The sequence below is a fragment of the Rhinopithecus roxellana genome, chromosome 9 (genome assembly GCF_007565055.1).
Source record: "Rhinopithecus roxellana isolate Shanxi Qingling chromosome 9, ASM756505v1, whole genome shotgun sequence".
Lineage (NCBI taxonomy): Eukaryota > Metazoa > Chordata > Mammalia > Primates > Cercopithecidae > Rhinopithecus > Rhinopithecus roxellana.
This window is the reverse complement of record NC_044557.1, coordinates 10,038,353-10,110,441: the sequence shown is the minus strand read 5'-3', so window position 1 is coordinate 10,110,441 and position 72,089 is coordinate 10,038,353. Positions and strand designations below refer to the sequence as shown.

General features: G+C 42.4%; 1 pseudogene; it reads left to right on the top strand.

Moving 5' to 3' along the window:
- Positions 1–43,360: 43,360 nt before the first annotated feature.
- LOC104681662 lies at positions 43,361–45,506 on the top strand (annotated as a pseudogene).
- The last annotated feature ends 26,583 nt before the right edge of the window (positions 45,507–72,089 follow it).

The window sequence follows — 72,089 nt, the reverse complement described above, 5'->3', positions numbered from 1 at the left end:
GAATCGCTTGAACCTGCGAGGGAGAGGTTGCAGTGAGCCAAGATTGCACCATTGCACTCCAGCCTGGGTGACAGAGCAGAACTCTGTTAAAAAAAAAAAGAAAAGAAAAGAGAGAAGAAATACACACAAGTACCAGGCTTTTTTTTCTCAGAAATTCAATGCTATCCTCTGGCTAAAACATGAACTGGACAACCCTCCAGACTCTAGCACACTCTTCACCAAGGCCCATCTGCTCCTGGCCCTTGCATGGCATGATTTCTGCTTTTTATAAGCCCGCCCTCTGTACACACTATAAATTCCTCCTCCTGGAAACCCTCCTTGGTTCTCCCAGGCAGAGGATATTACTTGCTTCTTTGCCCAGGGCACTTTGCTCCTATCTGTCTTACAAAAATTGACCATGATTACTTGTTGATACTTCTGTTCAATGTGCTAGAACTTTGCAAAGGTGTGCTGAATAAATACTTAATAAATACTATTTGCTATGTATTGAGTTGTGTCCCCACAAATCCATATGTTGAATCCTAACCCTCAGGACCTCAGCATGTGACCTCATTTGGAATAGATATAATTAAATTAAGGCAAGGTGACTAAGATGAGCCATAATCCTATATGAACAGTGTCCTTATAAAAAGGGTAATTTAAACACAGCTACACTCATGGGAAGAACCCCATGTGAAGATGAAGACAGAGATTGGGATGCTAGACCTCTACAAGCCAAGGAACATCAAAGATGTTCAGCAAACCACCAGCAGCTAATGTGTGCTGCTCATTAGCCTAAACAGGAGAGGCATGGAACAGAGTCTACCCTGGAGCCTCAGAAGAACCCAACCCTGCCGACACCTTGATTGCTGGCATCCAGCCTCCAGCACTGGGAGGCAATATGCTTCTGTGGTTTAAACCATCCAGTTTGTGGTACTTTGTTATGACAGCCCCAGTAAACCAATACACTTAATAAGCAGCATGTATGGGAGTCTTAAGTGCTCTTTTGTTCCAACTCACAAATGAAAAAAGATAAATTCTAAAAAAAATTTTAAGACTTTCAGGCTCTATCCATGCAATAATTTTTACTCTAAATATTTAGGGAAACACTTGTGCATGGCAAATGTGCCATTTGAATAAGTACATACTTTTATAAGAACGTGAACACTGGTTGCAAGAATGCATCCATACCTCTACAGCATACATGAGGCATCTCAGAACAGGAAGATCAAGGACCCAGGAGCCAAATGGCTCAGACTGTTTCTGCAAAGACGTCCCTGAGAGCTTGCTGGTCATCACTGGGGCACTTCCACCTGGACCTCCATGTAGCTTCTCCTTGTGGCATGGTGCCCCCATTGTAGAGCTCTACTCTAAGAGAGGGTACTGCAGGGCCTCTTATGACCTAGTCTCAGGAGGCAACTGACATCATCTCCACTATGTTCTAATAGTCAACAGGGTGGAGATGATAGCCCAGATTCAACACTCTGCCCTGCCTGAGAAGACTGAGCCTCAGCTTCCAAAAATGGAAGGTGTTGATTGATTGGGGCCATTTCAGAGAATATCTGACACACACGGTCATCCTGTTTCCTTCCCTGTTGATAGGGGAAACTTTGAGAATTAAATACATTAACTAAAAGGAAGGTCATTACTAAGTATTGCTGAAGACAATGTCATACTTTCTCCTCTGGTGTCTGTTGCTCCTCAGGGTCATTTGTGCTTTCTCTGCATCCCTCCGGCTTAGTGATTGCTTCTCCTCCCTCCTCTAAATGCTTCCAGGAAGAGACTATCCACTTCTGCAGATGAAGAATCAATTCCACAGAGCTGCTTTCTCAAACTGTGTCTCCTTCCCCAACTCCTGCTAAAGTTCCAACTCACCTGTCCAAAGACTAGATGTTCTGAGGCATCCACACCTGCGTCCCACCATCCCACCACACTACATCCCACCATCCCACCACACCAACATCTCACTATCCCACCACACCTATACCTCACCATCTCACCACAACTATATCTCACCATCCCACCACACCTATGTCTCACTGTCCCACCACACATCTGTCTCCTGGGGTCTGTCTGTTTCACCTACTTCTCACCAATGACTCCATCCTTTCTTTATCACTCCCACCATCGCCTCCCTGTGAAACCTACCTATCTCTCTGCTGGGTGTGTGCAGCACCTTTCAAATCTGTCTTCCACCTTAATCCCAGAATGATCTTTCAGAAGTAAAATCTGATGATTCTTACACCTCTGTTTAAAATCTTTGCATGGCTAGCCTAGAAGATAACATCTGAGCTTGACATATTTAGGAACATCTCAGCTGTTCCCAACTCACCTATATCTCTGTCCTCATTCTTGATTATGCTCTTTTCAAAGATTCAGCTTCGAGAAGCTAGCATGGCTCCAGAACCTCAGGCCTCACCTCCATGTAAGATGTCCCTCTCCTAATTACACAGCATTAATACATATCAATTTCCACCACCACATTCTCAGCCTCATGTCAACAGAGGCCATTATGTTACTCACATTTGTATCCTCAAGGTGTACAACAGTACCTATTGCATAGCAATCACCCAACAAATATTAATTAAATGAGGAAAGGAAATCAATTATTTGTTCCTGGGCCCTGAAAGAGGAGGAAAGTAATATCTTGGAAAAGGATCAGGAACAGAAAAGATCATATTGATTTTATGACTGTCTCTATAAACTCTAGCTTATGTTTCAGTGAAATTCAACACAAATAATAGCACTTTATTATTCCTGTGCAAGGCAATTAGTAATTTTACGGTATTTGGCCTAGGAATAGTCAAGGTCCCACTGCTGCTTCCTGACTTAGAACCATATGGTCCTTGATTAAGGTAAGATAAATAAGCCTCCCCCAACACACCAGGTATTCCAGAGCATAATTACTGAGGCACTTTGCAAACAGTATCAGGATTTTCAGTTTGCTGGGGTAGTATTTAGCCCTTTGATTGTGCTTAGTGTTTCTCAGTCCCAACATCTGCTACTTCTAAAAGACACTGACGTTCTTTGGGATCCGTCTGTGAACTAGGAAAACCTAGTTTATCATGTACAAACAACCAAGAGCAGCTTGGTCTTTCAAACGTGAAACACTGGCTGAATTCACTCTGTTCCAGTCAACCTCAAAGTTGACTTTAATTTAGATTGTGCAGAAACCATGTATTGACCAACTCAGTGTTCCCTTAGGCATGACTCACCCAGGTGATATTATTTAAATTTGGAGCTGCCTGTAGCTGATTATGATGAATTGAACTGAGCTTATGAAACAGGAAAAAAAATGAGAATGTAAAAGCAAATCAAAGGTGAGTCTTAGGAAAGGCAGGAACATGAATTCTACAAATGAGTATTTCGGCACGGAATGGATAGTCATTTAATTCCAAGACTTCGCGTTGGCTTGCCAAAGACAGTCAGTGAATGGAACACGCAGCTCCTCAGTCTTGGTGTGACTCAGTAGTAGCTAAATTGACCAGAAGGCTGTCATGTGCAGACCAAAGAATCAATCGCAGTCACACAGAGATTCTTTAAAGACCTGCACATGCCTCTAGTCATATAGAAAAAGGAAAAAGAAAAAAAAATAAAGTTGAAAGAGCTTATCTGGAAATTGTGTTTGGAGAGCATAATTTTTAAATGAAAAAGGCCCATCCTATTCCAAGTTCTGAGGACCTACACTACACACAGTAACCAGCTGATAAAACAGCTCCACTTCATGCGGGTGACCAGGCATGGGGGTGGATCCCAGCTAAGTGGGGCACCCCCATATGGTCAGGGCATGAGGTGAAGTAGCCATGTGTGCAAAGACCCAACCGGTGGAAACCCCACTGAGGCAAGTGTGGGAAGGATTGAGTGAAGTGGTGGCTGGCACTGAAGGTCAGCAGAGCCCCCAGTAGAAAGGAGCTGGGTTTAGAGGATTTCTTCTGTCCTAGCTGGGTGCCAGCTGTGGCTGTGCTGCAGGAAAGGGCAGCAAATCAGCCCTGCTTTGGCGGGAAGCAGCCAGACCCAGGCTGGGCTTGGAAGAGTCCTAGAAGGAGGCTGGGAATCGAGGTGTGCTGGGGAGTGTGGAGTCCCTTGGATGGCCGAGCATATTTGCTAACTTCAATCAAATGGCACCTCTTGTTGATGCCTCCCAAAATAAAATCCTCATCCCTGGCTACTTCCCTGAATTTCAGACTCACAGGCCCAAATGCCAGCTCCATGTTCCCACTGGGATGTCTCATCCTCACATACACCATGACATGTCTAAAACAGAACACTGGGTTTCCCGCCCCACCTCCCACTGCTCCAACCCCAGCTTCCCATTTCTGTGAATGGCTTCACCTCCACCCAAGTGCTGTGCTGAGAGGCACCCTTGGTTCCTCTCTTCCCCTCTCCCACCCCCAAGCACCCAGCAGCAAGTGCCATCTGCTCCACCTGCACCATGTATCCCAAATTTGCCCATCTTTCTCCACTCTCTGCCACTGTCACAGGGATCCAAGCCACCACCACCTCTGGAAGGGACCGACCACCACTGTAGCCTCTTAACCTCCCTTGCTTCTACCTCTGCCCCCCAAGTCTGTTCTTCCATAGAAAATCAAAGCAATGTAATTTGCATTTTTACAAATGCAAATCAGGGTCCACATCTCTCCCCTGCCACAACCCACCACTAGCTCTTCTGGGCCAAGAGAACAAAATCCCACAGCCCACAAGGCACCTGCTGACCTGCCAGACTTGGCCCCCAACGTCCCACCTTCCTCTGTCCCCAGGCTGTGCTGAACAGCCTGTCCCACCCTCACCTGCCCCAAGGCCCAAGGTCTAAATACATGTGCCATGTTTCTGGAATGATCTCCTGGATCTGGGGTTCTCAAACCAGCAGCAACACCTCCTGGGAGCTTGTGGACAACACAACATGCTGAGGCCCCACCCCAGACCTATGAGTCAGAAACTGCACAGTGGGCCCAGTCATCTCACAACACCCTTTGTGCAATAGGGTCCCAGGTGAGCACAGGCTGGCTCCTCCTAGAGAGAGGCCTCACTGGCCACGCTGTCTTTACCTTGTCCTTCCTCTCTCTCTCTACTTCCCTCTCTCTGCCTCTCTACCTTCCTCTCTGTCTCTCTCTCTCTCTCTCTTTCTGTCTCTCTCTCTCTCCCCTGTCCTCCCACCTGGCTGTTTCCTTTGATTCAGAGCCATTACTCTGCCACTATTTTACCTGCTTTTCCCCACTTCTTATTGTCACGCCACCCTGCCACCTGGAATGCAGGCTTTGTAAAGGCAAGGCCTCTGTCTATACTGCTCCTCCTTGCTGCCCACCTACCTAGAAGAGCTCAGCAGGAATGGGATATGTGCAGTCAAGGAAGTGGGTTCTGAACAGTGTTGAGCACACAAATCATGGGTTCCTGTTAACATGCACATTCTGCTTCAATATGTCAGCGGGACCTGGAAGAGCCAGCTTGTGTTCATCTACAGCAAACTCAAATGTACATCAGAATCACCCAGAGGTTCAAACACAACACCTGGATCTGCCCTAGAGTTTCTGACACAGTAAGTCCAGGGTGGGACCTAGTGTGATGCATTGCTAGCGAGCTCCCAGGTAAGGCTGGCATTGCTGGCACTTGGACCACAGTGTGAGTATTAAGGCATTACATTCTAGCCTAAAGGGTTGGGCAAGGGGTGGGAAAAGACACTAAGGGGTTACACAGGCTTCCAGAGCCCACTCCTGGCACCGCAGCATAGCATCTGGTTAGGGCAAGACCTCGTCCCAAACCTCACCAGGCAAAGGGCTGGCATGCCTCCATCTCCTGGGAAAGAACCATGCACACCACACCTAGGCCCAGCAATGGGACCCTCAGTGACTTGGAGACTATGAGACAGCATAGCCACATGAGCATGGGACACACACATGGAGGTGGGCATATGTGCACACCAGCGGCCTGCTGAGTTGAGAATGGCCTGAAAGGACATTTTTTATCATGTTAAAATACTTTGTCCATAAGTAAAGGGGAGGCTTGGAAAGGTTGTAAGCATCAGAGATGATAGGATCAGACCTGGGTTTTAATAAATCACTTCAAGGAACAATATGTAAGGAGGAGAAAGCAAGTGCAGACCTTCAGATGAATCTTTATTCAAACCTCGTGTATATGTTTTGGAAGTCTAGATTTTTATTCCTTGAGTTTGTTTAAAGCTGGATGCAATTGGCATTACATTCTAATCTGATATAACAAAGAAAGGAGCTCAACGCCTCAATATTTGTTTCATCTCTGCTGCTAAGAAAACGTCATTATGAAAATAGCAGCATCTGTTGGGAGTCCACGGGCAGATCACAGATATGCAAGCATGTCCTCTGAAATGGTCTCATCGCAAAATATTGACTTTATTTAAGGCTTTCACAAGCAACAAAGCTCACTGAAACAGCCCGCAGGAAACAGGCCACAGGAAACAGGAGACCACAGATCCCCAGGACTCAGTGCTTTCTTTGGGTTTTTTCTTATTTCTTTGTAAAATGTAGAAAATTCTTTTTTGAGTGGAATTAAAACCATACAACAAATGTCAGCCAAACTTCACAAGGCCCTAACTATGCAAAAATGGAAGAAAAACTGAAAAAGAGAAGGGCGGAAAGAACAATAGCTTATGCTCTTACAACCACCAGCACAGACCAGGCACGGTGGCTCACGCCTGTAATTCCAGAACTTTGAGAGGCCAAGGTAGGTGGATCGCTTGAGTCCAAGAGTTGGAGGCCAGCCTGGGCAACATGGTAAAACCCTGTCTCTACAAAAAAAAATAACAAAAAAAAAAAAATTAGCCAGGAGTGGTGGTGCGTGCCTGTAGTCCTACCCGCTCAGGAGGCTGCAGTGGGAGGACCGATTGAGCCCAGGATGGGGAGGCTGCAGTGAGCCATGACTGCACCACTGCACTCCAGCCTGGTCGACAGAGCTGTCAAGAAAAGAAACACACAGGGGCTTATTTTATTATAAATCAAACCATAAATAGGCTTATGTAATTTTTAACAATTCATTTCAAGAGGCTCCCAAGTCCTTTCTGTTTTCAATATCATGATTAGCCTGCATTGTGTCAGTTTTTTTTTTCTTTCCTGGGTAAGCCCAGGGCCCCATGGGAGAGGACAGTTTGATTCTGGTCAGCTGCTAGAGCAGATCCTTAGCGAGGCAATGGCACCCATAAAACAAGTGTGTAGAGCGATGTCTACCTAACAGCATTGTTTGGACAGTTTCATAGAATCATCTATTTACACATTATTTTTGTAAAGTGTGCAAACAAATATAACTCCAGTTTACGTTTTAATGACAGAATAGCACTGAACAAGTTGGATGCTTTTTGCTGACCTAGAACTAAGCGCTGACCTAGGGCATGACTGGTAGCTTTTATTCCTATATCCCCAGTCTCTAGCATATTGCTGGGCACATAGCAGGCACCCAATAAATACTTGATGAGTGGATGAAGGAATTTTTCTTACAATGTCTCAGATTCTTTTTTTTTTTTTTTTTCTGTAGAGATGGGGTCTCACTCTGTTACCCAGGCTGCTGTGCAATGGCGCGTCACAGCTCACTGTGGCCTGGAACTCCTGGGCTCAAAGGATCCTGCCACCTCAGCTTCCCAAGTAGCTGAGACTACAGGTGCGGCCACCATGACCTAAGACACATCATTGCAAAATAGCTTCTAAATCATGGTCCAGACCTATTATACTCAGGGATTCTGGAATTATGTTTCACTGCATCAACTCATATATTTCAATGTTTATAAATGTCTTATTAAAGTGTCCAAGCTTATGTGAGGCAAACATGCAGACACAAACTAAAGTGCAGCCTTTTCAATGTGTTTTTCTGTTCTAGCTTGACATTAATTGAAAGGGCTTTTTAAAGGAGCATTCTTCTTATCCCAACATTTCATTTGAATATTTTGTAATGACTGTCTCATTTGTGTGTCAACTCATTCAACCTCTTTCCATTAAAATCTATGCAGCTTCTCCCTTTCTTTCTCTACAGATAGAATATATACTTATAACTCAAAGAGATATCATCATGCTAGATTTATTTAGAACCTGCTGGATCTGACCCACGTGCTCGTCTCACAGCATCAGCACAGTAAATACAAATCATATGTAGCATTTCCTAACCACATACTGCAGAGACAGATATGGATATCCCAGATCTGCCTGTATCAATTCTCTCTCATTCATCGTTATTCATTAGAAATCTAGGTTTTCCTGCAAATTAAAACAACTGGTCCCAAGGTTAGCTTTCCTTTCCTCTATTTGGATAAACAGAAACAGTGGTTTTCCAAACTAGAGGCAAACTTTAGAGACCTTTCTAATAAACCAGATATTGTGATAACAAAACCCCTAATCTTTAGGGCTCTCGTAGTGGTGATGACAGCAAGGCACTTAGAAACAAGCAAGACACATAAATGTACATTGCAGGAAGCTGATTCTTCTGGACTGTCCCCTGAAATACTTTCCCTGCTGGTTTACTTGGCTGTCTTCTCATCATTTTCAACATCTGCTTAAATGTTAGACCCAGAGAGTTCTTCCTCCTTGACCTCCAGTCTAGGAAGTGGTACTCCCTCCTTGACTTCTCTTGGCTGTTTGGGTCATTCTTCCACCCTGACCTCCAATCTAAGACGTGATACTCTCTCCTCAAATTCCCTTCACTCTTTGGGTCACTGTCTGATAATTTACTTCTCCATCAGTTCCCAGTTGCTGCTGGTATTCCCCACAGGAAGATCAGCAGGACGTGGTCCGTCTCCTTCACCACTCAAACCCCAGATCCAGAGAGAATGCCGAGACCTCTGAAGCTCCCCACAGATAACTGCTGGATGATTGCATAAGCCTACCAAAAAGCTGATATTTTAAAGATTTATTTCTTTCCAGGGCTCATGACTCCCTCGGCTTATTGATTTTTCAATACATGTTTCTTGAGTACCTAGCCTGTAAGAACCATTCTACATATTAACAATACATTAGTAACAAACTAGAAAACCAAAACCCCTACTCCCATAGAGCTTGTATTGTAGTGCAGAGAGACAGACGATAAGTCAACACAGCAGGGAAATGCAGGCTGTTAGAAGATCTGGAAGAACAAGCTCGGGGTGCTGAGAGGGAGAATGAATGTCCATTTTAGATGTTATAAGCTGATTTTATGTCTTGCTTTTAACTGTCCAAAGAATCCTCAAAATGATCTCGTTTGGACCTCCCCATAACCCCGTGCATACACGTTCATGAAGACTGGAAGAATAGTTCTAAGTCTTAGCATCCCTCACGCAGTTTCTTCTCTGTGCCTTTAACCAATTCTATGGATTTGGTGGAAAACTCTATCTGGGCCTTGGTTTCTTCATTTGTAAAATGAGAGGGTGAAACTAGACTCCAAAAAACTTTCCAGCCCTAGAAATATTATAATGACAACATTAAACTTTGCTTGAACCCTCCGATCCTGGGAAACAGAAAATGTCAGGAAATCCCACCCCACAACCCACCCCACCTCCACCTCCCACTCCTAACCCCATCTCCCACCCACTACTTCCCACCCACCACCCATCTCCTACCCCCAACATCCCCCACCACTCACCCTGCACTCCACTGCCCACTTCCTACCCTTCACCCCACCCACCACCCATCCCACCACCACCACGACCCATCACCCACCACCACCACCCACCCCACCACCCACTTTAGCCCAGGAGTTCAAGACCAGCCTGGGCAACGTAATGAGGCCCCATCTCTACAAAAAATATATAAAGTTTCTAAGTGTGGTGGTGCGCACCTGTAGTCCCAGTTCCTCAGGAGTCTGAGGCAGGAGGATTGCTGAAGCACAGGAGTTTGAGGCTGCAGTGAGCTATGATCATGCCACTGCACTCCAGCCTGGGTGACAGAGTGAGACTCCGTCTCTAAAAGAAGAAAGAAAAACTCTTGCCTAACTCTAGAGGTGCTCAGAGATCTTATGTTTAGAGCACCCTCCCTATTGCAATAGTCCCCTGCCCCCAGCAATGCTTCCATTCCCCCATCTTGTAATAATACTTTCAAATAGTTTCTCCAAAGTTTTGATTTGCTTTTTATTGGACAATAACTTGGATAAAACTGAGCTAATTTATGACTACTCACAACCAGTCACATTCAAAACAGCAGCCTACCATCTGAAAAAGGCCTGAAAAGTATCTTAAATGTTGATGGAAGTCTATTAAAGAAGCACCACACCAGCCGTGCAGACTAAGTTACAGAGGCAACAAATGGCCCTCAACTTTCATTTTGGCTAAACTTAATGCGTGGATTTTAGAACCTAAGTAAGAAGACATGATGCCTCTGTCAATAAACTGAAATTCGTATCTGCTTGTCTATCACTACAGGACACAAACAGGCAGATGGGGTTTTCTGCATTTGGTTTTAAAGAATTCGGAGGGTTCCTTGATGTCAGGGTGAGTGTGAGAGAGGCATCAGAAGGAGACATTATTCTCCAAAGCTGCAGAATCCAGCACAAGAAGAGGCTCCTGTCTTCCAATTTGGAGGAACGGGTGTATGTGTGAAGATACGGGCATATGTGTCTTGGCGTATAGCCAAGAACAAGCTGCAGTGGCTTTCAATTCAAACCTCAAATTAAAAGTCACCTGATCTGCAGGTGTTGGTGCTGTCACCATGGTAACTACATGGTGACGTGCTGCACTGCCTCAGTTTGTTGATGTGTGGGCAGCTGATGACTGTCCCAGGCACCCAGATAGGACAGGCGCCACAGCAGTGTCACCGAATGCTACTGAATACCTACAAGGGAACATTTGCATTGCAATTCACAGCTTATAAATCATCTCATGGGATGATTTATGATCTAAAGATCTATGAAGTCAGGGATTTTTGTCTCTTTTTTCAACTTTGTATACCCTGTGCCTAGAACAGGAACAAAGGTATTGTTGGTGGGTCCACAAATATGTGTTGAAATAATTCTCACAACAATACTTTGAGATAGTGCCCCTATTTTTAAGTTTGGAAGCTGGAGGTTTAGGGAATGAATGCAGCTTGTCCAAGGTGATTGTGACAGAGGGTGACACATCTGAAGGAATGTTAGTGGTGTCACTTTCGGTCATATGGAACTTGAGATACCTGGGACATATCCAGTTTCAGATGTCAACCTCTCCCATATCCAGAAGGGATATTTTTCCCCCTATCAACTCCTAAAATACTTTTTGATGCCATGTGCCCCTTTCAGGCAATTGTCACACACTGCCTGGTTTCACAGTGGTCTCTGTGTAGATCATACTCTTCTAACTGGCTCATGGGTGTGGGTGCAAGCTGATCATCTTCATTCTTAAGCCTTAGTAGTCTGGTTTCACTAGGGACCAGGACGTCCATGAGTTTTACTATCAGTAAAAATTAGGGGTATGGGTGAAAAGGAAAACATCTCCATCACTGAGACCAGAAAAGGATTCTCATTTGCCACTTGACAGCTCTACCAGGACATGCAGCATGAGAAGACAGCGAGGAAGGTCAAAGCCATTTGCATAACTGGCTTTTGACAGCTCAGCTACGGCTAGGACTGCCAGTAAAGCTCAGCACTAGAAAAGGTGCTTCATGTCTGCTGTCACATTTTTACTCTGAAGCAAGTCAATACAAAGCTGGTTGGGTCAGGAAAGTTTCAACATTCCTACAAGCCAATGAAACACCCAAAGTTACCAGCACTTTACTCCATAAGCTCCAGGACCCTACAGTCCCTGCCCCATTTTCGTGGTCAGGAGCACCTCCTTCCGGGGACAGCCATCAACCTGGCGCACCTCCAAAGGGGTGACTCTCTGCCTTTTGACTTAAGCTTCTTCGCATAATTCTCACACTATCCATTGTGAGATCCATGAGAGCACGGAGTTTATTTCCATACCTCCAGCCTGTAGAACAGTGCCAACAATGTGCTCAATAAATGTATTTTGAGGGAATTTACATGAGTGAATTTGCTTCATCACCCTTCAGCACTCTGGCTCTGCATGGAACTGCCCTGACTGTATGTAACACCTCCACTCTCGATTTTACTCCATGATATCACTATTCCACGACACCTTAGACAATTATCTCTCAGGACACAGAACTGTATTGGATGATTGGAATCTACCCCTCCATTTCAGCAGTTCTTGTTCCATTGTCACAGTCGGGAGCACCTCCTTCCAGGGACAATCAACCCGGAACACCTCCAAAGGGGTGGCCAAGCTTTGAAACTGTCATTGACAAAAAATGGTACAATTCTGGGGAGTAGAGAAACAGAAATCAAGAGATCTTCATTATTGACAGCATGCAAAATTGGGAAACTCTATATGCTATACATTGATTTGAAGCAGCCCAATTCATCTCGATGGAGCCACAAGGGGGATTGTTGCCCTAAATCCTGTCAACACCAATGCTTGGTCAGGATAGGAACACATGCTGCAGGTAAGCTCATGTCACCATGGCTTTGGGGCTGCCGACACCTGGAAAACACTTGACAGAATTCTCTAAAAATGAAAAATTCTCTAAAAAATATCTTAAAAAGGCCGGGCGCGGTGGCTCAAGCCTGTAATCCCAGCACTTTGGGAGGCCGAGATGAGCGGATCACGAGGTCAGGAGATGGAGACCATCCTGGCTAACACGGTGAAACCCCGTCTGTACTAAAAAATACAAAAATCTAGCTGGGCGAGGTGGCAGGCGCCTGTAGTCCCAGCTACTCGGGAGGCTGTGGCAGGAGAATGGCGTAAATCTGGGAGGTGGAGCTTGCAGTGAGCTGAGATCCGGCCACTGCACTCCAGCCTGGGTGCAGAGCAAGACTCCGTCTCAAAAAAAAAAAAAAAAAAAAAAAAAAAAAAAAAAAAATCTAGAAAACAAAAAATGACAGAATTCTTCATCACAAGAGTTAAAAGTAAAATTTTCCTAAAGTTCTAGCACAGATATCAGAAACAAAAGTGTCGTGGGATTTTGGGGGAAGCAGCACGTCCATGGAGCTCCCTGTTCTTTTGTTCCTATTGTTAACACATTGAGTCTGGATGTCTCATGCTACATTATTCAGTGCAGCACTGCCCAGATCCCCACATGCTTACAGGAATGTGTGTGCCTCACTGAGGGTCTGTCTGAGCTCCAGGAGCTCCCTGGTGAGAGACTGAATATGCAGATCATTCTTCTCAGCTCCGTGGAAACTTCAGCCTGGAGCCAATTTGAACCTGTTCTCATCTGTCACAGACTGTGCCTGTTGGAGGACACAGAGAAGAGGGCGGTTGGGAGAAAGAAATGTTTGCACCCGGGCTTGTGAAGTGCTCCAAAGTCCTCATCAGTCCTGCTGATACTTGGTCTACCAAAATGCTCACACTTTTGGCTTGACAATTCTCCATCCAGAATTCTAGACTTGCATAATGACATAAATGTGCAAGATGTACATTAAGTGTTATTTAAAACAGAAAAAAAATAAAGACAACCTAAATGTTGGTTGTCATGGGGATGGTTAAATAAATGATGCTATGCTTGCATTATGCTATACCATGCAGCCATTATTGTTTGTGCTACAATATTGAGGGGTTTTTTTTCTTTAGAAAAGGAAACATACTGCATATTCTGTAAGAGGAAAGGCTTGGCATATAAGTGTGTGTTTGGACAGACGAAGCAATTCATTTTGATTTCCTCAAGAGAGTGAAAAAATGGGGATGAAGTTAAAACAGACAACTTTTGCCTTTTACTTTAAATACATCTTTATTGTCTGAATTTTTTACATAAGAATATATCATTTTATAAATTAAAATAAAATTTCAAACTAAGTGATAAGAGTTTTAAAATCCTTAAACTGTACAGATGATAGACAGAGACAGATCTAGATTGGTCCATAGTTATTTCTAAGATAAATTTACTGAAAGTTGACACTATAGGATTTGGCTGACATGACAAGAAGAACATGAAGAAAATTATCCTTTTAGGATTAAAAGAAAAAAGCAACTGATTTCGAATCATCTAGGTAAAATGAATTATTATACCTTGATGGAAGTCCACATCTATTTCAAATTGGCTGGTACTTCATCTGCTCTCTCTTCTTTGCTAATTGGCAATCTGCCAAGGATGAACAAGATACAAGATGCCTTTTATCAGCAGGAAATTTCACCTACCCTTTTCAGGAACTGCCTCAAATAAGGTTTCAACCAATTTAGCACTGCCCTCAAAGAAGCCTAAAGCTGGGAGATCTGAGGTTTTTGGACACATCAACAAATACAAAGGGAGAGAAATGGTCTCCAGTCACAGAACCCCGCCTTCGTTCAAGATCAAGTCTGAGCTGGCAAACTTAATGGTTGGAACCACAGGCCAAAGCTTTTATCACAACAGAACTTTGTTCTTACCATGTCTAGCCTACTTCCTCGGAGACTGTGTCTCCACAGACCAGGAAAACAGCACTTGGGTTTTGGGCTCTTCTTTTAGAAATGAAATAATACAGAATCAGAACAAAACTTCAGATGACATATAATGGTGTAAAGAGGGAAGCACTGCAAAACTCCCCGAAGATACAAATAAGCCATTACTATTTGATATATATCCTTTTTCATATTTCCTGTGCAAAATATGGCCATGTAAATATATAATTGATGTCCATAAGAGACTTTTACAAAATAATTATGGTATTCACTAGCCTGCCTTCTTTTAAATAATGCTATATGCCAGGTACTTTTTATCTTTATCAGTCTGTAAATATAATTTACACCATCATTTTTACCAGCCACATGGTATTTGCATGTATAGATAAATTATCATTTATTTAATCCATCCTCCATGGATTTATTACTTTTAACAGCAAAGACCACAATTACTTTAGTACCAACATAATACATTTAGGGTTTTCCTGCTTGTGATTTACTATACTGTAATAAACATCCTTGTACTTTATTTATTTATTTATTTATTTATTTATTTATTTATTTATTTATTTTTGAGACAGAGTCTCACTCTGTCACCCAGGCGGGAGTGCAGTGGTGTAATCTCTCAGCTCACTGCAACTTCTGCCTCCTGGGTTCAAGCGATTCTCCTGCCTCAGCCTCTCTAGTAGCTGGGATTACAGGCATGCACCACCACACCCAGCTAATTTTTGTATTTTTAGTAGAGAGGGGGTTTCACCATTTTGGCTAGGCTGGTCTCAAACTCCTGACCTCAAATGATCTACTGCCTAGGCCTCCCAAAGTGCTGGGGTTACAGGCATGAGCCACCACGCCCGGCTCAGTAATTACTTTCTGTTATATTCATGGCAGTAGAATTGCAAGGTATATTCTGCACTTTAGTGCACACCAAACTGCCTTCAAAAAAGATGAACCTGTTTACACTTTCATTGTTTTATCTGTTTATATGTTTTTAGACACTTTATCCTGCAACTTTGACTACTCAACAGTGGGTTCCAATAGTAAAAATAGTAACATATGTTTTGTGGTCATGTTAGCACTGATTAATTAGTAAACCTGCCACGTTTTCCAGTCAGTATCAACGTGGCCTTCAGTTTACTTTCCTAACCTCACTTTTCCTCTCTGAGGCCCTTTATCTTCTTGTCTCACTTCCTTACATTTCTTCTGAACCTCCATATACCTCTCTCATTAAATTTAAAGATTAAACTTTTTAATTACAATCATAAAAGTATCTCTAATCAATTAATACATCTCAAAGATAAAAATGTGGAACTCTCATAAACTGTTGATTAACCAATGAGAAGAACACCGTATTGAGAAAGTGAAGAATGAGACGTGGCAGTATAAAATGATTTCAATGATAAAGTTTTTAGCTCATGACTAAAAAGAAAAATGCTGGTTTGTGTTACAAATAAAATAAGCTGGGAAATGTTTGGATGTTTTGAAATTTAGAAAGAGAATGAATTAGGGCATGGTGGCTTCCAGAAGGAGAAATAAGAAAGTGAAATTTATGATTTTACTTCTATTTTATATAATGTGAAATATGATATACTCATCTCAGTGGGGTATATATGGCTGATAAGAGCTTAAACGGTTACATTTGTGAAGTTATTTGGGCTTTTGCAGAGTACATTATCTAGGAAATGACTCATATGGAGGACAGCTGAACTCCTTCAATGGCCTAAAATCACCTCACGCACAAAGCAGCGAGCTACATATAGCACAATTGTAGTCCGCTCACTATATACTCAAAAGTCCTGTAATTCACAATCCAACACATTTATGGGGCCTGAGAAATGTGCCCATAACTCTAAAAATCACAATCTTCGTAATTCCAAGGACAGTGGTGCCAGCAGCTTGGAGCCGTCGATGCTTCCAAGCCACTGGTCCTTGATCATCCCACAGTTCTTGGCATGACTCAAGGATGTATTAACATAAGTCAGAACCAGTCATTCACCCTAAAAGCTAGGCTGTCTGGAACATTACTCATAAATTCCTTTCCCAAGATTCCCAAAAGACAGCAGAAGTGGGGAGAAGACACATCAGGGAGGGGTGAGGACACAGGGAGTGAACACACATTGTTAACTCAGGTCTTCAGAGAAGCGGATGGCAAGATGCAATTAACCATGCACCGCGCATGTGGGCGGAAATAGCTGTGAAGGGGAAAGGAGGGGCAGTCAGGGGCAGGGAAAGCCCACAGACAGCTAGCTGGTCTAAGGCCTGTGCAAGGAGCGGGGGCAGGAAGGAGGATGGGGAGAACACACTCAGACCAAAAGCACAGTTGTCAGACAGGCTTAGCAGGGCCCCAGTGGAATCTCTGAAAAGTTTGCCTCTTAGAGGACCCCCAGCTTCCCCACTTCAGGTAGAAATGGGCCTCCTCCAGAACCCCACTACCTTGCCACTGACTGGGAGCCGCCCAAGGGAGCAGTGGCCCCAGAGGTGCAGACAGCAGGGGCTGCCAGCTCCCCTGTAGGGTCTCTTGGAGGGAGATGTGATGGGTGCACCTCAAAACTGCCACCCCATTTGTAAATGATGGGAAGAACTTTGATGCGATGGGAGCATCCCCATAGAGAGAGACAGAGGGAGATAAAGTGAAAATAAATATGTTTGCCCAATTGCAAAGTCCAGGCAAGTCCCGCTAGAGACTGGGCATTTCACCCAGTATCAGAGGCTTCAAGAAAACAGGATCTTGTGTGCAAATTCATTTCATGTATGCCTGGAGATTCATACAGCAGAGTAGCATATTAAAGGTTCTGAAACGTCTTGCAGTAAAGAAACCTATATAACATTTTTAAACTCAATATTTTCCAGACCCACCTAACCGGATACTCACAGAATTCTGGTGGAAGATGCTTTAGCATCCCTGTGCTGTAGACCACATGATCCCAGCAAGGTTTCTGATTAGGCACTCAATTGAAGTTCTGCCCTTCTGATGGCAGCCTCCAGAAATAATTTGAGAGAAGAATATATTACAAGCAAAAACAACTGCAAAGGCCCAGCAATCAATTAAAAGGGCCTGAACTGAGTGAGAAGCTGTAACAAAGTGCCACAGGCTGGGTGGCCTAAGCAACAGAAGTGTACTTTCCTGCGGTTCTGGAGGCCAGAAATACAAGGCCAAGGTGTCGGCAGGGTTGGTTCCTTCCGAGGGTTTTTGAGGGAAGGGCTGTGCCTGGCATCTCCCTCTGGATTGGAGATGGCTACCTTCTTATTGTCTTCACACTGTCTTTTCTCTGTGTGCTCACATCCCTAGTGTCTCTCCTATAAGTCCTAATCTCCTCTTCTCATCAAAACACCAGTCAGAGTAGCTTAGGGCCCACGCTAATGACCCCGCTTTAACTTAACTAGCTCTGTAAGGACCCTATCTCGAGACACAGCCACATTCTAAAGTACAGAGGGTGAGGCTGGCAGCATATAAACTTGGTGGGGTGGAGGGCACAGTTCAGCCCACAGCAGTGCAGTGGAGATCACTGCAGCCTGGGAACACCTGCCTCTGATCCCTCTCCTGATCTGTGGATGACTACACTGCCCAGCATCCCTGCAATTAGGAGGGATGATGTAACTTGTTCTGACCACAAAGCTGTGAGCAGAAGCATCTTATGTCACATCCAGGCCCAGCACTGAAAAGCCCCTGCTCAACCCCTTGCCTGGAAAATCCTGAGCCACGTGCAGAGGAGGTGGCCAGATAAGACAAGGGGTCCTCTTAAGCCTGAGTCCCTGGGGGACAACGTGCAGCAGAGACCCTGCAGACCTGCACTGGGTGCGTCGCAGAAGGCAGAAATGGACTTTTTCTGTACTGAGCCAGAGAAATTTGGAGATTAACTTTGTACTTCAGCATAACCTAGATGATTCTTACTAAGTGATGGGAATGGAGAAAGAGTACACTGCCAAAACATGATCATGTCATGAGCAACTCACTCATCCTGGAAGAAGGAAGGAAGGGGTGATATTTCTGAGTATGTTGACCTAATGGATAGCAACATCATTACAGAGAATAAAGGAGATGAGACAGTTTTGCAAATAAATTGACCTTGGGCCATGTTACGCTGGGAATCCTCAGTCAGCAATGGCTAGTAAACAAGTGAAACCTCATATCTGCAATCCAAGAACAATGTCTAAGCTGGAAAGATTAATACTGGCATTCATTGGCATACAGTGACTGGGAGAAGGGAGTGGACTGAACTACCTGGGAAGAGTTTGTGGAATGAGAAAAAAAAAAAAGAGCAAATAACCTCTTGGAAGTTAGGCAACTCCAACTTGGCAAGAGTAAGCCGAAGAAGAAAATGCAGGAAGCGAGGCTGGCAGTGGTCAGAAGTCATTGCAGTTTTCCTCTCGCGTGACTGTCTCACCTCAGGGCCATAAGGAGCTGGCAGAAATGATGCTTTCCACCCTTGTATTCCTGGTGCCAAGTGGGGATGACTGTACTTCGTGGCCCTTCAGTGTATGCACCAGAAAGCCTGGGACCATAGAAGGCCTTTGGGAGAGGGTGAGGAAGGATGGAGAGTCATGTGTGTCCCATGCTACAGACAGTCAGAAAGAGCACTAAGAAGAGGGCTCAACCATGGCAGGTGTGGGATTCAGTCAGGGCCAACCTTTAAGACACAAGCTTCAAACCATCGTTCAAGACAAAGGCCATGCTTGACACGTTGGGGGATGCAAAAGCAAAGGTCAAAAGTGCAGACTGTTTTTGTAGACTATTCTTTGAAAAAGCTTTGTTATATCAGAAAGGAGAGAAATCAAGTGGTAACTCAAGAAGATAGCAAATTTAAGAACTCATGTTTTTGGAAGGAAGACCCAAAAGCATGGCTATTGATGACAGACAGGGGGCCTATGGAGAAAGACTGAATGCATACCAGAACAGGAGAATAGTGTCTGCAACAAGCCTGGAGGAGGTGTGGGAAGAACTGATCCAAAGAACAAGCTGAGCTGATAGACTTAAAACGAAAATAAAACGACAGTCAGACAATGCAAAGAGTGCCATGTGGGACAGCAGAACTCTAGAGCTTCATCTTGCTTGGCTGAAACTGTATGCCCACTGATTAGCAACTTCCATGGCCCCTCTCCAGCCCCTGGCAACCACCGTGCCAGTCTTCACTGTATGATCATTGACACTTTCATTTATATTATATTTTATATTTGCACTTAAAATTTGTTAAGAGGGTGGATCACATGTTAAGTGTTTTTACTAAAATAAAAAATTTTTAAAGAAAGAACCAAAAAGGCCGGGCACAGTAGCTCGTACCTGTAATGCCAGCACTTTGGGAGGCCGAGGTGGGTGGATCACCTGAGGTCAGGAGTTCGAGACCAGCCTAATCAACATGGTGAAAGCCCGTCTCTATTAAGTACAAAAAATTAGCTGGGTGTGGTGGTGCATGCCTGTAATTCCAGCTACTCAGGAGGCTGAGGCAGGAGAATCACTTGAACCCTGGAGCCAGAGGCTACAGTGAGCTGAGATCATACCATTGTATTCCAGCCTGGGCAATAAGAGCAAAACTCTGTCTCAAAAAAAAAAAAAAGAAAGAAAGAAAAAGAAAAAGAAAAAAAAAGAAAGGACCAAAACATGAAAGGGATCATCCTTTCTTTGAGAGGAAAGAAGGGAACAATGGAGAAACACAAGTGCCTGAAGCTAGAAAGCACCAAAAAAAAGGAGCTCATGTCTGGTGATGTGTGTTTTTGCCAGGAGATAGGAGGAAGGGTCAAGTGAAGGAAGGGGAGAGGTGGGGTGTAACTTAAAGGGTGGTGGTTAGGATTTAGAAGCATTACTATGAGGAACAGAATCAGAGGCCAACTTAAAACACACATTATATATATTTCAGAACAGAATTTAGAATCCTGCTGAGTTTTGTTTTTGTTTTGCTGCATGTTCTAAGGGATTTGGTGCAATCTTTTGAAACTAATTTAGACTTTTAGAAAAATACTTTCAGCTGTGAAATCACATTTAAATAAATGCACCATATATATTCTCCACAAAGCCATGCTTTTGTGCAACCAACACACAAACCTGCAAGAGGATTGTTTAGGGCTGAACATTTGTGTCCTTCTGTGATACAAGAAATACATATTTGATCTCTGCCCTTGGTTCCTAACACAGAACTTCTAAACCCCTTTAAATTGCCAGGGTAATACAGGTATCTTTATTCTAAGAGGTAACCCTTGGTGGGCTCCTGGATAGGGACTTCTCGACAGAGACAACAAGCCATGGTGAGAAGCTTGAAACATTCAGCCCTACCCCCTTATCTTCAGAGAGGGGAGAAGGACTGGAGCCTGAGTTAATAATCAATGACACTTACCCAGTGAAACCTCCATAAGATCCCTAAACTATGGGGTTTGCAGAGCTCCCTGGTTGGTGTGTGTGTCCATGTGTCTGGAGGGTGGTGTGGCCCAACTCCATGGGACAGAAGCTCCTATGCTTGAGATCACCCTAGACCTCACCTTAGTTGCTCTTCATCTGGCTGCTCATCAGCATTCTTTAAAACATCCTTTATAAGAGACCACTAAATGTAAGGAAGGTGTTTTCCTGAGTTCTGTGAGCTATTATCGCAAATTATTGAAACTTAGGAAGAGGTCATGGGAACCACCAATTTGTAGCCAAGTCAGAGAGAAGTGTGGGCACCCTGGGTACCCATTACTTGTGATTGGCATCGAAGTGGGGCACAGGTTTGTGGGATTTACCTCTTAACCTTGGAATCTGCACTCTGGCTAGTTTGTGTCAGAAGTGAATTAAATTGTAAAACATTCACGGGTTTCTGCAGAGATATGGACAATTGCTTGGTGTAGAACTGCTTGCTCATTCATTATTCACAATACCAAAGATATGGAATCCATCCAAATGCCCATCAATGATAGCCTGGATAAAGAAAATGTAGTACATACACACCATGGAATACTGTGTGGCCATAATAAAGAATGAGATCATGTCTTTTGCAGGGACATGGATTAAGCTGTAAGCCATCATTCTCAAAAAACCAGCACAGGAACAGAAAACCAAATGCTGCATATTCTCACTCCTAAGTGGGAGCTGAACAATGAGAACACATGGACACAGGGAGGGGAACAACATACACCACAGCCTTTTAGGGTTGGATGCAGGAGGGAGACCATCAGGGTAAATAGCTAATGCATGCTAGGCTTAATAACTAGGTTATGAGTTGATGGGTGCAGCAAACCACCATGGCACACATTTACCTATGTAACAAACCTACACGTTCTGCACATGTATCCTGGAAGTTAAAATAAAGTTTAGTAGTAAGATGGCCGAATAGGAACAGCTCCAGTCTCCAACTCCCAGTGCAAGTGACACAGAAGTCCGGTGATTTCTGCATTTTCAATGAGGTACTGGGGTCATCTCACTAGGGAGTGCCGGACAATCGGTGCTGGTCAGCTGCTGCAGCCTGACCAGCGAGAGCTGAAGCGGGGTGAGGCATCGCCTCACCTGGGAAGCGCAAGGGGGAAGGGAATCCTTTTCCTAGCCAGGGGAACTGAGAAACACAACACCTGGAAAATCGGGTAACTCCCACCCCAATACTGCGCTTTAAGCAAACGGGCACACCAGGAGAATATATCCCACACGTGGCCGGGAGGGTCCCACGCCCACGGAGCCTCCTCATTGCTAACACAGCAGTCTGCGGCGATCTAACCGCAATGCAGCAGCGAGGCTGGGGGAGGGGCGCCCGCCATTGCTGAGGCTTAAGTAGGTAAACGAAGCCGCTGGGAAGCTCGAACTGGATGGAGCTCACAGCAGCTCAAGGAAGCCTGCCTGTCTGTGTAGACTCCACCTCTGGGGACAGGGTACACCTAAAAAACAACAGGGGAAGCAGCAGAGGCCTGTGCAGACGCGAACGACTCTGTCTGACAGCTTTGAAGAGAGCAGTGGATCTCCCAACACGGAGGTTGAGATCTGAGAAGGGACAGACTGCCTGCTCAAGTGGGTCCCTGACCCCTGAGTAGCCTAACTGGGAGACATCCCCCACTAGGGGCAGTCTGACACCCCACACCTCACAGGGTGGAGTACACCCCTGAGAGGAAACTTCCAAAGGAAGAATCAGACAGGTACACTCGCTGTTCAGCAATATTCTATCTTCGGCAACCTCTGCTGCTGATACCCAGGCAAACAGGGTCTGGAGTGGACCTCAAGCAATCTCCAACAGACCTATAGCTGAGGGTCCTGACTGTCAGAAGGAAAACTATCAAACAGGAAGAACACCTATACCAAAACCCCATCAGTACGTCACCATCATCAAAGACCAGAGACAGATAAAACCACAAAGATGGGGAAAAAGCAGGGCAGAAAAGCTGGAAATTCAAAAAATAAGAGCGCATCTCCCCCTGCAAAGGAGTGCAGCCCATCGCCAGCAACGGATCGAAGCTGGTCAGAGAATGACTTTGACGAGATGAGAGAAGAAGGCTTCAGTCCATCAAACTTCTCAGAGCTAAAGGAGGAATTACGTACCCAGCGCAAAGAAACTAAAAATCTTGAAAAAAGAGTGGAAGAATTGACAGCTAGACTAATGAATGCAGAGAAGGTCATAAACGAAATGACAGAGATGAAAACCATGACACGAGAAATACGTGACAAATGCACAAGCTTCAGTAATCGACTCGATCAACTGGAAGAAAGAGTATCAGCGATTGGGGATCAAATGAATGAAATGAAGCGAGAAGAGAAACCAAAAGAAAAAAGAAGAAAGAGAAATGAACAAAGCCTACAAGAAGTATGGGATTATGTAAAAAGACCAAATCTACGTCTGATTGGGGTGCCTGAAAGTGAGAGGCAAAATGGAACCAAGTTGGAAAACACTCTTCAGGATATCATCCAGGAGAACTTCCCCAACCTAGTAGGGCAGGCCAACATTCAAATTCAGGAAATACAGAGAACCCCACAAAGATACTCCTCCAAAAGAGCAACTCCAAGACACATAATTGCCAGATTCACCAAAGTTGAAATGAAGGAAAAAATCTTAAGGGCAGCCAGAGAGAAAAGTCGGGTTACCCACAAAGAGAAGCCCATCAGACTAACAGCAGATCTCTCGGGAGAAACTCTACAAGCCAGAAGAGAGTGGGGGGCCAATATTCAACGTTCTTAAAGAAAAGAATTTTAAACCAAGAATTTCATATCCAGCCAAACTAAGTTTCATAAGTGAAGGAGAAATAAAATCCTTTACAGATAAGCAAATGCTTAGAGATTTTGTCACCACCAGGCCTGCCTTACAAGAGACCCTGAAGGAAGCCCTAAACATGGAAAGGAACAACCGGTACCAGCCATCGCAAAAACATGCCAAAATGTAAAGACCATCGAGGCTAGGAAGAAACTGCATCAACTAACGAGCAAAATAACCAGTTGATATCATAATGGCAGGAGCAAGTTCACACATAACAATATTAACCTTAAATGTAAATGGACTAAATGCTCCAATTAAAAGACACAGACTGGCAAACTGGATAAAGAGTCAAGACCCATCAGTCTGCTGTATTCAGGAGACCCATCTCACATGCAGAGGCATACATAGACAAAATAAAGGGATGGAGGAAGATCTACCAAGCAAATGGAGAACAAAAAAAAGCAGGGGTTACAATACTAGTCCCTGATAAAACAGACTTTAAACCATCAAAGATCAAAAGAGACAAAGAAGGCCATTACATAATGGTAAAGGGATCAATTCAACAGGAAGAGCTAACTATCCTAAATATATATGCACCCAACACAGGAGCACCCAGATTCATAAAGCAAGTCCTTAGAGACTTACAAAGAGACTTAGACTCCCATACAATAATAATGGGAGACTTCAACACTCCACTGTCAACATTAGACAGATCAACGAGACAGAAAGTTAACAAGGATATCCAGGAATTGAACTCATCTCTGCACCAAGTGGACCTAATAGACATCTATAGAACTCTCCACCCCAAATCAACAGAATATACATTCTTCTCAGCACCACATCGCACTTATTCCAAAATTGACCACATAATTGGAAGTAAAGCACTCCTCAGCAAATGTACAAGAACAGAAATTATAACAAACTGTCTCTCAGACCACAGTGCAATCAAACTAGAACTCAGGACTAAGAAACTCAATCAAAACCACTCAACTACATGGAAACTGAACAACCTGCTCCTGAATGACTACTGGGTACATAATGAAATGAAGGCGGAAATAAAGATGTTCTTTGAAACCAATGAGAACAAAGATACAACATACCAGAATCTCTGGGACACATTTAAAGCAGTGTGTAGAGGGAAATTTATAGCACTAAATGCCCACAAGAGAAAGCAGGAAAGATCTAAAATTGACACTCTAACATCACAATTAAAAGAACTAGAGAGGCAAGAGCAAACACATTCAAAAGCTAGCAGAAGGCAAGAAATAACTAAGATCAGAGCCGAACTGAAGGAGATAGAGACACAAAAAACCCTCCAAAAAATCAATGAATCCAGGAGTTGGTTTTTTGAAAAGATCAACAAAATTGACAGACCGCTAGCAAGACTAATAAAGAAGAAAAGAGAGAAGAATCAAATAGACACAATACAAAATGATAAAGGGGATATCACCACCGACCCCACAGAAATACAAACTACCATCAGAGAATACTATAAACACCTCTACGCAAATCAACTAGAAAATCTAGAAGAAATGGATAATTTCCTGGACACTTACACTCTCCCAAGACTAAACCAGGAAGAAGTTGAATCCCTGAATAGACCAATAGCAGGCTCTGAAATTGAGGCAACAATTAATAGCCTACCCACCAAAAAAAGTCCAGGACCAGATGGATTCACAGCTGAATTCTACCAGAGGTACAAGGAGGAGCTGGTACCATTCTTTCTGAAACTATTCCAATCAATTGAAAAAGAGGGAATCCTCCCTAACTCATTTTATGAGGCCAACATCATCCTGATACCAAAGCCTGGCAGAGACACAACAAAAAAAAGAGAATTTTAGACCAATATCCCTGATGAACATCGATGCAAAAATCCTCAATAAAATACTGGCAAACCAGATTCAGCAGCACATCAAAAAGCTTATCCACCATGATCAAGTGGGCTTCATCCCTGGGATGCAAGGCTGGTTCAACATCCGCAAATCAATAAACATAAACCAGCATATAAACAGAACCAAAGTCAAGAACCACATGATTATCTCAATAGATGCAAAAAAGGCTTTTGACAAAATTCAACAGCCCTTCATGCTAAAAACGCTCAATAAATTCAGTATTGATGGAACGTACCTCAAAATAATAAGAGCTATTTATGACAGACCCACAGCTAATATCATACTGAATGGGCAAAAACTGGAAAAATTCCCTTTGAAAACTGGTACAAGATAGGGATGCCCTCTCTCACCACTCCTATTCAACATAGTGTTGGAAGTTCTGGCTAGGGCAATCAGGCAAGAGAAAGAAATAAAGGGTATTCAGTTAGGAAAAGAAGAAGTCAAATTGTCCCTGTTTGCAGATGACATGATTGTATATTTAGAAAACCCCATCGTCTCAGCCCAAAATCTCCTTAAGCTGATAAGCAACTTCAGCAAAGTCTCAGGATACAAAATTAATGTGCAAAAATCGCAAGCATTCTTACACACCAGTAACAGACAAGCAGAGAGCCAAGTCAGGAATGAACTTCCATTCACAATTGCTTCAAAGAGAATAAAATACCTAGGAATCCAACTTACAAAGGATGTCAAGGACCTCTTCAAGGAGAACTACAAACCACTGCTCAGTGAAATCAAAGAGGACACAAACAAATGGAAGAACATACCATGCTCATGGATAGGAAGAATCAATATCGTGAAAATGGCCATACTGCCCAAGGTTATTTATAGATTCAATGCCATCCCCATCAAGCTACCAATGAGTTTCTTCACAGAACTGGAAAAAACTGCTTTAAAGTTCATATGGAACCAAAAAAGAGCCCACATTGCCAAGACAATCCTAAGTCAAAAGGACAAAGCTGGAGGCGTCACGCTACCTGACTTCAAACTATACTACAAGGCTACAGTAACCAAAACAGCATGGTACTGGTACCAAAACAGAGCTATAGACCAATGGAACAGAACAGAGTCCTCAGAAATAATACCACACTTCTACAGCCATCTGATCTTTGACAAACCTGAGAGAAACAAGAAATGGGGAAAGGATTCCCTATTTAATAAATGGTGCTGGGAAAATTGACTAGCCATAAGTAGAAAGCTGAAACTGGATCCTTTCCTTACTCCTTATACGAAGATTAATTCAAGATGGATTAGAGACTTAAATGTTAGACCTAATACCATAAAAACCCTAGAAGAAAATCTAGGTAGTACCATTCAGGACATAGGCATGGGCAAGGACTTCATGTCTAAAACACCAAAAGCAACGGCAGCAAAAGCCAAAATTGACAAATGGGATCTCATTAACCTAAAGAGCTTCTGCACAGCAAAAGAAACTACCATCAGAGTGAACAGGCAACCTACAGAATGGGAGAACATTTTTGCAATCTACTCATCTGACAATGGGCTAATATCCAGAATCTACAAAGAACTCAAACAAATATACAAGAACCCCATCAAAAAGTGGGGAAAGGATATGAACAGACATTTCTCAAAAGAAGACATTCATACAGCCAACAGACACATGAAAAAATGCTCATCATCACTCGCCATCAGAGAAATGCAAATCAAAACCACAATGAGATACCATCTCACACCAGCTAGAATGGCAAACATTAGAAAATCAGGAAACAACAGTTGTTGGAGAGGATGTGGAGAAATAGGAACACTTTTACACTGTTGGTGGGATTGTAAACTAGTTCAACCATTATGGAAAACAGTATGACGATTCCTCAAGGATCTAGAACTAGATGTACCATATGACCCAGCCATCCCACTACTGGGTATATACCCAAAGGATTATAAATTATTCTACTACAAAGACACATGCACACGTATGTTTATTGCGGCACTATTCGCAATAGCAAAGACTTGGAATCAACCCAAATGTCCATCTGTGACAGACTGGATTAAGAAAATGTGGCACATATACACCATGGAATACTATGCAGCCATAAAAAAGGATGAGTTTGCGTCCTTTGTAGGGACCTGGATGCAGCTGGAAACCATCATTCTTAGCAAACTATCACAAGAAGAGAAAACCAAACACCGCATGTTCTCACTCATAGGTGGGAACTGAACAATGACATCACTTGGACTCGGGAAGGGGAACATCACACACTGGGGCCTATCATGGGGAGGGGGGAGGGGGGAGGGATTGCATTGGGGAGTTATACATGATATAAATGATGAATTGATGGGTGCTGACGAGTTGGTGGGTGCAGCACACCAACATGGCACAAATATACATATTTAACAAACCTGCACGTTATGCACATGTACCCTAGAACTTAAAGTATAATAAAAAATAAATAAAAATAAAAATAAAAAAAGAAATTAGAAAACACACCCCATCTTTGCTATTCACTGATTCAAGGTTTGTCAATTCATCTGCTTACTAAAATGTATTTGTCACTCCAAAGTCAATATTCACAGTGTCTGTATAGTCCTTGCAGACACACACAGAGAGGCAAAAAATTTGTGAAACCCAACACGTGCTCCCAGCTGAGGTCAAACCCTCTGCCTTCTTGTTTCAGCCCTCACACAGAAAACAAGTGTCCTCCCCACACTATATTTGGTGCCATGTTTTTTGCGTTTTGGGGGGCTTTTTGTTGATGATTCTGCTGTTTAAAATAACTCCCTAACTATGGTGCTATCTACGGTTCCTAAGTGCAAGAAGGCTGTGATGTTATTTAAGGAGAAAAATACATGCATTAGATAAACTTCCTTCAGACATGAGTTACAGTGCTGCTGTCCATGAGTTCAATGTTAATGAATCAATATGTGTTAAGGTGTCTTTAAATAGAAACACACATAAAGCAAGCTCATGTATTGATCAGTGGACAAAAATGTTTTGACTAGAGGCTTGCAGTGACCTAACCCCGTATTTTTCCTGGGAGCAATGCTTCTGTATTTACTAACGCAGAGTTCACAGCAACATTATAGAATACAACTGCCATGAATAAGAAAAAGCAACTGTATATTTCTAAGAGAATAATCACATAACAGAAAACATTGATTTTTTTAAAAAATCCCAGTAGCTAACAAGAATCCTTTTCTGGACAAAATCTATAGTTCAAGCATTCAAATCTCCATGTCATAGTTTATCCCAGGATTTATTTCATCCGCCCCAAGCCACCCAGAAAACAACCTCTACAGTATTCTGTGGCTGATGCCCAGTTCATGAGAGTCCCTGTCATACAGCTACTCAGAGCTCTGAGTACTGATATGATAAAGAGCTGCAATTAGCCAGGTGTGGTGTCTCATGCCTGTGGTCCCAGCTACTCAGGAGAGGAGGCGGGAGGATCACTTAGGTCCAGGAGTTCAAGGTTGCAGTGAGCGATGGTCTGATGGCACCACTGCACTCCAGCCTGGGTGACAAAGCATGACCCCGTCTCTTAAAAACTAAAATAGCTACAAACAGGATTTTATAATTTATCATAATCTCAAAGGCAATGGAATAAAAAGTTAACATTTAATTCACAGCCCAAGTAAAGGGCAGTATTTGATGACGTGTTTTCTTAATGGGACTTGGATCTGGTTTTCAGTAGCCTATTTCTCCTCTTCTCTTTCTAGTCAACACCCCATACACCTGGAATCCTCTGAATCCGTCCAACATTCAATCCACCTATAAAGGCTCAGCCCAAGCCCCCCTTTCATCTTTCCTCACTCCATCTTTTCCTTCCTTTTCTTCTCCAACGAAGGATTATTGAGGGCTAATGGATGCCAAGCCCTGCTCTAAGCACTAAGGATACGGAAAGTGAGGCCCCTGAGCTTATGGGCTTCATTCCATGAGAGGTAGACAGTAAAAAGCAAGGGCCATAAAGGAAGTGAACGGGAGCTGCAGATGGGGACGGGAGGAGGGGACACAGCAGGTGACAGGTCAGTCTGTGTGACGAGGTGTTGGAAGAGGTCAGCTTTCAGGGTTGGATGAGGCCAGAAGCAGAAGGACACTCCAGGAAACATCAAGTGTGAAACCTCAAGATGGGCAGGGGCTCACAGTGCCCACGACACGGTAAGGAAGCCAGGGCAGTGGAGCATGTCCATGAGGGCGAGACCAGGCATGCAGTACCACAAAGAAAACAAGCTTCCCACCGCAGCTCCGTCCACATGTCCAATCCCATCCTGACCGGGACTGCGCGGCCCAGAACTGGTTATGCTGCCCCGGAGTACCAGGGTGAAATGTCAGTTCTGATGGGTGTATCTTTTGGTCACATCTTCATTACCATGGAAACCTGTGGACACTGTGTTCTTACTTTGAACTTCGTAGCGAGGGTGTATGAGGCCAGCTCCGGGGTAGGTGCTGCTGCATCTGCCTGGATGCCTGAAGATTGCCCTCGTTTTCAGCGAGGTTAATGACTTCGTGAGGATTGAATTCAGGGCCAGCAATTCTTTATCTGCTTTCCCTTGAGCATAGTGTGATCACCCCACACACCTGGCTCTTCATTAAGGAGATTTTTGTTTTATTTTATACTCTTATGATTATTTTTCTGTCCCATTTGGTGAACTCTGTCCTCCCAGCACTCTATCATTTAGCTGGATTATTTTGTCTTCTCTATCAATTACTTTTTGCTCTGAATGAATTCATCTTTTTCAGTTTTCTCTGGATTCCTGTTAATTAGCTCAAGCCAGTTATTTATCATTTTGTGTTCAGCTTTGCCTATTTTCCTCTTAGCTCTTCCTCAGTATAGGTAATAGTTCTGGGATGATGTTGTTTGGGTTCTTAACCTCTTTCTTTAGTTCTGTTATATGCGTCCCAGTTTTATCATCTTTTCTTTTCTTTCTTTCTTTTTTTTTCTTTTTTCTTTTTGAGACAGAGTCTCTCTCTGTCGCCCAGGCTGGGGGTGCAGTGGTGTGATCTCAGCTCACTGCTGCAACCTCCACCTCCCAGGTTCAAACAATTCTCCTGCCTCAGCCTCCCGAGTAGCTGGGACTACATGCGCATGGCACCATGCCCAGTTAATTTTTGTATTTTTAGTAGAGATGAGGTTTCACCATGTTGGCCAGGATGGTCTTGATCTCTTGACCTCATTATCTGCCCTCCTCGACCTTTCAAAGGGCTCAGATTACAGGCACGAGCCACTGCGCTCAGCCCTTATCAGCTTTTCTTTCAGGCCTTACCTTACTGAATGTCAGCTTTCCAGGGTTTTCTATAGTGTAAATTACTAGAGTGGAATTGCCCCTGTTTTCAGATTTTCCACATGATATGCTGACCCCTCACTGTCCTGGTGCATTTTTCTTCACTTTCAGAACTTGTCTTGTGGTGCTCCTCCTGAGCAGGGTGCTCATGACCAGACTCTACTTGCTGATATAAAGTGTGGGAGGCATCTCTTTGTTCTCCCCCTCAGCACTAGAGTTTGAAGCCTAGGAAGATCTAGCTGTACACACTTTCCTCTAACCTGAAGGCACAGGAGAGGAGATGGGGAAGCCCAGCAGAGGCCCAGGGCAGGCTCTGTGAGGACGCCTGGGCTCCACTCTCTCTTCAGAGGATAACAGCAGATGGTAGATCATTCCCCCAACTCAGGGAAGGGCCTGAGAATGTGCTTCTCCCATTTCTCCAAACATTTCTCCTGCCCACCAAACAGAAGAGAGCAAAAACAACGATGCCCACGTAGTTCACTTTTATCCTGAGTTTGGGATAGGAGTAGCAGACCCTTACCTAGGGGTACTACATACACATGCTGTCGTAATCACCTTAAATATATTTACCAATTTTAACCCTTACAGCTTCACTTTGAGGTGGGAGCTGTTTTCACCCCCATTTTACAGATGAGGAAGCTGAGTCACTGAGAAGTTAGGTGTTGTGCCCAAAATCACATAACTAGAGGTAGAAGCTGTCTGACTTCAAAATCTGTGCTCTCAGATACTGTCCTAGACTGGGTCCCAGGTTTCATGTTTCTCTTTCACTGGCTATCGTCAGTGCATGAAGCCTCACCCCCCCACCCCCATCAGCCAGCCTGCTCCTGGCTCTTAGTCAAGATACTCCTAGGAAGCAGTCCCCCAGGACGGGATTATTAGCAATGCCCTCTACTCCTTCCTTTTTCAGACTAACTTCACTAATTTTTCCTCCACCTGCCACTAAACTTTCTCATCATCCACATTTCCTATGCTCAGTGGTTTCACCTGCTCCCCATTTAAAGTAGAAACTAGAAACAATAGAATAATCCTTGATTCAGATTTCTACTATACCTTCCTGAATTAATCACCAAGTGCCAAATATTTTACTTTCTAAAATTTTGTCAGATTTATCCCTTTCTCTCCATGTTTGGTACAACTACATTAGTAGAAATCTTCATGAGTTACCATTTGATTGCTGCAACAGTGTTTTTGCCTCTCATCTTGTGTCTTGCAAATCTGTCTTTCATGCAACAGCTGGTGTAATCTATTTAAATAAAATCTGGAGTCCCTTGATGAAAAGTCTTCAATGGTTTCCTGTAGCCAGCATCTTCCCTAGTATGGTGTGTGCAAGGCCAACCTTGACCCGTCCTCTGTATTTCTCTAGCCTCATCTCCTCACTCAAGGGCTCGGCTTTGGGATCTCGGGAACAACTACAGTTGTTGTGGGGTTTTTTGTCTTTGTTTTTAATTAGACAAGGTCTCACTCTTTCACCCAGACTGGAAAGCAGTGATGCCGTCACGGCTTACTGCAGCCTGGAACTGCTGGACTTAAGTGACCCTCCCTTGGAAGGACCTTCTTCCTTCCCCTGTTCATCACATTCTGAAGTCAGTGGAGTTAGATTTTGTTCATTGTTTGACTTGTGGTGGTAAATTTGGGGGCAGGAAGGAAGACAGTTTAGGGAGTCTGAGCCTTTGGGGTTTATTTTACAATTTTTGATCATTTTACCAGGTGCTAAATGACAGAGATTCTGTAATCCATTTTCATTCTGCCATGTTTGCCCAGATGTTTCTGAGAGAAGTCTTTATCTTTTTTGAGGGCATAATAGAGATACATGGGATAAAACAGAAGCACAGAAGCAGGGGCTCCTACTCCCTCAGTTTTGTCAGATTAGGAAAGGCTTCTTACAGAATGTTGACTCTTGAGTTGAGACTCAAAGGATATACGGGAATCAGATAGGTGAAGCCATTGTAGAAATGTATTTGAGAATGATGTACAAGGCAGAGAACCTAGAAACAGCAGTTGTATAAACAGAACTAGGCTAGGCATGGTGGCTCACACCTGTCATCTCAGCACTTTGGGAGGCTGAAACAAGAGGATTGCTTGAGGCCAGGAGTTCAGGACTAGCCTGGGCAGCATAGTGAGACCCCCCCTACTCTCCAAAAACTTCCAGAATTCACTGTGTGTGGTGGTACACGCCTGTGGTCCCAGCTACCTTGCGAGGCCGAGGAGGGAAGATCACTTGAGTCCAGCAGTTTGAGGCTCCACTGAGCTGCGATGGTACCACTACACTCCAGCCTGGGTGAGAAAGCAAGACCTTGTCTAATTAAAAGCAAAAACTGGCCTTTCAGCTGGAAAACCACAATCTTCCAGTAATTCACCAAAATGACTAACACAAAGGGAAAGAGGAGAGACACCTGACAGGTGTTCTCTAGGCCTTTTAGATGACATGGAGTTGGCTGGGCACGGTGGCTCATGCCTGTAATCCCAGCACTTTGGGAGGCCAAAGCGGGCGGATTGCCTGAGCTCAGGAGTTCGCGACCAGCCTGGGCAACATGGTGAAACCCCATCTCCACTAAAATACAAAAAATTAGCCAGGTGTGGTGGCATGTGCCTGTAGTCCCAACTACTCAGGAGGCTGAGGCAGGAGAATTGCTTGAACCCAGGAGGCATAGGTTGCAGTGAGTCAAGATCATGCCACTGCACTCTAGCCTGGGTGACAGAGTGAGACTCCATCTCAAAAAAAAAAAAAAAGGAGTTGTTTCTTTGACCATATTTATGAAAATCTGTAAGAGAGGTGGTATTGTAGATATCAAGGGAAGGGGTACTGTTCAAAAAGGAATGCCCCACAAATGTTACCATGGCAAAACGGAGAGTCTGCTGTGTTGCCCAGCATGCTGTTGGCATTGTTGTAACAAACAAGTTAAGGGCAAGATTCTTGCCAAGAGAATTAAAGTGCGTATTGAGCACATAAAGCACTCTACGAGCCGAGATAGCTTCCTGAAATGCCTGAAGGAACATGATCAGAAAAAGAAACAAGCCAAAGAGAAAAGTACCTGGGTTCAACTGAAGCGCTAGCCTGCTCCACCCAGATACGCGCACTGTGTGAGAACCAGTGGGAAGGAGCCTGAGCTGAGGAAGCTATTCCCTATGCATTCATGGCATATTGAGTGTTTAAATGAAAATAAAAGACCTCTGCACTGTAAAAATGTTTCTCTTCATTGAGTAGAAGTGTGGTGTCTCCTCCTCCAAAGAAATATTTAAAGCAAATTTGAATTTTGTCCTAATTCATTCTGTAATTTACTATTCAAATTTAGTGTATTTCTTTTTTTTTTTTATTTTCTTTTTATTATTATACTTTAAGTTCTAGGGTACATGTGCATAACGTGCAGGTTTGTTACATATGTATACTTATGCCATGTTGGTGTGCTGCACCCATCAACTCGTCAGCACCCATCGATTCATCATTTATATCATGTATAACTCCCCAATGCAATCCCTCCCTCCTCCCCCCTCCCCCCTCCCCATGATAGGCCCCAGTGCGTGATGTTCCCCTTCCTGAGTCCAAGTGATCTCATTGTTCAGTTCCCACCTATGAGTGAGAACATGCGGTGTTTGGTTTTCTCTTCTTGTGATAGTTTGCTAAGAATGATGGCTTCCAGCTGCATCCATGTCCCTACAAAGGACGCAAACTCATCCTTTTTTATGGCTGCATAGTATTCCATGGTGTATATGTGCCACATTTTCTTAATCCAGTCTGTCACAGATGGACATTTGGGTTGATTCCAAGTCTTTGCTATTGTGAATAGTGCCGCAATAAACATACGTGTACATGTGTCTTTGTAGTAGAATAATTTATAATCCTTTGGGTATATACCCAGTAGTGGGATGGCTGGGTCATATGGTACATCTAGTTCTAGATCCTTGAGGAATTGCCATACTGTTTTCCATAATGGTTGAACTAGTTTACAATCCCACCAACAGTGTAAAAGTGTTCCTATTTCGCCACATCCTCTCCAACACCTGTTGTTTCCTGACTTCTTAATGATTGCCATTCTAACTGGTGTGAGATGGTATCTCATTGTGGTTTTGATTTGCATTTCTCTGATGGCGAGTGATGATGAGCATTTTTTTCATGTGTCTGTTGGCTGTATGAATATCTTCTTTTGAGAAATGTCTGTTCATATCCTTTCCCCACTTTTTGATGGGGTTGTTTGTTTTTTTCTCGTATATTTGTTTGAGTTCTTTGTAGATTCTGGATATTAGCCCTTTGTCAGATGAGTAGGTTGCAAAAATGTTCTCCCATTCTGTAGGTTGCCTGTTCACTCTGATGATAGTTTCTTTTGCTGTGCAAAAGCTCTTTAGTTTAATTAGATCCCATTTGTCAATTTTTGCTTTTGCTGCCGTTGCTTTTGGTGTTTTAGACATGAAGTCCTTGCCCATGCCTATGTCCTGAATGGTACTACCTAGATTTTCTTCTAGGGTTTTTATGGTATTAGGTCTAACATTTAAGTCTCTAATCCATCTTGAATTAATCTTCGTATAAGGGGTAAGGAAAGGATCCAGTTTCAGCTTTCTACTTATGGCTAGCCAATTTTCCCAGCACCATTTATTAAATAGGGAATCCTTTCCCCATTTCTTGTTTCTCTCAGGTTTGTCAAAGATCAGATGGCTGTAGATGTGTGGTATTATTTCTGAGGACTCTGTTCTGTTCCATTGGTCTATAGCTCTGCTTTGGTACCAGTACCATGCTGTTTTGGTTACTGTAGCCTTGTAGTATAGTTTGAAGTCAGGTAGCGTGACGCCTCCAGCTTTGTCCTTTTGACTTAGGATTGTCTTGGCAATGCGGGCTCTTTTTTGGTTCCATATGAACTTTAAAGCAGTTTTTTCCAATTCTGTGAAGAAACTCATTGGTAGCTTGATGGGGATGGCATTGAATCTATAAATAACCTTGGGCAGTATGGCCATTTTCACGATATTGATTCTTCCTATCCATGAGCATGGTATGTTCTTCCATTTGTTTGTGTCCTCTTTGATTTCACTGAGCAGTGGTTTGTAGTTCTCCTTGAAGAGGTCCTTTACATCCCTTGTAAGCTGGATTCCTAGGTATTTTATTCTCTTTGAAGCAATTGTGAATGGAAGTTCATTCCTGATTTGGCTCTCTGCTTGTCTGTTACTGGTGTATAAGAATGCTTGTGATTTTTGCACATTAATTTTGTATCCTGAGACTTTGCTGAAGTTGCTTATCAGCTTAAGGAGATTTTGGGCTGACACAATGGGGTTTTTTAAATATACAATCATGTCATCTGCAAACAGGGACAATTTCACTTCTTCTTTTCCTAACTGGATACCCTTTATTTCTTTTTCTTGCCTGATTGCCCTAGCCAGAACTTCCAACACTATGTTGAATAGGAGTGGTGAGAGAGGGCAACCCTGTCTTGTGCCAGTTTTCAAAGGGAATTTTTCCAGTTTTTGCCCATTCAGTATGATATTAGCTGTGGGTTTGTCATAAATAGCTCTTATTATTTTGAGGTACGTTCCATCAATACCGAATTTATTGAGCGTTTTTAGCATGAAGGGCTGTTGAATTTTGTCAAAAGCCTTCTCTGCATCTATTGAGACAATCATGTGGTTCTTGTCTTTCGTTCTGTTTATATGCTGGATTACGTTTATTGATTTGCGAATGTTGAACCAGCCTTGCATCCCAGGGATGAAGCCCACTTGATCATGGTGGATAAGCTTTTTGATGTGCTGCTGAATCCGGTTTGCCAGTATTTTATTGAGAATTTTTGCATCAATGTTCATCAGGGATATTGGTCTAAAATTCTCTTTTTTTGTTGTGTCTCTGCCAGGCTTTGGTATCAGGATGATGTTGGCCTCATAAAATGAGTTAGGGAGGATTCCCTCTTTTTCTATTGATTGGAATAGTTTCAGAAGGAATGGTACCAGCTCCTCCTTGTACCTCTGGTAGAATTCAGCTGTGAATCCATCTGGTCCTGGACTTTTTTTGGTGGGTAGGCTATTAATTGTTGCCTCAATTTCAGAGCCTGCTATTGGTCTATTCAGGGATTCAACTTCTTCCTGGTTTAGCCTTGGGAGAGTGTAAGTGTCCAGGAAATTATCCATTTCTTCTAGATTTTCTAGTTGATTTGCGTAGAGGCGTTTATAGTATTCTCTGATGGTAGTTTGTATTTCTGTGGGGTCAGTGGTGATATCCCCTTTATCATTTTTTATTGCATCTATTTGATTCCTCTCTCTTTTCTTCTTTATTAGCCTTGCTAGCGGTCTGTCAATTTTGTTGATCTTTTCAAAAAACCAACTCCTGGATTCATTGATTTTTTGGAGGGTTTTTTGTGTTTCTATCTCCTTCAGTTCGGCTCTGATCTTAGTTATTTCTTGCCTTCTGCTAGCTTTTGAATGTGTTTGCTCTTGCCTCTCTAGTTCTTTTAATTGTGATGTTAGAGTGTCAATTTTAGATCTTTCCTGCTTTCTCTTGTGGGCATTTAGTGCTATAAATTTCCCTCTACACACTGCTTTAAATGTGTCCCAGAGATTCTGGTATGTTGTATCTTTGTTCTCATTGGTTTCAAAGAACATCTTTATTTCCGCTTTCATTTCGTTATGTACCCAGTAGTCATTCAGGAGCAGGTTGTTCAGTTTCCATGTAGTTGAGCGGTTTTGATTGAGTTTCTTAGTCCTGAGTTCTAGTTTGATTGCACTGTGGTCTGAGAGACAGTTTGTTATAATTTCTGTTCTTGTACATTTGCTGAGGAGTGCTTTACTTCCAATTATGTGGTCAATTTTGGAATAAGTGTGATGTGGTGCTGAGAAGAATGTATATTCTGTTGATTTGGGGTGGAGAGTTCTATAGATGTCTATTATGTCCGCTTGGTGCAGAGATGAGTTCAATTCCTGGATATCCTTGTTAACTTTCTGTCTCGTTGATCTGTCTAATGTTGACAGTGGAGTGTTGAAGTCTCCCATTATTATTGTATGGGAGTCTAAGTCTCTTTGTAAGTCTCTAAGGACTTGCTTTATGAATCTGGGTGCTCCTGTATTGGGTGCATATATATTTAGGAGAGTTAGCTCTTCCTGTTGAATTGATCCCTTTACCATTATGTAATGGCCTTCTTTGTCTCTTTTGATCTTTGATGGTTTAAAGTCTGTTTTATCAGAGACAAGGATTACAACCCCTGCTTTTTTTTGTTCTCCATTTGCTTGGTAGATCTTCCTCCATCCCTTTATTTTGAGCCTATGTATGTCTCTGCATGTGAGATGGGTCTCCTGAATACAGCAGACTGATGGGTCTTGACTCTTTATCCAGTTTGCCAGTCTGTGTCTTTTAATTGGAGCATTTAGTCCATTAACATTTAAGGTTAATATTGTTATGTGTGAACTTGATCCTGCCATTATGATATTAACTGGTTATTTTGCTCGTTAGTTGATGCAGTTTCTTCCTAGCCTCGATGGTCTTTACATTTTGGCATGTTTTTGCGATGGCTGGTACCGGTTGTTCCTTTCCATGTTTAGGGCTTCCTTCAGGGTCTCTTGTAAGGCAGGCCTGGTGGTGACAAAATCTCTAAGCATTTGCTTATCTGTAAAGGATTTTATTTCTCCTTCACTTATGAAACTTAGTTTGGCTGGATATGAAATTCTGGGTTTAAAATTCTTTTCTTTAAGATTGTTGAATATTGGCGCCCACTCTCTTCTGGCTGGTAGAGTTTCTGCCGAGAGATCTGCTGTTAGTCTGATGGACTTCCCTTTGTGGGTAACCCGACCTTTCTCTCTGGCTGCCCTTAAGATTTTTTCCTTCATTTCAACTTTGGTGAATCTGGCAATTATGTGTCTTGGAGTTGCTCTTCTGGAGGAGTATCTTTGTGGCGTTCTCTGTATTTCCTGAATTTGAATGTTGGCCTGCCCTACTAGGTTGGGGAAGTTCTCCTGGATGATATCCTGAAGAGTGTTTTCCAACTTGGTTCCATTTTCCCCCTCACTTTCAGGCACCCCAATCAGACGTAGATTTGGTCTTTTTACATAATCCCATACTTCTTGCAGGCTTTGCTCATTTCTTTTTCTTCTTTTTTCTTTTGGTTTCTCTTCTCGCTTCATTTCATTCATTTGATCTTCAATCGCTGATACTCTTTCTTCCAGTTGATCGAGTCGGTTACTGAAGCTTGTGCATTTGTCACGTATTTCTCGTGTCATGGTTTTCATCTCTGTCATTTCGTTTATGATCTTCTCTGCATTAATTAGTCTAGCTGTCAATTCTTCCACTCTTTTTTCAAGATTTTTAGTTTCTTTGCGCTGGGTACGTAATTCCTCCTTTAGCTCTGAGAAGTTTGATGGACTGAAGCCTTCTTCTCTCCTCTCGTCCAAGTCATTCTCTGACCAGCTTTGATCCGTTGCTGGCGATGGGCTGCGCTCCTTTGCAGGGGGAGATGAGCTCTTATTTTTTGAATTTCCAGCTTTTCTGCCCTGCTTCTTCCCCATCTTTGTGGTTTTATCTGTCTCTGGTCTTTGATGGTGGTGACGTACTGATGGGGTTTTGGTATAGGTGTCCTTCCTGTTTGATAGTTTTCCTTCTGACAGTCAGAAGGACTCTCTGTTGGTCTGTTGGAGATTGCTTGAGGTCCACTCCAGACCCTGTTTGCCTGGGTATCAGCAGCAGAGGTTGCCGAAGATAGAATATTGCTGAACAGCGAGTGTACCTGTCTGATTCTTCCTTTGGAAGTTTCCTCTCAGGGGTGTACTCCACCCTGTGAGGTGTGGGGTGTCAGACTGCCCCTAGTGGGGGATTTCTCCCAGCTAGGCTACTCAGGGGTCAGGGACACACCTGAGCAGGCAGTCTGTCCATTCTCAGATCTCAACCTCCGAGTTGGGAGATCCACAGCTCTCCCCAAAGCTGTCAGACAGAGTCGTTCGCGTCTGCACCGGCCCCCGCTGTTTCCCCTGTTGGTCTTCAGCTGTGCGCTGTCCCCAGAGGTGGAGTCTACAGAGACAGGCAGACTTCCTTGAGCTGCTGTGAGCTCCACCCAGTTCGAGCTTCCCAGCGGCTTTGTTTACCTACTTAAGCCTCAGCAATGGCGGGCGCCCCTCCCCCAGCCTCGCTGCTGCCTTGCCGATAGATCGCCGCAGACTGCTGTGTTAGCAGTGAGGGAGGCTCCGTGGGCGTGGGACCCTCCCGGCCAGGCGTGGGATATATTCTCCTGGTGTGCCTCTTTGCTTAAAGCGCCGTATTGGGGTGGGAGTTACCCGATTTTCCAGGTGTTGTGTGTGTCAGTTCCCCTGGCTAGGAAAACGGATTCCCTTCCCCCTTGCACTTCCAGGTGAGGTGATGCCTCGCCCTGCTTCAGCTCTCGCTGGTCAGGCTGCAGCAGCTGACCAGCACCGATTGTCCGGCACTCCCTAGTGAGATGACCCCAGTACCTCAGTTGAAAATGCAGAAATCACCGGTCTTCTGTGTCGCTCGCGCTGGGAGTTGGAGAATGGAGCTGTTCCTATTCGGCCATCTTCTTAGTGTATTTCTTGCTGAAAGATGTGAGGTGGCTTATTGTGCAACAAATTACTCAATTGGTTAGAAAACAACCAGATATTAATTATGAAATATTTGTAGTGATTTGAAAATAGTCCCTCCAAATCATCATGGAAGCTCTGATATAATTTTCAAAAAGAAAAAAATATAGTTCAGAGATCCTAAAGCCTAGCTCTTGAGTAAGAAGATGAGGCTAGAGAAATACAGAGGACAGGTCGAGGTTGGCGTTGCACGCAACATAGTAGGGAAGGTGCCAGCTATAGGAAACCATCGAAGACTTTTGATCAAGGGACTTCAGATTTTGTCTAAATATATCACACCAGCTGTTATGTGAAAGAAGATTTTGCAAGGCACAAGATAAGAGGCAGAAAAACTAGTTGATAAACTATTGCAATAATCTAATGGGTAAACTCATGAAGGTTTCTATCAAGATAGTTGTGCTAAGTATGGCAAGAACGAAATTGATCCGAGAAAATTTTAGAAAGCAAAATATTTGACACTTGGTGATTAATTCAGGTACAGTAGAAATCTGAATCAAGGATGACTCTATTATTTCTAGTTTCTAATTTAAGTGGGTAGCAGCTGAAACCACTGAGTATGGGGAATGCAGATGATGGGAAAATTCAGTGGTAGGTGAAGGAAGAATTAGTGAATTTAGTTTGAAAAATGTACAGTTTGTGTTGCCTATTGTATATGAAATATCTAAGAAGAAATATCAGCCTCTATCCAGAAGTGATTTCTTTCTCCGATACCATTATTACATGCATACTCTTCAACTATTTACCAAAAACTTTCTTATATACACAATGTACATTTGGGTCTAGTTTTTCTTGCTGGATTGCAAACTCGATTATAGGAGGCATATTGTGTAATTTATTTGTATAAGCTCCAGAGTGCCTGTATAGCACAAAGCCTTGCATGTAATTGGTGCTTAATTTATGTAATGAGTTAAAAGATGGCTAGAAGGATAAATACATGGATGGATGCATGGATGGATGGTTGGATGGATGGATGGTGGCTCATGAATGGATGCATGGATGGATGGTTGGATGGATGGATGGATGGTTGTGTGGGTGGATGGATGGATGGATGCATGGATGGGTGGGTGGATGCATGGATGGATGGATGGATGGATGGATGGATAGGATGGATGGATGGATGGATCATGGATGATCGTGGATGGATGGATGGTTGCATGGAAGGATGGATGGAAGATGGATCATGGATGGATAGATGAATGCATGGACAAACGGAGTAATGACTTCAAGTTGACTCTAGAGATGTAAGGTGACAGAAAAAAATATGAAAAATGAAACCCAAGTAATAGAATTCTAAACCGATATTTGCTACCAGAAAATACGAGTTTTGTTTTATGTTTGTTTAAATTTATAAGCTGGATGTTTTTCAGGGAATTAAATTTATCAAAGAATCAGAAAAAAAGAGTAGTCTTAAATTATAAAGTAAGATAGATTTATGTAGCTGCTAGGAAGCATTTATACTTATGAAACACATTAAGGGTGAAGCAACATGATTAGCAGTGTTAATAGCACTGAAGGTGATTTCTATGGTAACTCAGTATATCAATTCTGTGCACATTATTATTTCAAAAGATAATTTTTCAAACTACAATCTCATAGCCTGTAAAAATTAAAATATCCATTAAACAGCTCAATTACCTCTGCTGTTTAATGGGTAGCTAGGTTTCCATTAAGGATTCATGTTCAGTTCATTCTTGTTGATGATTTCCCTCTTGTACTTCTTCACCCTCCTGCAGCTTCAGATGACACCTGTGACAGCTCCCTTTCTAGCATGAAGGTACGTTTCATAATTATTATTATTATTACAGAAATTATGTTTGACCTGATTGTCTGTAGGAAATGAACTGCTCACCTTTTAGACTCAATAGCCATTTAATACATCAGCAAAGTAATTAGCTAAAGAGCAGCCCAATACCCTGAGGCTAATCATCCACCTCTAAAAGGTAGATAATTTATTCCCTCTCTACTAGTGAAGTGAGCCCCAGTATTATTTACAGATAGAAATTCTTATATTTCTCATCAATTAAATTCAACTGTTGTCCTTTAGAGTCAAAGTTAGTATTTCAAGTGAAAGCACATCCCACCCTCCTTTCCAACACAACCACCTTTAGAACAACTTGGGCTTGAATTTTCTACACTCTTTGACCTTGAACAAATTTCCTAATATCTCTGAGCTGGTATTCGTATCCATAATATAATCTTATAAGGTTATTGTGTGTGTTCATGAGGCAATACGTGCAAAGACCAGCATACAGAAATGATCCATCAGTATCACCTTCACTAAAGACGGATTGTGAAATTAAATCTACCCAGACAGACTTTCCCTCATGGAAGCAGTACCATTCCACTACGGAATTTAGTTGATGCAATTTCCTGGTTTCTGATTTCCACCCGCAGCACAAACATAAAGTCTTCTAGCCTGGGTTGGTTCTGGAAACATCAACCAAAGCTCCCCACGGATACAGACAGTCTACTTCCACCCCACGCAATTCTCCCCTGCCCACCAAAGAACATACATTTTAAAAAGACCAGAGTCAGGTCACGGTTACTCGGCGGCAACTGCGGCAAAGCGAGAGCCTGGAGACCTGAGCCGACACTGGGGGCTGTCCGCCCGCCCCGCATTCTCTCGAGGAGTCGAGAAGTCCTGTTGTATCAGAGTAAGATGGACGGTAGCTTTGATTGTGAGTGTGCTGAGCTGGAGCCACCTGATCACTAACAAAAGACATCTTCTGTTAAGCAACAGCTGCCAGGGCTTCCTGTTGAAATATACGGCAACAAAGGAAGCAAAGAAGCAAAACGGAAATGGTGCCTACCAGCTCCTTAGAACGACGCTGCTCAGAGCTAGTGAGGAGAATGTTCATAGAAGCCTGTTGTGTGCATATTTATTCACATGTTTGTTAAATGTCAAATCGTTTAGCACAGTAATATGAGTGTATAATATGTCATTTCATTCCGTTTGAGTTTCTTGAGTGTTTTCTTTAAACGTCTGCAGAGTTGCTGCCCCTTTCTTGAACTATGAGTACTGCAATCTTTTTAATTCTCGATAGGAGTAGAGTTTTTTGAGCTTTAAGTCTAAGGGGAACTCAACAGGCCTGTTTGGCATATGCAGTGAACATCAAGAAACCATCTTGCTGTGGAAGCATAATTATTTTTCTTCTCCCTTTTTGAAAAATCTTTCCTTTTGATGCCAGTTTCCTTGTTTACACAAGTTCAACCATTTGAAAGGAAAAGGCAAGAATTAGGGTTTCAAAATGGCGGAGAAATTTGAAAGTTTCATGAACATTCATGGTTTTGATCTGGGTTCTAGGTTTGTGGACTTAAAACCAGCGGGTTGTGGAGGCAATGGCTTGGTTTTTTCTGCTGTAGACAATGACTGTGACAAAAGAGTGGCCATCAAGAAAATTGTCCTTACTGATCCCCAGAGTGTCAACATGCTGTACATGAAATCAAAATTATTAGAGACTTGACCATGATAACACTGTGAAAGTGTTTGAAATTCTTGGTCCCAGCAGAAGCCAATTAACAGACGATGTGGGCTCTCTTACGGAGCTGAACAGTGTTTACATTGCTCAGGAGTAGATGGAGACAGACTTGGCTAATGTGCTGGAGCAGGGCCCTGTACTGGAAGAGCATGCCAGGCTGTTCATGTATCAGCTGCTACGGGGGCTCAGGTATATTCACTCTGCAAACGTACTGCACCGAGATCTCAAACCAGCTATTCTTTTCATTAATACTGAAAACCTGGTGCTGAAGATATGTGACTTTGGTCTTGCACGGATCATGGATCCTCATTATTCCCATAAGCATCATCTTTCTGAAGGATTGATTACTAAGTGATACAGATCTCCACATCATTTACCTTCTCATAATAATTATACTGAAGCCATTGACATGTGGGCTGCAGGCTGCATCTTTTCAAAATGCTGACTGGTAAAATACTTTTTGCAGGTGCACATGAACTTTAACAGATGCTGCTGATTTTAGAATCTGTTCTTGCTGCACATGAGGAAGATCGTCAGGAGCTTCTTAGCATAATTCCAGTTTACATTAGAAGTGACATGACTGAGCCACACAAACCTTTAACTCAGCTGCTTCCAGGAATTACTTGAGAAGCACTGGGTTTCCTGAAACAAATTTTGACATTCAGCCCCATGGATCAGTTAACAGCAGAAGTGCTCTCTCGTCCTTACATGAGCACATATTATTTTCCAATGGATGAGCTAATTTCAAGTCATCGTTTTCATATTGAAGATAAAGTTGATGATGTTTTGCTTACGGATGAAACTCACAGTCACGTTTATAACTGGGAAAGGTACCATGATTGTCAGTTTTCAGAGCATGATTGGCCTATACACAACAACTTTGATATTGATGAAGTTCAGCTTAATCCAAGATCTCTGTCTTATGTCACTGATGAAGAAGTACAATTTGATCCCTGAAAATATGTGGAGATTGGGAAAAGTATCTGGAGGCTCCTGCTTTTGATACCAATTACTCTACTGAGCCTTATGAGCCAGATAATCATAAAAACAAATACTGTGATCTGGAGTGTAGCCATGTTTGTAACTACAAAATGAGGTCATCATCATATTTAGATAACTTAGTTTGGAGAGAGTTGAGTTAACCATTACTATGAACCCAGGCTTATCATAGATCTTTCCAACTGGAAAGAACAAAGCAACTAAAAAAATCTGATTAGAAAGGCAAGACAAAATGTGAAAGGAATTGATTGGTTAAAGCCCAGATAGCACTAGAGGAAGCATCAAAGCAATTGGCTGGGAAAGAAAAAGAAAAGAATCAGGGGTTTGACTTTGATTCCTTTATTGCAGTAACCATTCAACTTATTTCCCAACATGAGCCTACTGATGTTGTTGATAAATTAAATGACTTGAATGCTCAGTGTCCCAACTAGAATTGAAAAGTGTGATATCAAAGTCAGTAAACCAAGAAAAACAGGAAAAAGGAATGGCAAATCTGGCTCAGTTAGAAGCCTTGTACCAACCTTCTTGGGACAACCAGTTTGTGAGTGGTGGGGACGACTGTTTTTTCATAAATCAGTTTTGTGAGGTAAGGAAGGATGAACAAGTTGAGAAGGAAAACACTTGCACCAGTTACTTGGACAAGTTCTTTAGCAGGAAAGAAGATCCTGAAATGCTAGAGACTGAGCCAGTAGAGGATGGGAAGTTTGGGGAGAGAGGAAATGAGGAAGGATTTCTGAACAACAGTGGGGAGTTCCTCTCTAACAAGCAGCTCGAGTCCACAGGCATCCCACAATTTCACAGTCCAATTGGGTCACCACTTAAGTCAATACAGGCCACATGAACACCTTCTGCTATGAAATCTTCCCCCCAAATTCCTCATCAAACTTACAGCAGCATTCTGAAACATCTGAACTAAAACACTCAGCAGACATTTTCTTTGTATTTTTCATGAAAAGCATTTTGTCTTTTTTTTTTATAACTAGTGTTTAAGTCACTTTTTACTTGAATCAAATGGTGTCATTTAGTAAGGATTTTATTAGTTGGTTTATTTTATTATTGGTTTTTAAAATGTGGACTTTTCTTCTACATGTGAGATGGTTTTCATTTTAACTGGCGTGTCGTTTGCACACAAAATTAAAGAATAAAGCAAAATAATGCAACACAAGAGGAGACAAAAAATGCGCTAAGACAAGTAAAGAACATTCTCTCATAAAATGATGATCTGTTTTACAGGAAACAAACCTGGCCTTGAAATTTACACAGCGAGACTCTACATAATTGCATGAAAATATCTATTTTTTTTCCAAAAATATTTTTCACTCATGAGTGTTTTCAAGTTTTTCATACTGTACACATTTCTTAAAAGACATGATACCAGCAGCAATTGAAAATGAATGCTGAATTTGGTGCACATGTGTTATCTACCTCAAGGTAAGAAGAGTATGTAGCAAAACATATACCACCCAGTGCTTCACAATACACACTTCTATTTAGCCAGCATTTATTGCAGTAAACTATTCTTAATAAGACTCACTCGCTCTTTATAAATGTTCTGGTATGCATTCTTTACAGTGAAGTGTTAATACATCACATCTTATTTATTTTAGCGTATCAGTATATTTTCTGTATTTAATTATAAAAATTAATTTGGTTTAAAAAATGTATTTGCAAATACACTTCTTCAATTTGGCACTATGGTTTGTTGCCTACCTAGCTTAATATATAATGTCAGCTTATCCTAAGGCTGTCCACGTACTTAATTTACTTAAGTGTTCATTTTAAGTAATGTGCTCACTGTGTATAGGAATTTGTATTTTGTAGGTGCATCGTCTATCTACCAAGAAAAATTAGGAACTGCTTTATTATAAAATGTTCCTAAAAGTCTTGTGTTTATTTTTTTTTTTTAAAGCCTAATGATTTGTGTGCATGGAAGTAATTAAGGTATATCATTATTGTAGTTTAAAAGTTGTACATGATAAGGTATTTTGTTTTTACTGTATGTTTTTATTGAATGATCTATTCCCCATCCCAAGACAAGCATGAATAAAATTAGGTTAAATGTAACATGTGGCATTGCAGTCTCTTAGAATTTGTTTCATCTATTTTATTTTATTGCACACTGTCTGTATCTTCAGTTATCCTATTTGAAGAAAAAGAACAAATAAAACGTGGCCAGCAAAAAAAAACAAAAAATACAAGACCAGAGTTGGTGAAAGAGAGAAATGCTAAGGATGGTAGGAAGTGAAATGGGTCACCTTGCAGATTTGACTGCTGTCCACGCAGACTGTGCTTCTCCTTTAGCCTGACACAGTGTAGTTTTCTCTTCACACCTCTCTGCCTGAACCTATTCTATTTCATTATTCTTTAATAGCCAGTCCTGCTAAGCTGAACTTATCATCGTTTATAATAAACAATGTTGTCTATATCTTTATTCATTCTGAAAACTCCTATCAAGCAGCTACTTTGGGCCAGGCGATAAGTAGTTATGGGTCCTGCCCTCCAGCACCTACCAGCGAGAGGGAAGAGCCTAGATGCACACAGAAAAAGGACAATACAATACTGAGCACACTGCGGGATTAGAAACATAAGAGCTTTGCACCCACTCACGGCTGTTACCACCTACAGCCACTCCCGCAAACTGAAGTCGGCTCAGTGAAGCGGTCACTTGCCAGCTATATAATCCATCCTGCCTGCTCTCAGCCAGCTGTTTCTCACTAAGCTCTGCTGTCTTTGATACCCTCTCTTTTCAACTAGAGCCTGCTGCCCTTGGCTTATCAGAGGCTACTCCCTACTGTCATCTCCAGCTCTGCCCACAGCACCTGCTTGTGCATTCGGCGTCTGCATGGACTGAATGTTTGTGTCCTGCCGAAATTCAAATGTCAGAATCCTAACCCCCCATGAGATAGTATTAAAAGGTGGGGCCTTTGGGAAGTGATTAGATCCTGAGGGTGAAGCCCTCATGGATGGGATTAGTGCCCTTGTAAAAGGGACCCCAGAGACACCTCTTCTTTTCTGCCTTGTGAGGATAAAGCAGGAAAGTGGCCATCTATGACCAGAAAGCAGGTTCTCACCAGACCCCAAATCTCCCACTGCCTCTATCTGAACTTCCCAGGTTCCAGACCTGCGAAAAATAAATGCTGGCTGTTTTAGCCACGCAGACTATGGTATTCTGGCAGCTTGCCCTGCACAGGCTAAGACAGCGCCTGTGCTTGGGTCAGTCGGGGTTCATGGCTTTCCTCTTGACCATTCCGCAGCTCCCTTCTCCTCTCCCCTTCTTCCAGGACCAGGGTGCCAAAACACTCAGGCCACTCCACAAGCACTTAGAGGGTGCTGAGACCCTTTAAGACATCTTGCAAGATCAAAACTATTTCCTTTTTTTTTCACTTTTAGTTTAGCTTCAGGGGTAGATGTGCAGGTTTGTTATGTGGGTAAACTCATGTCACCAGGGTTTGTTGTACACATTATTTGGTCACCCAGGTACTCAGCCTAGTACCCAACAGTTATTTTTCCTGATCCTCTCCCTCCTCCCACCCTCTGCCCTCAAAAGGCTCCATTGTGTGTTGTTCCCCTCTTTGTGCCAATGTGTTCTCATCATTTAGTTCCCATTTATAAGTGAGAACATGGGGTATTTGGTTTTCTGTTCTGCGTTAGTTTGCGAAGGATAATGGGCTCCAGCTCCAACCATGCTCCTGCAAAGGACGTGATCTCGTTCTTCTTCTGACATTTGCACTGATGGTGGGTTAAACTGCTGGTGTTTAGCAGGAATCAGACAATGACACCAAATGGTGCTAGAAGTCAGTGAGTCAAAACTAAGGTTTAAAAAAAGCCAGTTTTACTTAAGCACTTCACTTTATTGATGAAGCTGTAACAATTATTAACTTTAAGTCTCAACCTTTGAGTACACATCTTTGTAATATTCTCTGTGATGAAATAGGAAGTATGTATGAGGCACTTCAGCTGCACAGGAAAGTATAATGGTTGTACCACAGAAAAATACATGTGATCATTTGAGTCTCAAGCTGTACTAACCACTTCTTTCATACAACACCATTTTTACTTAAAGAAATAATGCAAACTACCTATGGCTATTCAGTGTTGGGTCTTTAAGAGATATTTTTTTCCAAGATGAACCAAGAGAGCTTGTCACTTCAAGGAAAACAACGGACAGTATTTCTTGCGGATATAAAATCCAACCTTTCAAGCCAAAACTTAAATTTTAGAACATTCCAAAATAAAGATTTTCATGGTGAAGTCAGTAGTCCTTCTAACAATATAATTTTTTGATACCACATAATGAAATGCATTGACATTTGGAAGATCTGCATAACTTGGTGAACCAATGTTTTCCAAATAACCCATGCATGAAGGTTCAAAAGCATACACGGGTTATAAAGCTCCATCCAAAGTGAGATAACCCATTGGATTTGAATGTTATGGAGTATAAAATGATACTGGCAGGGTTTCAGACTTCATGCTGCAATTAGCCTTTAAGAAACTGTCACTGGCCCAATCTGGTATAGTATCAAAGACAAATATCCACAATTTTCTGAAAAGGCTATTGATATTAATATGTCCATTTTCTAACTGCATATATGTATGAGACTGGGTTTTCTTTATATACTTCAATCAAAACAGCACATTGTAGCAGACCAAATGCAGAAATAGATATGAGAATCCAACTGCTTTCCTATTATGCCAGACATTAATTAGAAAAAGTGTATCACAACCACAAAAAAAGTAACACATGCCACTTTTTCCATTTCTTTTTGTTTTGTTTTGTTTGAGAAATTTTAGCGTTTGTTTTTGTTTTTGTTTCTGGAGACAGTCTCACTCTTTCGCCCAGGCTGGAGTGCAGTGACGCGATCTCAGCTCACTGCAACCACTGCCTCCCAAGTTCAAGCGATTCTCCTGCCTCAGCCTCCCGAGTAGCTAGAACTATAGTCACCCGCCACCATGCCCCGCTAATACTTGTATTTTTAGTAGAGATGGGGTTTTGCCATGCTGGCCAGGCTGGTCTCGAACTCCTGACCTCAGGTGATCCACCTGCCTCGGCCTCCCAAAGTGCTGGGATTACAGGCGTGAGCCACCGCGCCTGGCCTATAGGTATTTTTACTAAAATGCATTATTTTTATGTCACATAATTGTCATTTTCATTTTTAAATGGATTTAATAAATACATATTTTTAACCTTCTTAGATTTATTTCCTAACTTGGAAAATATAGATATCACCCACATAAACCCAAGCTCTTTGTGCCCTCAACAATTTTTAAAAATGTAAAGAGGATCTGAGACCAGGAACTTTGAGAACTACCATGATATGTGTCTCTGGCTTACCCCACCCATGAGACATTAGCGGGAAACGAGCTTCAGGGGGAGCCCAAGGAACACTGCAATCTTTCAGTAGTCAGGGAAGGCATCATAAAGAAGGCCCCTTATGAGCTGCCAGCTGAAGGATGTACAAATTATCTAAGGAGTTTGTGTTCTCCTTAGATAGCTCTCTAAAAGAGCGTAATAATGCCTGTTGATTAGTGTAATGGAAGAACTCTGAACCAAGAGTCATACAATAGGATGTTACTATTTTATAATATAAAGCCATTGATTTATCATCTATGGGTTTCCTGATCTATAAAATGTAGACATTTCTCAGCCTTCCTTGCACATCGGTGTGGCCACATGACTGCTACTTAGTTAATAAAGGCAGGCAGCAAGTTATGTGCAACTTCGGCATCACACTAGGAAGCTGCTTACATCCACTTTCTCTTTCCTGTTTTTCACTGGCTGGAAAATGGCGACTGCTAGAGAAGACTGCCTGGACCCTGAGATATCTACTTGTTGAGGATGGCAGAACCACCTAAGAAACCTGGTAACAAGGAGGCCTCAGGGACCAACGCCACTTAATTTACCCTGGGCTATCTGGTTTGCTCTGGGCTGTTATGTGAGGGAGAAATAAATGTCTAGATTATTGAAATAACTTTTCTACGCATCTCTTTGGTGCAATTTTTGCTTCTACCAAAACTGATGCGGAGCTGAAGACAATTTCTTGATCCTCAACTAAGTAGCAAATATGTTGGTGTTTCTGCATTCACAAATTCAACTCTCAGAAACTCAAAGACTAATTCATCATCAAGAAACAAAATCAATGTACATTATAACCCTGTCTAAAAGCACTGAGACAGGTATGATTTTCAGTTATTTTTCTGCAGGCATTTAATGACACCTTGACTGAACATGCAAATGTCCCCATTAGGATTGTTTCCTTTGCTAGCAAAATATTTTGCTCAGTTATAACCACTTCTTTTTTCTTGACATCATTTGTTGCTCTGAATTAATAGAATCTGAATTCACTGATTGGGTGGATGTCAACTTGAAAGCCCATATAGTTCAAAAGCAGGATAACCATTTTTCTTACAATTATATAGTTCATGAACACAGAGGCTTTGGATAATGTGTCACATAAGGTCACTCCTGAGACCAATATAAACAGAAACGGCAAGAGAAATAAGACAGAGGTGTAGAACAACAGGAATTTCTAAAGTTCAATGAAGTAGAAAAAGGTTTGACTATAGACTTTAAACTGGCTTGTCAAAAAGACAATCCTTTTAGAGTCTCTGAACTAGAACAAGATTGGCAAGTAATATAAAAAGTAGAGTATGCCCACACAGTCCAAAATTAGATGGAGAACTACCTGGTGCATTTGCTCTACAAAGACTTCTATATAAGAATAAAATCTAAGATTTTTCTTTTTATTATAATTATTATTATTATTTTGAGACAGAGTTTTGCTCTGTCATCTAGGCTGAAGTGTAGTGGTGCGGTTTTGGCTCACTGCAACTTCCACCTCCCAGGTTCAAATGATTCTCCTGCCTCAGCCTCCTGAGTAGCTGGGAATACAGGCACCCACCACAACGCCCAGATAGTTTTTTGTATTTTCAGTAGAGATGGGGTTTCACCATGTTGACCAGGCTGGTCTTGAGCTCCTGACCTCAAGTGATCCGCCCACCTTGGCCTCCCAAGGTGCTGGGATTACAGGTATGAGCCACCGAAAATTTAAGGTTTTTCTTAATCCTTTTGAGAGTATCATCATTGTCTGTTTTGATATTAAAATCCACCATGATACCTTGGTCTCAAATCTCAGCTATCTTATTTAGGATCTTCTCTTTATCCTTAAAGTCCAACTAAATAGGTGGAAAAATGGAGAATGACTTCATATCATGATGAGATGGTATTAAACTTCCTCAGGCTGTGGTTGCATTTGTCACTGGATGAGACAGGAGGGTACCCAGTGACATGGCCAATCCCAGTTGCCTGTGCTTCTCGATTTCCCCATGCAGGTCACACTATCCTGGAGTCCTCCACAGCAGCTGTTCCTCCCATTTGGGAAGCCAGGGAACCTCAGAGGACCTGCAAAATCATTCCCTCACACACCCGAAATCCTCATGTACACTGTTTCTCACACAATTTCAGATGGTTAAGGGAGCTTCTGAAACCCATTCCTGCATCTTGAGCTTAGATGATTGCCAGTCTCACTGGGTGGAAACCCTCAACCTTCATGCATAAAATTACCCTGCTCAGCAAGTCCCCAGGGAGCACAAAGGAGGCAAAGTTGAGGCACAGGGAGAGGCCTCCAAGTGTCTCTATGACTGGGGTAAGATGCGCAGGCAGAAACTACACATCGTCACAGATCCCTTCAGACGAAGCCATCCACTCAACAAACGAGGAGACCACCAACAGGTCCAGGGAATACCTGGTACCATGGAGCAGACCCGGGCCTCTGATTGGCCTGCCCAGAGCACTGTGCATACTTCTACACGTGTGGACATGCGCAGGTGATGCTAGAGGACGGGGGACAGTAAACAGCATTTCTTTCTTCTCCAGTGTCATTTGTAACCATTGAGAAAGGAGGCACCTGGACACTCACTAGATGGAGGTCATAATGGCACCTTCATTACTGATGAATTGATGTGAGGGTGTGGTTCTATGTGTGTGTCCCAGGGGCCTGGGAGGAAATCAGGGGGCCACACAACCGGAGTGCCCAGCCAGGACTGCGGGAAGAGAGAGGGGAACAAACCTCCAGTGCTTTCAGATTGTTCATAGATTAGCTGCACCCAGTCGGGGAGGAAGGTCAGCGGCCAATCAGGCAAATCAATCCTTCACTGGGGAGGAAGAAGGGGAAAGGAATGTCCCTGCAGTGGCGGTCTCTGCACTTGGAAACGCAAAGCCAGGTGTAGAGTGCACATGCATTTGAGTTACGTCTCTGACTCCCAAGGCTGGCCACAGCTTTTTATCATGCCAGTACACGACAGCAGTCACACCTGGTGAGGGCTGCCCCATCTCATGAGGATGCACATGACAGCGTGCGTAGCTTATAAGCATGGGAAACCTAGTATCACATGCATGTAAGCAGGCACAGCATGCACTCATCATATCTGGGATCAACATTGGGTTCACGTCGTATAAAAATGCTGAACTTGCATAATTCAATGATGCTGTGTTCCTGTCAGGTCGCTGGTTTCTCCTCATGCTCCAAATCCAGTCTCTGGCCAGACACTAGGCCCTCACTCAGACACTTGCTCTTGCACGGGATTCATTTGACAATGATGGTACCCGCGGTCACCAGGAGAGGGAGTCTCTGCACCCAGAGGGTGCCTCAGGGCCCATCGAGGCAGACTCGCACCTAGATGTTAGGGCCACGGCTTCCATGCCTCTCCCATAGAACTCTGTGTGTGACCAACAAGCACATGAAAAGTGCTCAACATCACTAATCATCAGAAAGATGCAAATTAAAACCACAATGAGATACCACCTTACACTGGTCAGAATGGCTGGCTATTATTAAAAGGTCAGAAAAACAGCAGATGTTGGTGTCGATGTCAAGAAAATGGAATGCTTAAACACTGTTGATGGGACTATAAATTAGTACAATTTCTATGGAAAACATTATGGAGAGTTCTCAAAGAATTAAAATAGAACTACCATTTGACTCAGCAATCCCACCACTGGGTATCTGCCCCCGAAAAAAGAAATCATTATATCAAAAACATACCTGCACTCATATGAGTATTGCAACACTATTTACAATTGCAAAGATATGGAACCAACCTAAGTGCCCATCAGCCAATGACTGGATAAAGAAAATGTGGTACATATATACCATGGCATACTAAACAGCCATGAAAAAGAATGAAATTATGTCTTTTGCAGCAACATGAATGGAACTAGAGGCCACTAAGTGAAATAACTCAGAAATAGAAAGTCATACCACATATTTTCACTTATAACTGGGAGCTAAACAGTGTGAACACATGGACATTGACTGTGGAATAATAGTCATTGGTGCTCCATTAGGTAATTTCTCATCCCTCACTCCACTCCCACCCACCCATTTTTCCGAGTCTCCAGTGGGTGTTATGCTCAGCCATTTTAGTGTAACTATCATCCAAATAGTGTAACTATCATCCTAATAGTGTATCCATCCATTAGAAATTACCTAATGCATACATACACTATTTGGATGATACTTACACTAAGAGCCCAGACTTCACCACTACACAATATACCCATGTAACAAAACTGCAATTGTACCCCCTAAATCTATAAAAATAAAAATATACAAAAATATTTTTAAAGAACTCTGTGTGTGTGCGTGTGTGTGTGTGTGAGAGAGAGAGAGAGAGAGAGAAAGAGAGAGGTGTATCCATAGGAAGGCCTAGTTGAGATAGATTTAATAGTTATGCATTAGATAGTCTTCTGTTTGTCCAGTAATTGTGCTATAAATAAAAGTAATTTGAGCAGGTTACCTCTGGTTGGTTTCTACATTCTCATATCTACTCCACTGGAGTGAAAGTACTGAAGTGCAGTATCAGACTTTGTATTAATTACATTTTCTTATTTTCTGTGTTCTTGATTCTTTAGCATTTAGGGCCTTGCTGATCCTGGAGACGCTGCCCCTCCCAGAGTTTGCTCTCCTAGAGAAAGCAAATAGCTCACCTACGAGCACGCCTTTCAAACACAAAGAAACCAATCCAGAGCCCACTCTCACCACCTTCTCTATGTGGCTCTTACACTCTGGCTCCTGTCCCCTTGCTCTGGTCACCGCAGACCAGGGACAAGATATCTAGGAACAACCCCTAAGTCCTAGAGCCCATTGGAACGATTCAAACCAGCAAATGCTAAACCTGCTCACCCATTCCTTCCCAAGACAGCACAGTAAAGGCTCCCGCCAGCAGCCCCCTCTCTCCACCTGCTCACCTCGCCTCAGTGCTTCCCCACGTGAGCCCCCATGGAGGGAGGGTCACCACACCCAGCTAATTTTTGTATAAAGGACTGGCTGTATGTCTTATCACACTTGATTAAACAAATCTCAGGTATCATTAAAACAAATTTGAATTCCCTTCTATCCCCACCCTACCTACACCCTAGCCATACATAGCTTTAACACAAGGGAAAGGATCCGTCCTTCTCCATACCAGCCAGGCTGAGGAAACTTAGAAGCAGAAGGTACTCCATGAAGAGATAAAACCCAGCATCAGGGGTCACAATGCCTCACAATCCTGGGCAGGTTCCCATGGAGAGAGCACTGGCCGAGAATAAGAGAGGCACGTGCTCACTGGGAAGTGAGTTGTTTGGTCATGGTATTTTAAACATATAAGACAGAACATCAAGATAATGCATTCCAAAGATACCATCCGGAAGCAAATCAGAAAGTACTGTCAACCGTGAAAAACAATGGTGTGTGTGTAAGAGAAAGAAGGAAGGGGGAAGAGAGAGAGAAGGCCTCCCAGCAAGGTCAAGTTAAGTTGGAGGCATCATTAAACTATATTTCAACATAAACTTAAAACATCTCTCGGCCAGGTGCAGTGGCTCATGCCTGTAATTCCAGCACTTTGGGAGGCTGAGGTGGGCAGATCACTTGAGGTCAGGAGTTCAAGATCAGCCTAGACAAAATGACAAAACCCTGTCTCTACGAAAAATATAAAAATTAGCCAGGCATGGTGACACATGGCTGTAAGCCCAGCTACTTGGGAGGCTGAGGTGGGAGGATAACCTGACCTCAGGAGATTGAGGCTTCAATAAGCAGAAATCACACCACTGCACTCCAGCCTGAGCAACAGAGTAAGACCCTGTCTCAGAACATAAATTTTTAAAAGAAAATCTCTCATCTTACCTTCTGGGACTACAAATTAAAGGTATGGTTCCTTCCTATGAGCTTCTAAAGCAACTAACACAATGATTTACACAATAATCTAGAGATTTCTGCATATTAGAAGAGACATTTCATATATTATTCTTAAATATAAATTTGTTTATAAAATTTTTTCACTTGTATGCCAATTTTGCAGCAAATTATTTTTATACAAAGATATTCAAATGGAAAACTGTAAAGAGTAGTTAGCATTTTTACCTAATTTACATACGAAAAAGTCTGAGTTAAAGTGCACATTACACATGCTCTGACTTCAGCAAGAAACAGATTAGTACACTTTATAAAACATTGACTATTTTTTATTATAAATATAATAAGTGCTCATTAAAAACAATTTGAGAAGTATCTTATAAATATAATAAATAAGCCTTTACTCATATTTTCATTTTTCAGTTGCAACCAATATTAAAATTTAGATGAATTTCTATAGTTTTATGCATAAATTTTTGCATCTCCTTCAATTTACCTACATACTTATTTGCTCATCTCACATGACACTGATGGCAGAGATGGCCAGTCCTCCAACTTCTACAGAGAAGAGATGTTGCTGAAAAGTGATGACATGCCCTAGGGACTGCAGCATCCAGGTGTCCAGGGATGAGATCCAGGCTTACAGGACATGGTGAAAGTGAAGATGCCACCTCCAAGTCTGGTCCAAGTAAACCTCCCACGTGAGCTTCTCAGGCTCTCCCTTCTCTCCCTTTTCCTTGTTGGACATCAGCACCAGGCTAGCCACAGATGCCATGCATCAAAACATCAGAGCTTTGTTCAGTCTGAGTGCCTGGATCCCAGCTACGTGACACAACCCCCCTTGTCCTCATCAACTTCAGGTGAGACCTGTGTGAAGGGACAGGCCTGGGGGTCTCATTCTTATAATGGCTGATGTTAACAAGTAGAACTGTCCCACCTCCAAAGAGAAGATTAGCACAAAATTAACAAATGCAATTTAAGTTACTCTTTTAATGATGAGGTTCATTTGTGCAAGAATAAAATGAAAGACACTTCATTTCAAACATTGACCTGCTCTTATGCACAGATGAAATATTCACAATGATAGCATTGCTTTCAACATGACCTATAATTTCAGGGATTGCAGATATGTAAGCAGAAAGGATGACAGAGCCAGGTCTGCCATGATTATATTGCTAGAATAGCCTTGTTTAAGTCATTTTAAAAGGCGTTTATTATCAGACATCTTTCTTTCTGCAAGCGAAACTGGGACTTGAAAGAAAAAGTGACATAAGTATAATGGGCCTTTTTCAGATCACAATCATTGGCCTACCCTAAAAGCACATGTCACTTCCTTGCTGCCTTTCTCTATCTTGAATGCAGCCATCCTGTAAATCACTCACCATGAGTAATAGCTGAAAACATATGGAGTCCCAGCCAAATGCAGTCCAGCCAGAATGAAGAAACCTTGCATCCTTAGTTCATTTACAGCAATGGCATTTGTAGCACTCTTTAAAATAATCTGGATCAAAGCACTTTGCAGCCTTTTGTGTGTTATTAGAACACCCATTGTCCTCACTGTTTGTATTCCTGCCACCAGATGTTCCCAGCATCCCAAAAGAACCCACGTTACCTTTGTGAGAGTGATCTCCATTACCTGCCTTGAATTCCCTTTGAGAAGTCCAAAGGAATAAACCTCGTAGGAGATCTCAGTTATAAAGGCAACTTTAAGGTTTTTGAAAATTTAACAACCACATTTCACTTCAACTGTGGTGAGAGGTCTCCCAGGCACCACCACCTGCCCCCTCATTCTCTCAGACCCTCAAGACCACATAGAGTCCCACTCAATACACTGGAAGCTGGTCTCCACCCTCAGACAATCAGATCCATTCAGCCATAGAGCATCTGTCCTGACTTTGACTTCATTATATGCAGTAGAATCATTTCTCTGAAATGTTCAAGACCTGACATTCCAAGACCAGATATCAGGGACTGAGACCTCTTAACATCAAAGGAACACAATGATTTAAAAGAAGAAGGAAAGAAAAATACTTCAGAAAAACCCATATAAATGTTTAGGATATGGTCTCACTCTTGCCTTTCCAGAAAGAACAGGTAGCAATTACCTGTCCTGGCCTCTGCCAGCTTGTTGATATGACTAGGTATTTGCCTGAAAAATAACTCCAATAATAAGAATCTTATGCAAAGACCACAAATCATTTTCAATCACTACAATGCTTCTCTAGATTTATCCATTAAAATTATGTTATTTGTAAATAATCTTCTACTATAATTCATTTAATTGATCTTTCTAAACAGCTGTGATCAAAGTTCTCAAGAGTGGGTCCAAACTAGAGTATCAAAAGAGCTCGACTTAAATGTGTGTGTGTGTGTGTGTGTGTGTGTGTGTGTGTGTGTGTGTGCATTGCCAAAACCTTCATTACATCAACACTTAGATGTATTGTTGTCATTTTCAATTCATGAGTTCTAATTAAATGCTTTATTCTTTCCTAAAAACTTTTAGTTTCCCCTTCCTGATGGTGAACAGTGCTCTCATTCACCAATCACTCAAGCCAGAAACATAGGACTCAATCTCACCTACTCCACCCCTTCCATACTATTCTCATTCCAAAGCTGAATGTTTTTTGTTTATTCTGTTTATTTAATATCTCTTCCTTCAATATCCTTCCCTTCATTTGCACTACCATTCAGTCAACAAATACTAAGTGTTTATTGAGCACCTAGTAATGTGGTAAGTAGGTACTATCCAAAAATGAATTCAATTTAGTCCCTACCTTTAAGGAGGTCACAGTCTACAAAGAGAGAAAAACACACAAAAATAAACTCAAAGTTAATCATCATCATAGTTAACATTTATTGAGTATTTATAATGTGTCAGACTCCATTACATCGAATTCTTCAAATGACCCTAACAACTATGTGCTGTCATTATCATCCTAAATATGAAATCACTGAGGCTTAGACAAATCAGTTTGTCAAAGTTACAGAATACAAGAGCAACAGACAAAACTCAATTTTGTTTCTGTATGCTAACAACAGACTATTAGAAATTAATCTTTAAATGCCATTCACAATAGCATCAAAAGAATATGAACTGCTTTAGGATAAATATGTCAAAAGGTGAAAGGCCTGTCACAGTAGGAGTAATTCTAAAATTATCCCCAGTCAGCCATGACTTTGTATAATTCCCTCCCCTTGAGTTTGGGTGGGACCTCCAAGTGGCTTCTAACGAATAGGATATGACAAAGGGGAAGGGACTTTTCGGATGGATTTAAAGTCACTAATAAGTTGGCTAAATTAATCAAAAAAGAGACTATCCTAAATGGGCCTGACCTACTCAGGTGAGTAGTTTAAAAGCTGGTCTCTCTCTCTGTGTATATCTATCTCTTTCTATCTCTTTCTCTTTCTCCCCTCTTCCTTGCTGGCCCTGAGAAGCAAGTCACCATGATTTCCACAACTGCAATAAAAGGAACATGGAGAACAATGAGCTAAGCTTAGAACCTCAGATGAGACCGCAGCCCAAACACACAACCTTGGGAACCCCTGACCAGATTTCCCAACTAAACTGTACCTAGGTTCCTTTCACCAGATAATAAATGTGTGTTGGTTTAAGTTGCTATGTTTGTAGTACTTTGATGTGTGGCATAGAAAACAAACATGCTTGCATGGAAAACTATAAGATATCATCAAGAAAAATTTTTAAAGACCTGAATGAATGGAGAAATATACTAGGTTTGTGGTTCAGAAGACTCATTACTAACATTTTAATTCTCCCTAAACTGATCTATAGATTCAATGCAATCACAGTCAATATCTCAGCATGCTTTTGTATAGAAATTGACAAACATGCTAAAATTCACAAGGAAGTTCCAAGGACCTAAAATAACCAAAACAACTTTAAAAAATTGGAGAATTAATTCAGTTTGCTATCAAGACTTCATATAAAGTTTAAATAACACATACTGTATTGGTGTTAAGACCAATGTGTTGGTATCAAGATCAATTGAAAAGAATAGTCAGAAACAGATTGGTACATATGTGAGCAAGTGATTTTTAACAAGAGTGCAGAACAGTTCAGTGGAGAATAGATCGTCTTTCCAATGTGATGAAAGAATTGGATATTTTATCCAAAAAAAAACTTTAATACATAATGCCCACTATATACAAAAACGAACTCAAAATGGATCATATATCTAAATGTAAAACTTAAAACTACATAAAATTTTAAAAAATAGGAGAAACTGTTATGGCCTAAGTAAACTTTTTAATGTAACACAATAAAATAACACATTGATAATTTGGGCACCATCAGAATTAAAATCACGTACTCATTGAAAAACACTGTTAAGAGGATGAAAAGACACCCTACAAACTGAGAGAAAATATCTTCAAATATTATATGATACAGGATTTGTAATTAAAAAAATGCTTTAAAAATGGGCAAAGAATCTGAATACTCATCACAGCAAAGACAATACGTGTATTTCCATAAACACATGAAAGGACGTTCAACATCATCAGTTATAAGGGAAATACTAATAAAAATCACAGTGAGATGCATATGCCTATTAGAAAGACTAAAATTTTAAAGGCTGATCACATTAAATGTGGGGAAGTCTACGAAAGAACTTAAACTCTCATCACTGCTGATGAGAACGTAAAATGGTACAGCCACTTTGGTAGGTATTTTAAAATTGGGCACACACCTGTCATATGGCCCAAGCATTCCACTCATAGCTACTTACCAAAGAGACATGAAAGCATATGTCCATGCAAAAAAATTGTAAAGAATATTCACAGCAACTTTATTTGTAAGAGCCAAATACTGTGAACATCTCAGATGTCCATCAACAGGTAAAAGGATAAACTGTTGCATATCCATACCATAATTCTATGGTACCAGCATATACTACCCAGCAACACAAAGAAATAACTATTGATGTATGCCACAACATAGATGTATCTCAAAGTAGTCTTGCTTGGTGAAAAAGGCCACACATAAAGGAGTACATTGTGTGTCTCTTTATATAAAAAATCTAGATATTGCATATTAATCTAAAGTGACAGAGAGCAGGTGAGTGGTTGGCTGTGGACGGGGGTGCTGGGAGAGGAGGTTAGAGGAGGAGATGGGTTTGAGGAGGGGATTACAAAGGGGTGGCAGATATGTTCACTATCTTGGTTGTGGATTGTGGTGATGGTGTAATAGGTATATACATATGCTAAAACATATCACATTGTGTCCTTTAAATATGTGCAGTTTATTGTATTAAATTATACTTAAATAAAACTGTCTGTACAACTCTGTAGTAACACTACAGCCCACTTGGAATAAAATCCAATCTCCTTTACATGCTACAAAGCATTACACAATCTGGTCCTCAAAGCTCATCTCCCACCCACTCTTTCCTCTGCCCACTCATTTGCAGACATATTGTCTTTCGTTCTATTCTTCAACAGATTACATTTATTCTCACTCCAGGGCCTTTTTTGGATTTGATTTCCTTCTCCCTGGAACACTATTTCCCTGACTCCACTTCCTTTCAGATCTCAGCTCAGATGCCCACTCCTCACCCAGTCTAAAATAGCACCCCAAACCATATATTACTGTTCATTTTAACATTTAGCCCTGCTTGTACCTGCGTCTATAACATTGTCAATGAGAGTGTCTGGAAAAGATGTGCATGGAGCTGGGTCTGGAGAGATTATTAGATTAATAGCATTAGAAGTGATAGGGAATGAGGAACCCATAGGCAGAGATAGGGAGAAGAAAAACAGTATGGTACATTTCTAGAACCAAAAACATTACCTGAATTTGTGGAACTACAAATGTCCATAGCAACAGAAATGGAGCAACCATCAGATCCACAGAGCCTTATACATAACGCTTAAGAGCCAAGACTTCACACTGAAGAATTTTAAGTAGGATAGCTAACATTTTTGGCTTGGATTATGCACCCTGGTGGTGGAAACAAAATAAGAAACCCCAATGATAGAGATAGAAAGAAAGATGAGAGTTTTATGACATTACATTTAAGAGCTAAAGTACACAGCACTCAATGACCGAGTAACGTTAAAACAGAAAGTCAACTGTGTTCCTTGTGCTGTTAATTTGGCTTCACTAGGAAGAGGATGAGACTACTTAACTGAGAGATAGAATGCAGAGAAGCCAGTTTAGATGAATTGGGAACATACTGGATTTGAGAGTTGTCTCTCATGGCCGAGAAGAGATATCCAGCAGTCGAAGTATATATAAGTCTAAAACTTGGGGAAGTAGGCTAACTTGAAATCATTAGATTGTGAAAGGAAATTTGTAAACCACAAGAATAACTGGAGTTATTTACAGAGAGTCTATGGATATAGAAGAGCATTGAGCCAAGGCGGAACCATGGAGAACGCCATCATCGCCATCCCTCATATTGATTCCCACTTGCTACAAGACGGGCTATGAGCTTTAACTATGTTGGTTCATATAACCTGTTATGCTATTACGAGTCTGCCTCCCCAACATTTTCCTTCCAACCATCTAGAGCCAACTCATAATTAAAGAAGCACTGAATAATTCAAAAATAAGTCCAACATATATAGATTGCGATCGTTCTCCTGCTCCTCAATGGCATGGGAGAGTCAAATGTCACTTGCGTGCTAGCACTGAAGGTTTTCATTAAAAGGAACATAAGAATGAAGACAATTTGGCAGGGCACGGTGGCTCACGCCTGTAATCCTAGCACTTTGGGAGGCTGAGGCGGGTGGATCACGAGGTCAGGAGTAGAAGACCAGCCTGGCCAACATGGTGAAATCCTTTCTCTACTAAAAACACAAAAATTAACTGGGCATGGTGGCACATGCCTATAGTCCTAGCTGCTCAGGAGGCTGAAGCAGGAGAATCGCTTGAACCCAGGATGCGGAGGTTGCAGTGAGCCAAGATCGCACCACTGCACTGCAGCCTAGGCTAAAGAGTGAGATTGGTCTAAAAACAAAAAAAAAGACATTTTAAAAGTAAAGAGAAAACAGTGAAGGGGTGGAGGAGGGTTTCTAGAACAAGATGAAGAAAATAAACTGGAATGTCAGTCACAGATAATTTGCAGGGTGCAGGGGCTGTGGGGTGGTGTAGCTGTCCAGGGCTCTGATTAAAAGTAGTCTTATGGTTCTGAAATGAATATGTTATTTAAGAACCTGGCAGGAAAGAGAAACATGTTTTGAAACAAAATGACAACCTGAGGATTTCAATGTCAATTAAATCAACATAAAATAGATAATTGTAAGAAAAGAACATTCAAGTACAAAGAGATCCAACAAAACAAGAACTAAAAGAACCTGTTGGTTGGGCACGGTGGCTCACCCCTATAATTCCAAGAGTTTTACAGGCCAAGGTGGGAGGATCACTTGAGCCCAGGAGTTTGAGACGAGCCTGAGCAACATAGGGAGACCCCCATCTCTACAAAAAGAAAAAAAAAAAAGCAGATGGCCAACTTGAAGCAGCCGGTGTGTGACACTCTTACGGAGAGAAATAAAACAGGCGAGTAAATACTACAACTGAAGCATCCAGGGGCATGCATTGGGATTCATCAAGGAAACAACTTGACCCATGGAGAATGGACAGGAGCAAGACAGGACGACTGCCCACCCGGGAGTGACTCGGAGTCCGTGCAGGCTCCCCCACCCAGGGAAATGGTAAGTGAGTGAGAGACCCCGGGGACCCACACTCTTCCACAGATCTTCACAATCTTTAGGCCAGGACACCCATCTTGAACCCACTCCACCAGGGTTTTCAATCTGACATGCAGAGCTACAAGGAGATTGGCAGAACTGCCCATCAGGCATATGTGGAACCCTGGGAGCCTTGGATCTGCGGGAATCCCAGCAATGGCAGCTGCAGCTTCAGGAAAGGAAGAAGTCAGGTCCCCTCACATCCCCCCAGGAAAGGGAGGAGGTCAGGTTCCCTCACACACCCCCAGGAAAGAGGGAGTCAGGCTCCCTCACACCCCCCGCCCCAGGAAAGCAGGGAGGTCAGGCTCCCTCACATACCCAGAGAAGGGGCTGAGTCCAGGGGGCTCAGCAGCAAGGGTCTGCGGCCTCACTTCCCCAGCACCCCACGGGATAAGATCCACAGGCCTGGGACTCCAGCCACCCACAGCAGGTGCTCTCAGGCCTGTTCTCAGGTAGCAGTTCCAAGCCTTGGCTGAGATGGAGCTCCTGGAGGGAGGTGGGCCACCATCCTTGCAGTCTCACAGCCTTTGTTATTGCTGCCTTCAGGCTCTAAAGAGTCTGAGGTGACTAGGAATTGGAGCGGACCCCACCCTACGGAAAAGCAGCCAGACTGCTTTTTTTACGCTGGTCTCAGATCCCATTTCTCCTCACTGGGTGAAACCTCCCAACCTGGGACTCCAACATTCTCATACTGGTGCTCTTGGGGTGGCAGCAGCTCTGCACCTCCCTGGGCCTAAGCCACCAGAGGGAGAGGTGGATGGGCATATTTGCTGTTTCACGACTTCACTGCTGTTGCCTTCAGGGCCTGGGGAGTCCAAGGTGACCAGGGACTGGAGTGGACCCCAGTGCAGTGCAGCCGCCCTGTGGAAAAGGAGCCAGGTGGTCTCATTTCTCCTCCCTAGGCAGGACCTCATGACCTGGGACTCCAGCCACCTGCTGCTGGGGCTATCAAGCTGGCGGCAGCTCTGCACCTCCCTGGGACAGAGCTCCCAGAGGGAGGGGTGACTACCATCTTTGCTGTCTTGCAGCACTCACCTTTGCTACCTCTAGGCTCTGGACAGTCCACAGGGGCTAGCGGCTGGTCCAGACCCTGCCAGCACAGCCACCCTGCCTCTGCCTGATCACTTCAATTAGAGGTGGTTCAGCATTTCTCCCAGGAGGAAATCCCAGGGCTAATAGGCAAACAACCTTTCCACCATCGCAGCTGCAGTGCTAGAGAAGGAGCAAAGGGCCTGGTCTCTGTGCCGAAACCTCCAGCACACAGCAACTGCCTTACAGAAAGGAGTTCTGTCCCTCTACCCTGAGAATCCCATCCCTGACTTTTCACCAGGCAAGGCCTGGGATCAGGACCACAGAACAACTGCCCCACCCATGGCTGAGCATTCCTGCTGGTAGTGGCTCTAAATTTCCCCTGAGGAAGAGCTTCCTCGGGGCAACTGATCCCCCGCTCTGCCACTGCCTGGGTTCTCCCCCAGCTACCCTCTGCCTGGGGAAGAAACGAAAAGCCTGAGGGCTACAGCTGAGCTTACAGCACACCACAGTCACCATGTGGAGAGGAGCCCAGTCTCCTCCCAGTGAGCCCTCAACCCCACTGCTCCCCAACAAGCAGAACCCCCAGCTAAAGCCAGCAGTGCAGCCGCCCCACCCTCTGGCTGAACACTCCCAGTAGCAGTGACTCCACAGTTCTCAGAGGTGGAGCTCCCAGGGACAACCAAAAGTGCCTCCCCCACTTCCTCAGCAGTGATACTGCCCCTGCTGCCCTCAGACTGACAACGGAGCAAAGAACCTAAGTGCCTCATCCACATCTCCAGCAACTTGCAGTTGCCCTAAGGAGAGGAAGTCAGTGTGTCTCCCAGAAGTCCCACCCACCATCTCCCCGACTCTTCAACCGTCAGGGCCCCCAACTTGGGCTCACAGCACAGCCCCCCAATCGCAAGCTGATTGTACCAAATGATTGCAGCTCCGCACCTCTCTAGGGTGAAGCCCTAGGAGACAAGTGAAAGACCCCTGACCACAACCACTGCTAGCGTCCTTTCCTCTACTGTCTCCAACTTAGGAAGGAAATATAAGCCCTGAGATCACCCCAGAGCTGTGGTGTGTAACCCGGGAGTGCCAAGCCGAGATCTGTAGCCAGTATTCAGATGGGAGAAGAGCCCACACTTTCAGAGCATTGAGAGGGAGCATGGCTGTAACTGTGAGGAAATTAATATAGAGGAGTCGTGTGGCTAAGAGCCTACTTACTGACCATTACACCTAAGCACCACCTACTGGATCACACCCCAAAACTTCAACACCGAAAATACTTTGCTAACATACCCCCCTATGAAACCAAAAAAAAGAAGTCAGCTACAAATAAAGTCCCTGCACAAAGCCTCGGTTCTGTGGAAACATCCAGAAAAGAAGTCTACTGACTGTACTCAAACTATACTGCAGTTTAAGGAATAGCCACACAAAGAGGTGAGAAAGAACCAGCACAAGAACTCCAGCAACTAAATTGGCCAGAGTATTTTCTGTCTTCCAAACGACCACATTAGTACTCCAGCAAGGGTTCCTAACTTGCCTCAGATGACTGAAAATACAGAAATAGAATTGAGAATATGGATAGGAAAAAGACAATTGAGATTCAGGAGAACATCAAAACCCAATCCAAGGAATCTAAGAATAACAATGAAATGATACAGGAGCTCACAGACAAAATAGGTAGTACAACAATAAAACAACCTAACTGACCCAATAGAGCTGAAAAACACACTATAAGAATTTCAAGGCCAGGAGCAGTGGCTCACGCCTGTAATCCCAGCACTTTGGGAGGCCGAGGCAGGCAGATCATGAGGTCAGGAGTTCAAGACCAGCCTGGCCAACATAGTGAAACCCTGTCTCTACTGAAAATACAAAAAATTAGCCAGGCATGGTGGCACGTGCCTGCAGTCCCAGCTACCTGGGAGGCTAAGGCAGAAGAATCACTTGAACCTGGGAAGCAGAGGTTGCAGTGAGCCGAGATGGTGCCACTGCACTCCAGCCTGGGCGACAGAGTGAGACTCCGTCTCAAAAATAAAAATAAAAAAAAAAAAGAATTTCAAAATGCAATCACAACTGTTAACAATAAAATAGACCAAGCCAAGGAAAGAATCTCAGAGCTTAAAGCTTGGCTTTCTGAAATAAGATAATTAGACAAAATAAATAAAAATGAATGAAAAGGAATGAACAAAACCTCTGAGAAATATGAGATTGTATAAAGAGGCCAAATCTATGAATCATTGGTGGCCATGAAAGGGATGAGAAGAAAACAGTCAACTTGGAAATCATATTTCAGGATATGGTCTATGAAAACTTCCCCACCCTCAATAGAGAGACCAACATACAAATTCAAGAAATGCAGAGAACCTCTGCAAGATACTACACAAGAAGATCATCCCCAAGACACATAATCTTTGGATTTTCCAAGGTCCAAAATGAAAGAAAAAACATTAAAAGTGGCTAAAGAGAAAGGGCAGGTCAACTACTAAGGGAATACCTTCAGACTAACAGTGAACCTTTCAGCAGAAACCCTGTAAGCCAGAAGAGATTTTTTTTTGGGAGGGGGATGCCTATGTTCAACATTCTTAAAGAAAAAGATCTCCAACCAAGAATTCCATATACAGTCAACCTAAGCTTCATAAATGAAGGAGAATAAGATCATTTTCAGACAAGCAAATGCTGAAGGAATTCATTACCACAGACCTGCCTTACAAGAGCTACTGAAAGGCACATTAAATATGGAAAGGAAGGATCATTACCAGCCAATACAAAACCACACTTAAGTACACAAACCAGTGACACTATAAAGCCACACAAATAAGCCAGCATAATAATCCACTTACAACACACTGACAGAATAAAATACACGCATGTCAATACAAACCATGAATGTAAATGAGTTAAAGGCACAGAGTGGCAAGGTAGATAGAGAAGCAAGAGTCAATAATATGTTGTTTTCAAGAGACACACCTCACATGCAATGACACCCATAAGCTCAAAATGAATGAATGGAGAAAAATCTGCCAAGCAAATGGAAATCAGAAAAAATCAGAGATTGCAATCCTAATTTCAGACAAAACAGACTTTAAACCAAAAAAGACAAATAAAGGCCTTACATAATGGTAAAGGGTTCAATTCTACAAGAAGACCTAACTATCCTAAATATATATGCACCCAACACAGATTCATAAAGCAAGTGCTTAGAGACCTATGAAGAGACTTAGACTCCCACACAATAGTAGTAGGAGACTTCAACAACCCACTGACAGTATTAGACATATCATCAAGACAAAAAATTAACAAAGTATTCAGGACCTGAACTCAACACTTGACCAAATGGACCTAATAATGTCTGCAGAGCTCTTCAACCAACAACAGCAGAATACACATTTTTCACATTACCACATGGCACATACTCTAAAATTGACCATACAAGCTGACATAAAATAATTCTCAGCAAATGTAAAAACTAAAATCATACCAACCACACTATCAGACACAACACAATGATAATAGAATACAAGACTAAGAAAATTGCTCAAAACCATACAATTACCTGGAAATTAAACAAGATGCCCCTAAAATGACATTCAGATTAACAATGAAATTAAGTCAGAAACCAAGTTACTTGAAACTAACGAGAACAAAGATACAATATACCAGAATCTCAGGGACACAGATAAGGCAGTGTGAAGTGAAAAATTCATAGTACTAAATGCCCACATAAAAAAGTTAGAAAGATCTCAAATTAACAATGTCACATCATAGCTAGAAGAACTAGAGAAGCAACATCAAACCAGCCCAAAAGCTAGCAGAAGAAACAACCTAAAATCAGAACTGAACTGAAGATTGAGATACAAAAAAAATTCAAAAGATTAATGAATCCAGGAGTGAGTCTTTGAAAAAGAAAATGAGAGAGAGACTTATAGTTAGAATAATAAAGAAGAAAAGAGAGAAGATCCAAATAAACACAACTGAAAATGACAACGGGGAAATCACCACTGACCTAGCAGAAATACAAATAACTATCAGAGACTACTATGAACACCTTTATGTCCACGAACTAGAAAATCTAGAAGAAATGGATACATTCCTGGACACGTACACCCTCCCAAGACTGAACCAGGAAGAAATTGAATCCCTGAACCAACCAAAAACAAGCTCCTAAATTGAATCAGTAAAAAAATAGCCTACCAACCAAAAAAACCCCAGGTCCAGGTGAACTCATAGCCAAATTCTATTGGATGTACAAAGAAGAGCTGGTACCATTCCTACTGAAACTATTCCAAAGAATTGAGGAGGAGTGACACCTGGCCAATTCATTCTATGAGGCCAGCATCATCCTAATACCAAAACCTGGCAGAGACACAATAAAAAAGGAAAATGTCAGGCCAGTATCCTTGAAGAATATAAATGCAAAAGCCCTCAACAAAATACTAGCAAATGAAATTCAGCAGCACATCAAAAAGCTAATTCACCACTATCAAGTAGGCTTAATTCCTGGGATGCAAGGTTAGTTCAACAAATGCAAATCGATAAATGTGATTCATCACCTAAACAAAACTAAAGACAAATACTACATAATTATCCCAAGAGATGCCAAAAAGCCTTTTGATAAAATTCAACATCCTTACATGTTAAAAACTCTCAATAAACTAGGTATTGAAAGAACATATGTCAAAATAATAAGAGCCATCTGTGATAAACCCACAGCCAACATCATACTGAATGGGCAAAAGCTGGAAGCATTCCCTTTGAAAGCCAGCACAAGACAAGGATGCCCTCTTTCAACATTCCTGTTCAACACAGTATTAGAAGTTCTGGCCAGGGCAATCAGGCAAGAGAAAGAAATAAAGGGCATTCAAATAGGAAGACAGGAAGTCAAACTATTCCTGTTGCAGATCACAGAATTCAATACCTAGAAAACTCCACAGTCTCTGCCCAAAGGCACCTTCAGCTGATAAGCAACTTCAGCAAAGTTTCAGGATACAAAATCAATGTGCAAAAATCGCTAGCATTCCTATACACCAACAACATCCACACCAAGAGCCAAATCAGGAACGCAGTCCCATTCACCATTGCCACCAAAAGAACAACATACCTGGGAATACAGATAACCAGGGAGGTGAAAGATCTCCACAAAGAGAATTCCAAAACACTGCTCAAAGAAATCAGAGATAACACAAAGAAATGAAAAAATATTCCATGCTCATTGATAGGAGAACCAATATTGTTAAAATGACCATACTGCCCAAAGTAATTTATAGATTCGATGCTACTCCTGTCAAACTACCAATGACATTCTTCACAGAACCAGAAAAAAAAATTATTTAAAAATGCATATGGAACCAGAAAAGAGTTGGAATAGCCAAGGCAATCTTAAGAAGAAGAAAAAAAAAAAAAAAAAAGCTGGAGGCATCACATTACCAGACTTCAAACTATGCTACAGGGCTATAGTAAACAAAACAGCATGGTACTGGTACAAAAACAGGCACATATGCCAATGGGACAGAATAGAGAGCATAGAAATATTGCCACACACCCACAACCATCTGATCTTCAACAAAGCTGACAAAAACAAGCAATGGGGAGAGGAATCCCTAGTAAATAAATGACACTGGGATAACTGGCTAGCCATATGCAGAAGATTAATATTGTACCCTTTCATTCCACCATATACAAAAATCAACTCAAGATGGATTAAAGACTTAAATATGAAACCAAAAGCTATAAAAACGCTGGAAGACAGCCAAGGAAATACCATTCGGTACACAGGAATGGGCAAAAATTTCATGATAAAGATGCCAAAAGCAATTTCAACAAAAAGAAAAATTGACAAATGGGATCTAATTACACTGAAGAGCTTCTGCACAGCAAAAGAAACTATCCACAGAGTAAACAGACAACCTACAGAATAGGAGAAAATATTTGTAAGCTATGCATCTGACAAAGGTCTAATATCTAGCATTTACAAGCAACTTAAACAAATGTACAAGAAAAAACAACCACACTACCCCATTAAAAATCGGGCAAAGGACTTGAACAGACACTTTTCAACAGAAGACATACATATAGCCAACAAGCATATGAAAAAATGCTTAATATCACTAATCATTAGAGAAATGTAAATCAAAATCACAATGAGATATCACCAGTCAGAATGGTGATTATTAAAAAGTCAAAAAATAACAGATGCTGGTGAGGTTACAGAGAAAAGGGAATGTTTACACACTGCTGGTGGGAGTGTAAATTAGCTCAGTGATTGTGGAAAGCAGTGTGGCAATTCCTCAAAGAACTGAAAACAGAACTACCATTTGACACGCAATCCTATTACTGGGTATATGCCCAAAGGAACAGAAATTGTTCTACTATAAAGTTGCATGCATGTGTATGCTCCTGGCAGCACTATTCACAATAACAAAGACATGGAATCAACCTAAATGCCCATCAGCAGTAGACTGGATAAAGAAAATGTGGTACATATACACCATGCAATACTATGCAGTCATAAAAAAGAAAGAGATCATGTCCTTTTCAGGAACATGGATGGAGCTGGAGGCCATTATCCTTAGCGAACCAACACAAGAACAGAAAACTAAATACCACCTGTTTTCATTTATAAGTGGGAGCTAAATGATGAGAACACGTGGACACAAAGAGAGGAACAACAGACACTGGAGTCTATTTGAGGGTGGAGGGTGGGAGGAGGAAGATGATCAGAAAAAAATAACTATCCAGTACTATGCTTAGTACCTGAATGATAAAATAATCTGTACCCCAAGCCCCCATGACATGAGTTTACCTGTATAAAAAACCTGCACATGTAGTCCTGAACCCATTAAAAAATAAAACCAGGTATGGTGGCATGCACCTGTTACCCTAGGTACTCAGGAGGCTGAGGTGGGAGGATCACTTGAGCCCAGGAAGTTGAGGCTGCAGTGAGCTGTGACCACAGCACTGCACCGCAGCCTGGGAAACAGAGCAAGACCTTGCTTGTCTCAAAAAAGAAGGAAAGAAAGAAAGACAGAAAAAGGAAAGAAAGAAACAAACAAACTGTTCATTGTCATTGGTAGGTGACCATAGAAAATGTTAGTAAAATTGGCAGGAATAGTTTTATACGTGTGTACTTATGTAGAAAAGTAAAAATGTACATTTAAAGAGTACATACCAACTTCAGGACAGTGGTTACCTCTGGAGAGGAAGAGGAAAAGGTAGAAAAGGGATGTTTTAGCTGTACATGTACATTTCTCACCCCAAAAATTTTGAGTCAAAGACAGTTAAATGTTACTTTTATTCAGACTGTGTGGTGACCAGGCACGGTGGCTCAAGCCTGTAATCCCAGCACTTTGGGAGGCCACGGCGGGTGGATCACTTGAGGTCAGGAGTTTGAGACCAGCCCGGGCAACATGGAGAAACATCATCTCTACAAACAAAAATTAGCCAGGCGTGGCGGCAGGTGCCTGTATTCCCAGCTACTCAGGAAGCTGAGGCAGGAGAATCACTTGAACCCAGGAAGCAGAGGTTGCAGTGAGCCAAGATCACACCACTGCACTCCAGCCTGGGTGACAGAGTGAGACTCCACCTTAAAAAAAAAAAAAAAA